Source organism: Rosa chinensis, chromosome 1 (assembly GCF_002994745.2).
Source record: "Rosa chinensis cultivar Old Blush chromosome 1, RchiOBHm-V2, whole genome shotgun sequence".
NCBI lineage: Eukaryota > Viridiplantae > Streptophyta > Magnoliopsida > Rosales > Rosaceae > Rosa > Rosa chinensis.
The window spans coordinates 30,216,484-30,288,003 of NC_037088.1; the positions used below are offsets into that span (position 1 = coordinate 30,216,484).

A 71,520-nucleotide genomic window follows, 5' to 3' on the forward strand; every position below is an offset into this window, starting at 1 on the left:
AGCCGGGATGGTCAAGCCACTGAGCTCCAAGAACAAGATCACAGCCCGCAATTGGTAAGAGGAGAAAATCATCAGTGAAAGAGTAGTTTTGAATGCGGACTGTCACCCCAGTTGCTTTGCTTGCTGGAATTAGTGTTTCACCAGAGGCTGAGGTGAATCTAAGCTTAGTGTAAGAGGCTATAGACAATCCCATTTTTTGAGCAACTGATGGATTTAGAAAATTTGTTGCGACGCCACAGTCAATGAAAACCCGGATTGGATATCCATTAATTGAGCCATTCATCCTCATCATCTCGCCCAATTTTGTTTTGGTGATTGCATGCAAGGGAAGTATGGTGGGATCAGATTTTGGCTGAGGCTCTATGAGATCAGTAGCATAATCGGGGAACTCATGGGTCTCATCGATTGGAATTGGGTCTGGAGCATCCAACATGGCCATGAAGGGTTTCGTGCAAATATGTGTTGCTGAATAAGGTTCATCACAATTAAAGAAGAGGTTCTATCTTGGCGCGCCGCTCTCTTTGTTCAGCTGTGGATAGATACTGAAATGGTCTCTGGGCATGTGTCATGGTGTTGGTGGAGGGGTTTTGGACTGTAGCGTGGGAAAGGTTAGCTAGACTGGAATTGGACTTTTGTGACAACGACCACTGGTGGGTCCTGGAGGCACGGTTTGCAGCAGCGAGAATATCACTGAGTTTGACGTCGTAAAGGCGAGCAAGCTGTCTAGCATGAGACAGATTCCTTGGTTCAAGGGCCATCACATCATGGAGGATTTCCGGCTTCAACCCGCAGCAAAATACGTGTAGAAGTTGGTCGTCCGACCACTCCAGTGCACGGCAAGCAAGCTTGACGAATTCCGTTATATACTCATCCGCCAAGCTGCGTTGCTGAATATGTGTGAGCTGAGCCTTATAATCAGCGGTGCTACCCAAACCAAAGTATTTGAGGAATTCCAGAACAAATTGCTCCTAAGAACAGTTTAGGTGACGTTTTTCAAAGGCTACCATCCAAATAGAAGCATCGTGGCCAAAGTGAGAAGCCACCACAGCAACGCGGTCAAAGGGTGGGATACGTTGGACCCGAAGGTAACGCTCTACCATAGTCAGCCAACCCCTACATCTTCCCCGTTGAACTACTGTAAAATTATCTTTGGTCACTTGTAATGTGAAAAATCATGGTAATCGGGTTTGGTGTGGAAATCTGGTGAAAGAAAGGGTGTTGTTGCCAGAAGAGCTGGGGGTTGATGAACCAGAGTTAGGAAGCGGTGGGGAAAACATGTGTGGAGGTAGTGATGTAATTGTGGAATATGTGGCTGTGGAACTTGATAGGCTAGTGGTGTTTGTTGAAGATTGAGATGGTTGTGCTTGTGAGTAAGGGCCCTGTAGAAGTGGGTGAAGGACAGAAGAGGGGGATGAGATAACCCCAAACCTGTCCATGTCATCATTATGGTGTCAAAGGAGCCAAATGGGATTGAAGTGGGGGTGGGGGTGGCGTCGTAGTGGGAGTGGTGGCAGGAGTGGTGGTGGGGGTTGTGGTGGTTTGTGGGTTCTTTTGAAGTAAGGAGGCAAGGACAGTGTTTTGAAGAGCTGAAAATTGGGCAGACAATTGGTTTTAGAAGGAGAGTTGCTGGGATACTTATTATTGAAGGGCCTCCATGGATTGGTGAAGCTCTTCGTTTTGAATCTGCAGTAGCTCCACAGAGTTCTGAAAATCTGAGATGTGGGTTTCTTGTGGTGGTGAGGAGGGCTGGTGAGATGTAGAGGAAGTGGAGGATGAGGCAGGTGGCGGGTTAACCAGGACTGAGGAGAAAGGAACATAGGGGTTTTGATTTTGGAGTCCCCGGAGCGTCATGGCTCTTGATACCAATTGATGGAGCACACAATGAAAAAGAAAGGAAATTGAAATGCAGCAAGGAAATAGCTAAAACATCATTCATTCAAATCTGACTCAAATGGCTGAGAAATACAAACATATAGACTGATGGAAATGTCCTTGCCATTACAGATGATTAGCAAGTGTCCTAGGACCACAATTGAAGAGACATTCAAAATAGATTTAATCTAGTGAGCTGTAGCTACTATTGAAGTGGGCCTAAAGAGAGAGGTATGAGATTGTTAAGGTGTCCACAATAAAATGGCTCGGCCTGTCTTTGGTGTCTAGTTTTCAATTTAGATGAATTGGGTTTTACCCAACATGGGTGATCTAAGATCGAGGTTTATCCAGATTGGGCAATTTTCATTTTACAGAGACTGAGGTCATGAGATGAATTGAGATTTACCCAAACTCAGTGAAGTAGAAGATCTGAATTCTTGTTTACAGAGAGAGAGCAAAGCTAACGATAGGGGAAGCTATTCTATAGGACCGACTTGAAGAAGAAACTATGTTGTTATTGTGTGAGATTTTTCTGGCAGGCTGAACTAACCTGTATGCACTAAGAAGGCCAAGGCCACCTAAAGTAGACAAAAAAGATATTTTTTTACTTAAATTATTTAAAAGTTAAATTTAGTTAGTAAATTTATAGCTTTTGCTCCACCAGTGTTAGTTAAACTAAAAAAATTGAATTTGGGTTCTTGCACAATACTATACGAATAGTCAAATACCTAATAATAAAGAAACTTAAAAAACTCTCTCTCTAGAAAAAACCTGAGAGGACGCCACTTGTTGTGCGATTGCCTATCTGGCTACGCCTCGGCGTTGGCAATGACCTCTGGCCTAACCGACGCATGATGGATGTGGCTGGAAGGGTGGTTTGTGTTAGAGAGGTGCTTCAGGCTTGGAGGATTGGATCGAAAGGTACTTTGATTCATCTATCTTGGTCGAAGAGTGTGGTTGACTTATGGATGTGGGTTGGGATTGGAGAAAGGATGGGATTTTATGGGGTTGGAGCGGTGTTAAGTGGCTATCAGCGATAGGCGGGCCGAATCCGATAGGTGGTTGGATCAGAGCGAAGGCCAGTAAGGATCGATGGCTTCTGGGGTTGGCTGGTAGTGCTCGAATGTTTGATCTAAATCCGATTGCAGAATTTCATGTCATGGTTGGTGTTGGGTGGACTGAGATTCCTGACATAGCCCACCGATTATCGGATGGCGACCAAGGGGTGTTGGTGGCCCAACGCCGGCGGTGGAGAGGTGGTTTTGGTAACGGGGCGAAGCAGCTGCTGATTTGGCCAGGAGGATTGGATGCCATTTGGGTTTGGTCAATTGGGCTTGGGAGCTACCTGCGGGCTCATTCTAGGCAGTAAATTGGGTTTGAGCTCACTTCGTGGGCTCTACCCAGGCTGTTTTTTTCTTTATTGTTTTTACTATTTTATGTTTTTTAATTGTTTTGCGCTTTTTGCGAGCAATAAGTCCCTATCTGTGTTGCATAGGGTTAGTCGGGCTGTTTGCTTATGTGTGCACCCAAAGTGCCTTGTCTGCTCTACGTAGGCAGCGAGCTCTTTGCTTCGTCAAATGGTCGCTACCTCCTAGTGGCAAGGTGAAGCTAAGTGTCGTTGGAACATAGTAGGAAAGCTGTGTAATTCGTAATTATGAAACTTTGTAATCGGGTTACATATCGAGTTATCTTTCTGTTATGTCACTACTATGTTAAAGCAAATAATAGCCAATAGAGCACCCTTTGCTAGTTGGTGCTTATTAGAATACATGTATTTTGTAGAGATTCTTGATATTATTTCGGGACATACTCTAGTTGCTTATTGTAATCAGGGTTTATGCTCAATATCCACCCCTTGTATTCAGTAGTTTGATTAATCAAGGCTTGAGGGCAGCTGCACATCCTTTATTCCAAAAAAAAAAAAAACTTGAAGTGTTTAACTTTTTGTTATTTCTCTCTCCTCTCTAGTTATATTTAGCTAGGCCTCATCAAAAAGCTCGCGGATCAAGTGGGTCGATGGAGGCCCGCCGGCCCTGAGGGCTAAAAGCTCGGCCCGGCCCGTTAAAAAGCCCGCCTCGGTGGGTAGTGGGCCGGCCCGCAAAAACCCAGCCCGGCCCGCCAAAGGCCCGCTAGGCCCAGCCCGTAAAAGCCCGTAAAATATTATATATATATATATATATATCTGTGTGTGTGTGTGTGTTTATATATATATATATATATAACACACATATATATAAATATATATATATATATATATCTATATGTGTGTGTGTGTGTGTGTGTATATATATTTATATGTGTGTGTGTGTGTGTGTGTGTGTATAAATATATATATATATACACACACACACATATAGATATATATTTGTGTGTGTGTGTTATATATATATGTATATATATATATATATATATATGTATATGACTATATGTGTGTGTGTGGAAGTTCTTATACTTCTATATAAAATATGTGCTAATGTGCATATATATATATTTTACATATCGGTTGACCAATCCGATCGGATTCGAAAATATGGTGAAATTGGCTAAATTTTTTACTACACTCATAATTTATTGTAATAAACTCATCCAACGGTCGGTTTTTCCATTTTCTTTGAATTGATAGGGGTTGTTCTTTGGAGTGTATGAAGGATAAATATAGGTTTATAAGAGTAACTACGTTTGACCTAGTTGATCGAATTCGAAACAAGAACCAAATTGGCTGGATTTTCTACAACCACCATAAAACATTACAATCTCTCCATCGAGCGGTTGGTTTATCCGAATTCATTTTCCACTTCATGGTTGCTTTAGAATGAACCTAAACTATTTAAATGCAATGTATAAGTCATACAACTTTAGGAATAAAATTGGTATAGACTAATGTGTTTGTAATTAAATTAATTTTTTTATCTTATGTCCACGCACATCCATCGATGGAATATATACAAACGTAATGTGAAAAAATAAACACGTTTTGCGGTTGTCACGCCATCGGTCAACCAATAAAACATATAAGTGACTGCGGTTGACCAATCCGATCGGATTCAAAAATATGGTGAAATTGGCTAAATTTTTTACCACACTCATAATTTATTGTAATAAACTCATCCAACGGTCGGTTTTTATATTTTCTTTGAATTGACAGGGGTTGCTCTTTGGAGTGTATGATATATATAAATATAGGTTTATAAGAGTAACTACGTTTGACCTAGTTGATCGAATTCGAAACGAGAACCAAATTGGCTGGATTTTCTACAACCACCATAAAACATTACAATCTCTCCATCGAGCGGTTGGTTTCTCTGAATTCATTTTCCACTTCATGGTTGCTTTAGAATGAACTTAAACAATTTAAATGCAATGTATAAGTCATACAACTTTAGGAATAAAATTAGTATAGTCCAATGTGTTTGTAATTAAAATTAATTTTTTTTATCTTATGTCCACGCACATCCATCGATTGAATATATACAAACGTGATGTGAAAAAATAAGCACGTTTCGCGGTTGCCACGCCGTCGGTCAACCAATAAAACATATAAGTGACTGCGGTTGACCAATCCGATCGGATTCGAAAATATGGTGAAATTGGCTAAATTTTTTACCACAGTCATAATTTATTGTAATAAACTCATCCAACGGTCGGTTTTTACATTTTCTTTGAATTGATAGGGGTTGCTCTTTGGAGTGTATGATATATAAATATAGGTTTATAAGAGTAACTACGTTTGACCTAGTTGATCGAATTCGAAACGAGAACCAAACTGGCTGGATTTTCTACAACCACCATAAAACATTACAATCTCTCCATCAAGCGGTTGGTTTCTCCGAATTCATTTTCCACTTCATGGTTGCTTTAGAATGAACCTAAACAATTTAAATGCAATGTATAAGTCATATAACTTTAGGAATAAAACTGGTATAGTCCAATGTGTTTGTAATTAAAATTAATTTTTTTTATCTTATGTCCACGCACATCCATCGATGGAATATATACAAACGTGATGTGAAAAAATAAGCACGTTTCGCGGTTGCCACACCATCGGTCAACCAATAAAACATATAAGTGATTATGGTTGACCAATCCGATCGGATTCGAAAATATGGTGAAATTGGCTAAATTTTTTACCACACTCATAATTTATTGTAATAAACTCATCCAACGGTCGGTTTCTCATTTTCTTTGAATTGCTATATGTAGCTCTTTGGAATGTATGATGTATAAATATAGATTTATAAAAGATTAGTGTCTTTAAAAATTTATTTATCAATAAATTAGTATCTATATATAAATATAGATTTTTTTGGTATAATATAGTTATATAGATTGTTATCTTTGGTTGTATTTGATCATTATCCATTGAATTTCCAAAGCTTGATTAAAAAAAAAAAAAAATTTGTGTCTTTAAATATTTATTATAAATAAAGCCCGCAAGGCCCGACCCAAAAAAGCCCTCAAGGCCAAGCCCGGCCCGGCCCGAAAAAACCCGCAAGGCCCGCTTTATATGGACGGGCTTGGATCCTTTGATTTTTAATAAAGCCCGGCCCGGCCCTGCCAAGCTATTATTTAAAAATATAGCAAGGCCCGGCCCGGTCCGGCCCAAGCCCGGTATGAATGGGCTGGGCCGGGCCGGGCCCGTTGACGACCCCTATATTTAGCTAGAGATTTTAGTAAAAGCCAAATTTGACTTTCATATAGTTATTCTACAGGAATGCATGTTTAGCTTTTTAATCTATTTTAGCAGCTACACCAGACTCCTAAGAGCATCTTTAGCAATGCTAGCCATTTTTTAGTCAGATTTTAGCCAAAGTAGCTAAAAAGTCATTTTAACTAGCCAATTTAGAAATACGTCTGTATCAATGCTCTCTATTTTAGCTAATTTTAAATTTATATATATTTTTTAAATGAAGATTAAATTGTTTAAATGTATTTATAAATTACATAAAATAACTCAAAATGAATGTTTTAAATTATAGATAGCTTCATCTCGCTCTCCATATTTAGGAGCGAGATGGCTAAAAGTTGTAATGGAGAGCCACTTAGGAGTCTGATGCAGCTGCTAAAGTAGATAACAAGCTAAACACGCTCTCCAAATAGCTAAGGGTCGAGCCAAAATAGAGAGTCTGCTAAGAGCATCTTAGCTATTTTGGAGAGCGTGTTTAGCTTTTTATCTACATTAGCAGCTGCACCAGACTCCTAAGTGGCTCTCCATTACAACTTTTAGTCATCTCGCTCCTAAATATGAAGAGCGAGATGACGCTCTCTATAATTTGAAACATTCATTTTGAGTTATTTATGTAATTTATAAACACGTTTAAAACTATATAATCTTCATTTAAAAAATAATATAAATTCAAAACTAGCTAAAATAGAGAGCGCTGATGCAGACGTATTTCTAAAGTAGCTAGCTAAACTGATTTTTTAGCTACTTTGGCTAAAATTTGACATAAAAATGGCTGGCATTGCTAAAGATGCTCTAAACTATCTCAAACCAGTCAAATTTTTAACTTTTTATTAAAATAGCTAGTCTGTTAGAGATGTCCTTATAAACAAGAATAGTAGTTTAGGAAAGAAAATTTTTCTCTTAAGAAATGGAAAAAAATAAAAAGTTTAAGAATGATCTGTACTTTCAAAGTTTATTGGCGGGCAACAAATGTTTTGAATTGATGTAATCTCTTCGTTTTTTTCCTTAATCAAAGTTTTATTTGTCTAATTTTAGGGAGATTAATTCTTATTCCGGCGACCGAAAGGTCTAATGGAGGGGCAATAAACCTCTCCGGCCCTATATGAGATCCCCGACAACCTCTTTGGGAACTTCCAGCGAGGTTTCATAAACCTCTATTGCCCTATAGGTCTATTGGGGGGGCAATACATGTCTGTTTGGGTCGGAGAGGTTTTCAGAGATCTCCGACTACCTCTTTAGGGACCTCTGGCGAGGTTTTCAGAGAAATCTGATGGGTGGCGGCCGATGACCAGAATCCTGCGGCCGTTGGCCGGAATCCGGCAACCGGTGACCGGACTCCGACGAAGTCTCTTATGGCTTCTCTCTCTTCCATTCTCTCTCTCTCTCTCTCTCTCTCTCTCTCTCTCTCTCTCTATGTAATAAAGAAGTGAGGGTAAAATAGTCTCAAAAATAAACAAAAAAAACTTAATTAGGTAGTAGGGAAGATCTTATTAGAGTCTTTATGGGTAAAGGGGAATTAAAAAAACTTAATAGGGTAAGTGAGAAAAAAAATACCTAGAATTAGGGTAAAAATGGACAAAAACTCTTAATTTCCTTTTTCTTTCTTTTGTTCGTTATCTTTAGTGCTCCTGTTATGGATACAATCCACGACGAAAGTAATTATTCTATGGTCCATATGAGCCAATAATATCACTCGAATTTGGTGGGGACCTCAAAGGGGAGATAAAAATAAATTAAATTAAGAGACCAATTAGAAATAAACACAAATCATAAGGGCCAATAATATCAACCCGGAACACCACGTGTACAATATTTTAATTTTCCCCACGACCAAGCCCTTATTTGGTCAATTGCTACCAGTTACTAAGATTGGCTGACTAAATAGTACGTGCGAATTGATTAATATTGTGTTTTGTTTAGCAAATTGTTTATAGGTGTCTTTTAAAAACTTATATTTATTAGATTAAGTCAATTCCTCTCAACATGGTTAAATTTTCCTAAACTCTCTCACATGATTTTTTTTTTTTTTTTTTTTTGAGTTAATGAAATTTCATTAGGAAAAAACCCTTAATTTGGTGGATTACAATCATAGTTGTAGGCATCCAGTGTACAGTCTGGTACCTCATTAAACCAAAACAAACTAGAGCTAGCCTCATAGGCAATGCTTGCTAATCTATGTGCCACTCCATTACAAGTTTTGGAGGTGTGGCTTATGTTGACATTATGTAAATTTCCAAAACAAGTTTGATGTCATCCACAAGATTACCTTCAGCTAGCCAAAGCCTCATGTCAAGGATTAGAAATATCATGCTTTCCTTGCAGACAGTCTGTTTCAACTACAACGTTACTGGCACCCAAATCTTGCAGCAGTTGCACACCGTGCCTTATGGCCTCCAACTCTACCTGTTTTGAAGTTGACATATTGGATATTGGGAGTTTGGGACAGCAAAAGTATCTTTGAATTGTCCCCTATCATCAAGCTGTATACTACCGAGACCACCTTTGCAGCTATTAGGCAGAAAACTGTCGTATAAACATTAAATTTTTAGCAACCATGCTTGTCCGGTTTCCGCATTGCCCGAGTTCTTTTCTTGGGACGCCGCTCAATGTTCCTGGCTTTGTGAAACTCTTCCAGCCACCCCATAGAACTAGCTAAAATCTGCTCTGCAGTTTGCTTTTTGTTATGCCAAAGATTAGTATTTATATTTTTTCATAATGCCAACAGAACCATTAGCAGTTGCTCAAAGACTTCATTCTTCATATGCAGCGCCCTTTCTAACATCCACTCCTTAAAATTGAGATTAGGCAACAAACTATGCCCAAGATTAAAAATTGGTGAAGAAAGTATTGATGAAGCTAAAGGGCACTTCCAAAGAACATGTGCGTTGTTTTCATATGAGTGTTGACATAGGAGGCAATGCAGGTCACCTTCTTAACCTTTTGTTTGCAGCTTTGCTCGAGTTGGCAACAAATCATGACAAGCTCGCCATACACAAATCTGAACTTTACCTGGGACCTTTGTCTGCCATAGTCTTTTCCACAACACTTTAAAGGGATCACCATTGGAAGAGGAAGCCAAAACATAACCTAGGCTAGGACTTTGGTGCGTGCAATCCAATATGCATATTTGACGGAGTATATACCATTGCGTTCAGGACTTCAGCAAATGCAATCTTGCACAAGTCTGCGACCAAGAGGGATACAAAGTATTTTTTTTGCAACCTCAGGAGTGAAGGTCATGTTAATGAGAGTTGGAATCCATTGCCTAGTGTTGTGATTAATCAGTTCATGCACTTTTTCAAAAGGACTGTTTGTCAGTCTTTGCACCAAATATTGTGGACAATTAGGAATCCACTTATCAGACCACAAGTCAATATTCATGCCATCTCCTACTCGCCATTGCACACCAACTTCTAGGATCGGTCTGCCCTGCAAATGCTTCTCCAAGAGAATGAGGGTGCGCATCCCCTAGATCTACATCCTAAAAAGAGCAGTGTGTATGATACTTAGCTTTGTACAGCCTGGCAATCAAAGAGTTAGGGTTTGTGACCAATCTCCATCCCTGCTTAGCCAACATGGCTAAGTTGTAGGCGTAGATATTTTTAAACCCCATGCCACCTTCCAATTTTGTGAGACAATTTTTCCCAACTCCTCCAATAGATTTTTTTTTTCATCCGTGTCTTCCCAAAAAAATGAAGCGCACAATTGATGAATGTCATCACACAAACCCTTGGGAAGTAAATAGCAATTCATGGCATATAAGGGCATAGTTTGAACAACTGCTTTAATTAAGGTTTCCTTCCCTACTGCACTGAGTATCTTTGCCTTCCAACTGACAAGCTTCTTTGTGAGTTTCTCTTTAATGTACTCAAAAATGGCTGTCTTGGATCTTCCAATACGCATAGGCAGCCCTAAATACCTGTCATGCTCAGTGACACATTTAGCTTCCAGTATGGCTGCTAGTTCCTGCTGCTTTGCTTGCTGAACATTGTTACTAAAGACAACACTGCTTTTCTCAAAATTGACTTTATGGCCAGAGGCTTTCTCATATACATTCAATAATCTTCAGCTGTTGCTGTGCCAAATAGAATACTGTCATCAACAAAAAGTAAGTGGTGGAGGGTAGGAGCCTGGGGGCACATGGTGAGGCCTTAAATTGTATTTCTATTAATAACCTGGGTGATTAATGCTGACAAACCTTCACTGCAGAGAATAAAGAGGTATGGTGAGTAAACAGATCACCTTGCCGGATACCCCTAGATGATAATCTGTTCTGAAGGCTCACCATGTATCAAAATGGCATATGTAACAGACATGACACAAAACATAATTGTCTCAACCCATTGAGGAGCAAAACCCAATTTCAGTAAGATGGCTTTTACAAAAGTCACTCCAAACGATCATAAGCTTTACTAATATCAAGTTTGAGAGAAAAGAAACCTGTTTCTTGCTGCTGTAATTTGTGCATGAAGTGAGCTGCCTCCATAGCTACTAAGGTATTATCAGATATAAGTCGCCCTAGCTCATATGCACTCTGAAGAGGAGAGATAATATCCTGGAGTAGAAACTTCAATCTATTTGCTACAACTTTGGAGCTAATACAGCAAATAACATTACACAATACTATAGGTCTGAAATGTGTAGCATCCTTTGGTTAAGGGATTTTTGGAATCAAACAAAGGTGAAGTTGGATTCCGACCACAGTTCTCCTTTTTCAAGAAGGTTTCTCACTGCAAGACAAACATCATGTCCAACAATACCCCAATACTTTTGGAAGAAGAAAGGTGACATACCATCAGAGCTAGGGCTTTTCGATGGATGCATCTGAAATAAAGCATCCTAATCTCATCATTAGAATAACTTTGCAGCAGAGTTTCATTCATGTGCTCTGTGACTTTAGATGGAGTGGCATCTAGCACCTCATGGAAGGCTGCATTATCTATGCCTTCAGTTGTAAAAATCTTTTGAAAGTAAGTATGCAAGAGTTGATGAAGAACCTGTGGTTCAGTTTTCCATTCACCATGTTCATCATTCAAACCCTTAATTGTATTACAACTCCTTCGATTACTTGCTTTCCGGTGAAAATAAGCTGAATGTCAATTACCCCTTCTTTGAGCTAAAGTGATCTAGAGCGTTGCCTCCAGTACTTTCCTTGATTAGTAAGCAACTGATTATAGCGGACATGAAGGGATCGTTGTTCTTCATACAATGGCGAGGAATAAAGCTACCTCATAATATCATCGAGCTTCTCTTGAATAACCCTCTTTTCAACTTTCTGTTTATCAAAGTCAGTGGCATACCATTGCATTAAGCTCTTACCTATGAAAGCAATCTTATGCCCCAATTGACGCAGCCTATTTCAATTGTAGGACAGGACCATTCTTGTTGAGTGATGGCATCACATTCTTGTCTTCCCCACCAGCATTGCTTAAAATGAAAATGTTTTATCACCCTTCTCTGCTGCATTCTTTCAGCCCTAACCTCAATCAAAAGAGGACAATGGTCTGAATTAGAGGGATCAAGAGTGATCACTGTGCTTAATGGAAAACGTTGTCTCCATTGTGGTGTTTGAAAGCTTCTATCAAGTCTTTCCTTCATATATTTGTTGTACCATGTGTATCTGCTTCCAAAATAACCCATGTCAATAAAACCACATCTGGACATGGTGTTTCAAAACTTTGCCATAGCAGCCAATGTAGGAGGCACCCTCCTAACTTATCTTCTTGGCACATAATTTCATTAATGTCCCCCGCCATGATCCAGGTTAATGAACATGGCTGTGCTGTCAAAGTTTCAATGAGCTTCCATGTCCGTTCTTAACCACCTCTAGCCGCAACACCATAGATGCCTGTAAAATGGCACAACTAAGTTCCTGGTTTTCCCACCACTGCATCGATGTGGTTTGCCGAGTATGTACGCAGATCGACATGCGTCTCATCATTCCAAAACAGTGCCAAACCTTGGGAAGCCTCCTCATGAGGCACACAAAAGCCCCCCTTTAAAACCCAGGCTGGTCTTCAACGAGTCAATTAAACCCTTTTTTGCTAGGTTTCAGAAAGAAAAATGTGGCTTGGTTTCTAAACCCTAAACCCTAAACCCATGCACGAGATCAATGAGTGCACGCTGGGTTTCGAAATTAACGATACCTCTACAATTCTATACCAGAATATTGCCCTGTAACATTCTGACTGACGATGCCGGGAAGGATGGTCGGCTTAGGGTTTTGGGTGGCCGTACAGCAGACGACGGCCTTAGGGTTTTTCCATACCTATTGTAGAGATATGTTCTTACATGATAATATGTTGTATCAGAAAAATATTTCTAAATCAGGATAACATAGTAAATCAATTTATAAAAATAATAAAAAATTACAACATCACCAATAAAAAAAGGAGAAATTTCCTCATAACTTTTTTTTTTTTTAATAAACGTTTCCGAGACTTTTCATTAATAAAGGTACGGCCACAATGACCATTACATATCCTTTCGCTACCATCTATAGATATATAAGAAGTTGTGATGAAGAAACACCACAGTGATACATAGGTTAGGACCAATATTCATTTGACAAATCATGCTCACTTATTTAAAGTAAGCTTATCTAGCTATGAAGTAACATAATAATACGCAATGTTCAAGCAAACCTAGAAAATACAGATATATAAGAAGTTGTGATGAAGAAACACCACGGTGATACATAGGCTAGGACCATTCATATGACAAATCATGCTTACTTATAGCTATGAAGTAACATAGTAATACACAATGTTCAAGCGTGACAAATCATGCACACCTTCATGATGCATAATGGTTTGTCTTTGGCCGGTAACTTTGGTTTATATTTGTTTTTAAAATATTAAAATGAGTGGGGGAATGTTGTTACATTTTAATATTTTATTTATTATTGAAATTAAATTTGGGTGAATTTATTTTGTGTTTAAAATCTGAATTTATTTGTGTGTTTAAATTCAGAATTTATTTTGAATTTTATTTTGTAACTCATGGTGTTTTATTTTGATTTATTTTGGGTTTTAATCTTGTAACCTATGGCTTTTGATTACTGCCCTATTAATGGTAGGGAGTGTCCTAAGAGCCTATAAATAGCACCATTTGTTGCATGCTCAAACACATCATTGCTTTTACGTAATATTGTTACGAAACACTACTATTCGCCCATCAATTTTCTTTCCAAAATCCCCCAAAGCGTCTTGTGTGTTTTTTGGCCAAAGAAAGGTGTTCTTTTGGTGGAGCTTTGGGTTCCTCCAATTTGTGCAGATTGGTGTGAGTCACACAACTTGTTGTTGGGCTGTTGTATCCTGGAGGGGATAAGTCAAGAGATTTCTGGTGCACCGGCATTGTTCCGCAGAGGGCTTGAATCTCCTTAAAGAGAGCGAGATACCCGCGCCTCAGCCTTTTGTCAACGAGTTTCTCATATAGAAATTATAATTTTATTGTAATTTCACCAACAGTCAGTAAATAAGTGACCAATTTTTCTCTTCACTTTTAGGGAAGTGATGAATAAGAGGAGGAGAGGGAGTTATCGGAATCCAGTGCCATTCTTAGCTGAAGACGACGGTGGCTCTGTGGTCACCCATAAGCAAATTAAGTCGAAAAAGTCGCGCATGCATAAGGAAGAGAATCTGATTATATCATCAGGCATGAGCTCGAAAATCCTAAAGGAAGCTCGATCAGATTCAGCAGAAGGAGATAGTCGACGAGGTAAACACAAACATCTTCACCGAAGAGCCTCACAAGGAGGAAGAAACATATGAAGAGGACGATGACTTTGGTGCATTCCTTGAGATGCATAAAGGATGAAGCAAATAAAGTGATGGAGGGGATGATAAATGTAAGCATTATCGTTTTGTACTTCAGATTACGTACAGAAAAAACAAAAATTAAAATACATGTTTGTGTAAGTTTCATGAGTATGAGGAAGAGAATGAGAAATTACTAGACCGATTCTTATCAAAGGGGACGATGCTGATTCACAACCTACTCTGCCAGACTTCATTCTTGAGACAATTAAGAAGAAAGATTGCAATGTCACTTTAGCAGGTTTATATGACCTACATGCCCACATATTATCATAGGATTTATATGACCTGGCCTGTTTCTCAAATGAACTTGTTGACATATGCTTCTGATTTGATTGATTTTAGATGCAAGGCCTTTGCTTCAACTGGATACCCATTACATAGATATATTCAAGGGGTAAGCAATCAGATTCGACTAATTTGGGTTGGGGGAATTCTCTTTTAATTTTGCCTCTCTTTTCCAACTGAAAATCAAAATGTATCTTTCCCTTCTTTAACTGCCGTTTATAGATCCCTTATTGTGTTTTACTCGTTTCTGAATTGACTTGTTCACTTCTCCCAAGTGTTGCCAAATTTATTGATGGTGATGTGCTTAAACAGTTTTGCACAGTTTATGAAAACCTACACGGCTGGCAAGATTACCAAATCATTCAAATTTATCCCTTCAATGCAACAATGGGAGTATGCCCTCAAGTTGACTGAGCCTGAGAACTGGTCACTACACGCTATGTATGGAGCTACACGAATTCTTGCTTCTAATCTAAGTCCACAAGCTGCTGAACATTTCTACAAGTTTGTCTTACTCCCACGGGTGAGGCAAGACATTCGAAAGAATAAGCGTTTGCATTTTGCTTTGTTTCAGTCTCTAAATAAGTCTGTGTACAAGCATGCTGCCTTTTTAAAGGAATAATATTGCCACTGTGTCAGGTAATCAAATTCTTGAAACTTGGTACTCTTATCCGCCTAAATTCAATGCTTTTAAGGTTAAGTGCTATGCTGAGCTCCTTCTTAGATTCCTTTTCTTCCTGTCACATTGAATTTATTAGGTACTTATAGCTTGTCCGGTACGTGATCTCATTCTAGCTCGAGAGCTATTTATTTCCTAGTTAACACAATCCACATATCTAGTTAATGGACAGTGGCTTGCATCTGTCATGCACAATTTTCAAATAATTTTTGTTTTCCAGTATACTAGTTGTAGAAACTGTGCCTCTTTGTAACATATGCATAATTTTTTTCCTTTTGCTTATTCGTTGGTGTCACTTGAACTCTAGTCTTGTGAGATGTGAGATATATAATATAATAGTGTCTGTTCTCCGAGCTTCATGACTTCAATAGGGATATGGGACTTCAGAATATTGTTTTTCTGGTTTTTTGCAATTCTAATTCTTGGATCACAACCCCTCTCCCGCCCGGGGTTATCAACAGTCAACGAAATGCACTTTAAGAGAAGTTTGCATTGTAGTGTATATGGTGTTCAAATGGTTTTCCAATATTCTACACTAGCTTTATGATAACTTTTCTTTTGCTGTTCCGATGGTATTACTTGAACCCGAGTTTTTTGAAATGTAATATGTATATGTATGTGTGCGCTTCAATAATGATATTCATCTCCAAAAAAGGAGGTATATATAGAGGTACAAGTATAATCCTAATAGGAAAAGATCTCCTACAATTATACAGGATACTTAATCTACACATACAAGGAAAGTAAATATTTACAGAATATTCTACACTCCCCCTCAAGTTGGTGCATGGATGTCGATCATGCCCAACTTGCCAATTGAGTTGTCAAACACTTTCCTCGACACTCCTTTCGTAAGAACATCTGCTAACTGATCTTCTGTATACACGAATGGGAAACGAGTGATTTTTCTGTCCAGGTTTTCCTTAATAAAGTGTCGATCTACCTCCACATGCTTAGTCCGATCATGCTGAACAGGATTATGAGCAATTTCAATAGCAGATGTGCTATCACAATGCAAGTCTATAGGTTTCTTGAGTTTAAAACTCAATTCTTTCAACACATTATGAATTCACAACATCTCACAAACTCCATGTGCCATACCTCGAAACTCAGCTTCAGCACTCGACCTAGCAACAACCTTCTGTTTCTTACTGCGCCAAGTCAGAAGGTTTCCTCCAACAAATGTAAAATATCCAGATGTAGGCCGTCAATCAGTCTTATCACCAGCCCAGTCTGCATCCATGTACCCCACAACTTCCAATTCACCCTTCTTTTCGAACAATAAACCTCTTCCAGGTGCATTTTAAGATATCTCATAATACGATACACTGCATCCATATGCTCTTCACTGGGACAATGCATAAATTGACTAACCACACTCACAGCATAAGCAATATCAGGTCTAGTATGAAAAAGATAAATAAGCCTCCCTACTAGACGTTGGTACCTTCCTTTATCAGTTGGAACCTGATCCCGATAGATAGCGAGGTTGTGGTTCATCTCGATCGGTGTCTCAATAGGTCCGCAATCCAGCATTCAGGTCTCAGTTAACAAGTCAAGTACATACTTACGTTGGGATAAAGAAATTCCCTTCTTAGACCTTGCAACTTCAATTCCAAGAAAGTACTTCAATTGCCCAAGGTCCTTCATCTCAAACTCCTTAGAAAGATGCTTCTGTAGAGCCTCTATCTCTTTTAAATCATCTCCTGTAACAATCATATCATCAACATATACTATCAGAGCGGTAATCTTACCTTGACTACGCTTGATGAACAAGGTGTGATCCGAGTTGCTCTGTCTATACCCGAACACCCTCATAGACTTAGAGAACCTCCCAAACCAAGCTCTAGGAGACTGTTTCAAACCATACAAAAACTTCTTCAACTTACAAACCTTCCCAGTATCACAAGGCATATTCTTGACACCTGGCGGCATGTCCATATACACTTCTTCCTCCAAGTTTCCATTGAGAAAAGTATTTTTCACATCGAACTGATGTAGAGGCCAATCTTTAGTTGCAGTAGTGAAATCAAGATTCGAACAGTGTTGATCTTTGCTACAGGAGCAAACGTCTCTTCATAATCAATTCCATAGCGCTGGGTGTACCTTTTGGCAACTAATCTGGCTTTGTACCTGTCAATACTCCCATCAGCAGTAAGTTTTACTGTAAACACCCAACGACATCCAACAGTCTTCTTTCCAGTAGGCATAGTCACAATATCCCAAGTTAAGTTTTTCTACAGGGCCTCTAGTTCTTCATTCATTGCTTGAGTCCACTTAGGATCCGCCAATGCCTCCTGTACATTACTAGGAATAGATACAGTAGATAATTGATCAACAACAAGTGCATATGACCCAGACAACCTATGGTTAGACATGAAATTAGCTATAGGATACTTAGCTTTGGTTTTGATGTCTGGTTCATATTGTTTCTTAGGAATACCCTTGGTAACCCTCTGTGATTTCCTAGGCTCAATATTCTCTACCCCAGATGATTCATTCGAAATTAAAGGTACCTGAGACGGAACACTCGCAGCGGATTCTTCAGTTGACGATGTAGAGAGGGGGAAGAACTCTGATAAAAGAGGGCTCTGAAATATATTATGTTCATTTGGTGCATCATCACTGGGCATTAATGCATCAACACTATTTAAATTGTCACTTTGTCTGGTAAAGTCAAAAGCTTGTCCTTCTGGAGGCCTCACGGGTCCATCCATTTGTCCACTCTCCTTAGCTCCTATCGCTGGTCCACTTCCACCCATTTGTTCATCTTCTCTATTTCCCTTCACGGCACCTTCACCTTCTCTCTCTCCCATCCATCCACTTTTTTCTCCTACGGACCCCACGGTGAGTTCATCTTCACCTCCAGCTTCTTTTTTGTTTCCTGCTTTTGCATTTCTTTCTTTTTCTTTTCCTGCCCAATCTTCTTCTCCTGCGGACCCCACAGTAAGTTCACCTTCATCTTCTTTTTCTTTTCCTGCCCCATCATAGTCAACTAATATTGGGAAGTTTCCAACTCCAAATTTTGATTCCAAAGCTTCTAATTCTTCGAATTCTTCAAATGCAAATAAATCCCAAGGATTTCCTTCACAATCTCTCTCCCCCTGAAGGGAAGACTCTGAACCTCCCCTGAATAATAAGGCTCAGATTCGCGAAACGCAACATCAAGAGAAACATACATAGTGCCAGTAACAGGATCATAACATCGATAACCCTTTTGGAAATCCACATAACCAACAAATATACACTTACGGGCACGAGGATCAAGCTTGCTGCGTTGAGACTTGGGAATATGAACATAAGATGTGCATCCAAACACTCGGGGCTCCAAATTAGGCATAGAATGGATGGTCAGAAGTGTATGAAGCTTCTGATAAGGATTATGAAACTCAATCACCCGTGAAGGAGTACGGTTGATAAGATATGCAGCTGATTTCACTGCTTCTCCCCAATAGGACCGAGGTACATTCATGCCAAACAAGGAAGCACGAACAACTTCCATCAACTGCCTGTTCTTTCATTCTGCTAAACCATTTTGTTGAGGAGTATAAGAATTGGAGGTTGGATGACGAATTCCATGTGACCGGCAAAACTCAATCATAGGGCCATTCACAAACTCTCCACCATTGTCAGACTAAAACACTCTGATGGATTGTTGATACTGAGTTGCCACCATTTTGTGAAATTCGATAAACATCCCAAATACATCACTCTTATTCTTCAGTAATGACACCCATGTCATGCGAGTGCAATCATCAATAAACGTTACAAAATACCGAGCTCCAGAAAAAGAAGGAATTTTCGCAGGACCCCAGACATCAGAGTGAATTTTCATAATAGGAACAGGACTTTTATGAAGATTTGGTGAATATGAAATACGGTGGCTCTTGGCCAGTTCACAAATGTCACAATGGAAATCTAAATCACTGACAACTAAAAACAAATAAGGTTGCAGCTTCTTAAGATAACTAAAAGATAGATGACCTAAACGACGATGCCATAACCATACAGCTTCCTTCGCATTCTCAACCCCGTTGATCTGATTAGCTTGTCCCAAAAGATGCCTCTGTTTCTCTCCAGTCTCTGTCAGGTCCAGGTAGTATAATTTCCCCCTTCTAACACCATAACCAAGAATCAGTCGAGTCAGAATGTCCTGAAACACACAGAACTAGGGCTAAAAAGTCACAATACATGCTAGTGCTAGAATAATTTGGCCCACAGATAGGAGATTATATGCCAATGAAGGAACAACTAACACAGACTCAAGGGTTAATGTATTAGACAGAACAACATAACCTTCTCCGGTAACCGGAGTTGGAGTGCGTCAGCCGTAGAAACAATGTTTTGAGAGGAGGGTTTCAGCTTTTCTAAGAGACTAGGATTATTAGTCAGATGGTCAGATGCACCTGTATCAATTATCCAAGAACTATTCAAAGATACCTTACCCTTCATACCTGACTGTGCTACATTAGCGGAGGCACTAGATGGGTGCTCGTCCTCTGTAGTAGCCACGATAGCTTTTCCGAGATTCTTTCGAGGTTTCTTGGTGAAATCCCACCAATCAGGATAGCCAATTACTTCATAGCACCGTTGCTTGCTATGACCTAAAATCTGTTGGAAATTTTATGATTTAAAATTGAAATATATATTATTTATTTATTTATTTATTTTGGGGGTTATTTTCTTTTTCTGTTTATTACTCTATTTATGGTTTAACGGTTTTATGTTTTAAATATATGATTATTATTAATTTGACCGTTATATGGTTAATGAGGTTATTGATGGTATGGTAAGTGTGCCCTATATAAGGGTACGTGGCTATGGTTGGAAGGCATATGGTGAGGCATGAAACATGCACATGTGTGGGAGTTTAGATTGTCAAATAATGAGGGTATACATGACGGTATAATCCATAATGCAACCACTCTAGCCAAATACCTCTACCAAAGATATTCTTACAAACTATACATATACATACTTTACTTATACACCGTTTTGAGTGCACGGGTGATTAAGGCTCAATGGGGCCTCTTAGCTACACAACGGAGCTCAAAGAGTTGTTGTATCTTGGGAGAAGTTCGTCATTCAACCCTGTGCAGTAGGGGACGAATCTTCTCTTAGGACAGTGCGATTGCACGCCTCGACTCGATAAGTTTTCCTATATAAAATCTATATATTATATTATTTTCTTACTTTATTTTATTTTCTCATCTATATCATTATTCTTATTTCCCAAGATATTACCATATTATTATGTGTTTTATTTTTACAGGAATTCCGTCCCATATTTTTTACAACAATCTAAGAGAAGACTCAAGTGGAATTTCTGATAACGACGGACAATGTGAATTTCGAGGAGTCACAATCAATATCGCACATTTGGCTTCTTCTTTATTTCTCAACTTATGAATACCTTAATATTTTTCTTCCAATTATTAATTTATATTGGATTTAAAAAAAAAAAATTTATATTGGACTTGAATATGCTAATTGCTTTTTGCTTTGCATGTACTAATTAATAATTTAATATCAACTAACTCTTGGTATAAAAAATCTCTCAAAGGCTAAAGTTGATGGAGGAATTAGTTACGCAATATGTATGCACTTGCCTAAGTTGCTTCTAACACAACAAAGGAATTCTAAGTCACTTCTATCACTACTAGAATAAGTTAATCACACGACAGTCATCACACAACACATGAGTTTTTGCTGTTGTCTGAGTTAATCAGACGACATATTTTTTAAACCAGTCGTTTCACCTCTACTCATCCAACACATCGTTATTTGTTAAATTTGAGATATTTCAGACAACAGTAAGAAGGACATCTGTTGTCTGAATAATGGAAAAAAACAAACAGACAATTAATTTTCATTTATTTTTTTCCACTCAAAACACTCAAAACCAAAATCCTGTTTCCTTCCCTTAGCTAAAAAACCAAGATCTATCCAAAAAAAAACCAAGAACTCCCACCCAAACCTCTCTCGGCCTCTTTGGACTCGCCAAAATCGTGTTACCTCCCTTTGCTAAAAAATTAGGTCATATTCTCCCACCCAAAATCGTGTTCCCTCCCTTAGCTAAAAAATTAGGTCATTCTCCCACCCAAAATCGCTCTCAGCCTCTCTGACTCACAAAATCCTGTTCCCTCCCTTAGCTAAAAAATTAGGTCATTCTCCCACCCAAAATCTCTCTCAGCCTTTCTCTCCCTCACCATTGCTCTCAGCCTTGCTCTGAGTCACTATCAATCCCCCTCACCCTCAATCCCATTCACACTTTCACCCTCGTCAAGCCTCTATCTCACTCACTCTCACTCTCACTCACACTCGATACACTCTCAGTGGGCTGTCTCCGTCGACCGAGGCTCACCCTCGTTCTTCTTGGTTTAAATCTTCTGGGTTTCATAACTCATCTTTGTTCTTAAAGACTTCACCTTTCTATTTCTCTCCCTTCCAATTCAAGACCCTTTTGATTCTTCCTTACCTTTGTCGCCACTGTTGTTCTGAAACTTTGATGGGTTCTCTCTAATTCCAACTCTTCTGCATGGGGTCTTTCTGGAGCTGCTGAGCTTTTGACTTGAGGGGGCTCAAAGGTGATCAAACTCCGTCTCTTTTTGTTGTTGTAAGAATCATGCTTTTCATATTAGATTTTGATTATTCAGTGGCTCAATTTAAATTGATTATTCAGTGACTTCAACCTCCGATATAGCAGAGAGAGAAGACTGCGTCTTCTACAGACCAACTTATTTCCGGAAATGAAGCCCCAATTTGAGGTTATTTCTAGGGATTTGATCTAATTTTCTTCACAATTATACTTGAATATGCAATTTGATTGCCTTTCCCTTGCTATGTGTTTGTATGCAAATGTTAAGTTTTCGATGGCATGAGAATTGAAGAGACCGTAGATGCAATGTACAATTTGGAATAAAAGTAACTGAAAGATAATAATTTTTTTTTAATGAGTTGTTGAGTTTGTTTATGTGTTTGTGAATTTTGTGTATGAGGGCTCTGATCGTGTTCAATGAAATTAGGGTATCGTTCCTCTGTAATTGATGGGCTTGTTTGTTGGATGAAACTGAACCAGTTCACATTCTATTGAAGATGATGGTGGTAATTATAGGAAACTTGTGTCTTTTATTAGGGAGTGTATGATTCAAGTTGGAATCTTTTGGAGGAGTGTATATTTTGAACTCAGGACATTAGATTTGGGCATAGCAAGTTTAGTCGGTGAATTAGACATGTTGAAAAAGCCCCAGTTTTTATTGCTGGAAATCCCTTTTCGTTTGAAACGCGGGGTTGGATGTGGCCTTTCTATTCTTGAGAAGGTTGTATGGAGAAATCGAATTATGAGCGAGTTTATTTCTTTTGGAGAAGTAGGGGTTTGGTTATATCATTCCCCTTTAAACGCTTGTGATATAGTTGGAAGGACTGAATTTTATTGATTTACATTTACTAAGAATAGTTCACTGTGTTTTTTGGACAAGCCTCTTCCTCTATGGAAACAAGAGCATAAGATATGTGCCCGAATTCAAATAAGAAAAGAAGAGAAGAAAGAGGAGAATTTGGCAGATTTATGTAGATTTTTATAGGTGTAAAACTTGTTAGCTTAATTTTTTCTCCAGGAATTATTACTCCAAGATCTAATGTGTTTATATCTCATACTTGTAATTTCAATAAATAAGCATGGGCTTTCGAACTCTCAACAATTGTGGCATTAGATGATCTCTAGTGTGGGAATCAAGTTTATTTGTTTTTATCTTTAAGTTTTGTTACAGGTTAACTAGATGTATGTGTTCTTGTTAACATTGAATTTATTGTAATAGAATACCTACATTTAAAGCTCTCCTTTGGTTTTTATTAATATTGGTGTTTATATAGCTACTAAAGGTATATGGTATAGGCATTGGGTGATAGCATGCATGTTGATTTATAATTTCAGCCTTGCCTAGAGTTGTTTTTAATAGTTCATCTATTGCTCTTGATAGGGAAGGTTGGTTGGTATCTAAAGATGTGAGGGTTGAAGAAGGTTAGCTAGTATCGCTGGGCTGAGTTAAGCTTGCTATCCTTAAGGTATGTCTCTTAATTTCTTCTCTGAACATGACCTTATAGATAGGACTCATGCCTTGTAGTTTGTTACTTGTGGTTGTGAGTTATGTGATGTATATATGCTTTCTGGTTTGCTGGTTGTGCTTTTGAGTTATGGGATGTATATATGCCTTGCATTAAAGCTTAGAGATGTTAATTTTATAAATGGTTTACATTTGGACAATAAAACAGAAAATGTTTTATTCTGCTAATGCAGGTTCTTTATGTTATTCTGCAATATGGAAAACATACTTATAAGTCGAAAACATCTGATTTGAATTGGCTTTCTTCTTTTAAAGTAGCTGCATTGTGTTGATATAGAGGGGAATGCTTTTCCAAGTTCTTTGAATTTGAATGTGTTTTGTTTTTAGAATGGATAAGTCCTGGATGCATGCTGATAGAGGATCACGCACATATGAGTTAGGTGTTGAGGAATTCCTTAGGTTCGCTGTAGAGAATGCTAGTGATGTAAATAATATCTACTATCCCTGTTCGAAATGTGGGACCATAGATGGGATGTTCTCAGCCAGGGTCATAAAAGGTCATCTATATTTTAATGGTGTAGATGAGAGTTACAAAGATTGGGTATGGCATGGGGAACCATCTAGGGCAACAATGAATGCTAATGAAGGGGTATCTGAAGCTACTATAGGTATGGTAGAAGATGGAGATGCAGCAGATAATATAGGGTTGGGAGATCAGGAAGAAAAAGGGGCTAATGAAGATGAGGAGTTTTTTGAAAATGGTGAGGATGAGCAGTATTCTGTAGAATCGAATGACTTCATGAGGTTAGTTGAGGATGGAGATAAAGCTTTGTATCCCGGTTGTACCAAGCACACAAAGTTAAATGCACTTATACAGTAGAGTTTCAGGTAACAAATACTACTTATAAGTAGATTTACTTTAAGATACATTTATAGGCCCTTGATGCTGAGGTTCTTGCTTTCCTGGAAGCAATTGGGGTGGCTAGGTCACGTAATTGGCGCCATTTGTGGATTGAGACGGACTCAGCGATAGTGGTCAGATATTTTGCGTCCCCATCTCTTGTCCCTTGGAGGCTGCGCATTGAGTGGCTGAACGGTATGGTTTTAGCAAGACAATTGCAGTTACGTGTCACTCATATCTTTCGGGAAGGGAATGTTGTGATGCCCCAGAAATTCGTATTTATTTTCTGAGGATTTTCCGGAATTTAAATTATGGATATCGGACGGTTTCGTGGCTCGTGGACGGAGCGGAAGTGTTTCGGACGAATTAATTATTTGAAAGGTATGACTTTAGGGGGATTCAAGGTTGACTTTTGATACGTTGGGATTCTCCGAAAACTTTCTTCATGAAAGTTGTAGAGCGCGTAGATACGAGTTCGTGAATATGTGGAACGTGGAAATCGGAGTTCGTATGAGGAAGTTATGGCCGTCGGAAAAAGTTTCCATTTTAGTATATATGGGATTTTTCCGGAAAATTATTCATAAAATCAGATTTCCATTTTGGGAAGGATTTTTTCTCTCTCCTCTCTCCCGAGTTTTCCCGAGCAGCCATCTTCACCGAGCTCGTTCTCCCTCCTCCGGCCACCAATCGACGAGATTATTCTTCCTATCTCTTCACCTCACTCCCATCTAGCACCCTGCGAAGTTTCACTATGTGGGTAGACCTGTGCACGACGCTACAAGGCCGAGAAGTCGCACGGTGGAGCTGCAAATCGCCTTGATCGGAGTCGGAGATTCTGGCCACCTTTGCCGGTGTTTCTTGAGGGCTTTTGAAGCCCATAAGACGTTGATGCTTCTCCCAAAGCGGCTTAGGACGATTTTACTTGTGGAGGACGAATTGAAGCTTTGAAATTCTAGGGTTCATCGAATTTCAGATGTTGCGAGGTAAATTCCGGCCAAACGGCTATGATTTAGACTTTGTGTTAGTTATGAAAGTTTAAATTGGAGTTGAGATGAAGAACTTTGGTGTTGGGAGTTTTGTCAAATTTCGACTTTGGTCCGGCGGCGGTGCCGCCACTGTGGTGGTGTTTTTCGGCGGTTTCCGGCCACCTCAGGGATAGTTTCTATTCCTGAGTTCGATCTACTCGTCGATACGAGCATTTCGATATATTGTTTGTAATTTTTGGAGATCGTATGAGCATGTTGTGATTTTTACGGTTTCGGACCGTTTGATGTTTCGATCCGTGAGGATTCGAGCTTCCGGTCGACTTGTGGTTTTGGCATATCGATCGTAGAAGTATTCCGGAGACATGGGGTGGTCTCGGATGTGGTTTCGCCTCGATTGGCGTCACTTTGGGGATTTTAGTTCAAAACGGGGGTTTCGGACTTAAATCGTTTGTGGATTGTTGCTAAGTTGAAACCGTATGTGATTAGGTGCTTGACGAGGTATCCTTGGACGTTTGTTTTGTGGTGTGGCTGCCTTGTTCAGTATTGTAGACACAGCGGGAGTTTCGAGGTGAGTAATCTCACAAGGGTCATTATGAACGGAATTACCATTATTGTTTTGGCGTTAATTATTTAACTGCAAACTATAGTTGGTATTAGTAGGCATTCCTGAGCGAATGACTACGTATATATATATTTACGTGAAATATATATATTCTTGTGGATGATGTGTGATGAATAATATGCATGATGGGTTCATATTATTGTTGAATGGGACTTTTCATAGAAACAATATTGTGGAAAAAGATGTTTTCTATTGTTTGAAAAGCATTGAGTTTGATGTTACATTTTGGAGTCAAGCGTGACTCATTTTAAATGTATTGGTCTTTGTACCAAGGGTCACAGATGGTGAGCAGGGATGGGGAAGCCGGAACTAGATGGTCGTAACGTTTTTAGGTTAGGTGTGACTTACTTAACGTTGACTTGAGACCAGATGGGGTCTGAAAAGCATGGGTCGCAGATGGTGACCAACGGTTGGTTCTAAGACCAGACGGGGTATGAAAACCAAGAGTCACAGACGGTGATAGGTTGCAGATGGTGACCAATGATTTATCTGTGTTATGAGCCTAGTTACCATAGATGTATTGTGGCATTTCTGAGTGAATGATTATGTGTGTACATATATATATTATGGGATATATATATACATATGTATTCATGTATTGGTTGCATTGCTGAGTGAATGATTATGTGTGTACATATATATATTATGGGATATATATATATACATATGTATTCATGTATTGATGGCATTTCTGAGTGAATGACTGTGTGTACATATATATATATTATGGTATATATATATACATACGTATTCATGTATTAGTGGCTTCGTGGTGAATCTGTATTGATGTGTTGTGTGTCTAGGTTGGACTGATTTGTTGTTGGTACATCATGGGGTTAGTGGAGAGCTATCTGATGCTCATGAGTACGTGTTTCTTTAAAAGAGAGTTTCGGGGATTCTTTCTTTTAAATGTCCTGGGAGGACTTGTGAATCATATTATATATGTCACAGATGGTGACTAATGGTTGATCTGAGACCAGATGGGGTCTGAAGATCATATGTCACAGATGGTGATAGGTCACAGATGGTGACTAATGGTTGATCTGAGACCAGATGGGGTCTGAAGATCATATGTCACAGATGGTGATAGGTCGCAGATGGTGACCAATGGTTGATTTCGAGATTTGATGGGGTCTGAAGATCATATGTCACAGATGGTGATAGGTCGCAGATGGTGACCAATGGTTGATTTCGAGATTTGATGGGGTCTGAAGATCATATGTCACAGATGGTGACAGATCGCTGATAGTGACCAAGGCAAGAAATAAGGAATCACGCAGTTAGCCGGGCGAGTGGTTACGATAAGCTAGAGCGCTAGTATGTCTGCCATGGTACCTCATGGATCTAAGTAGATTACTTATGACTCCTGAATACGTATTTTATCTAGGTTGGATCGATTAATCATATTTGAATTGTTATGTTAACGATTTATATGATTTTGTCACGGTGTGACTTTCGTGATTTCCTTTTTGGAAAGAGTATTGTTTTGGGAAGCATGGTATGTTTTCCTTATTCTCGAGTCGAAAGATTTTCCTCGTGTTGGCGTGAGTTGTGTGGGCTTTTATCCCGTAATTTGGTGTGAGTTATTTTGAGTTACTCATACGGGCTTGCAAAAGCTTACCGGGTTTGTTGTGTGACAACCCGGTGCACTATTCAAACGGTGTAGGGGTTAATCTTGCAGGTCAGGGAAATCGTGGCTGAAGCTGAGGTATCTAGTTGGCAGCAGAACTGGTAGGAAGCAAATTTGATCTGGCTTTGCCATTGTTATGACTTTCGCTTTGTAGTGAACTCTGAGGAGTATTTACGTTTTATTTTGTGATGGCAATTTAATTCGTAAGCTTATGTAATATATAACTCTGTTGAGCGGGTGTATATTAACTTGGGTTGGTTCAGGGCATCAGTATGTACTTGTTTTAAGGGAAAGATGTTCCAGGTATTTGTATTGATGACTGAACGTTCACGCATATATAATTATGGGGTTATATATATTGATTTTTATTTGTGTAAAAATCAGGGGCGTGACAAATGTTGTGGCAGATGTGCTAGCTAACTATGGTGCATCACATGAAGGTACTCACAGATGGGATTCGTTGCCCCAGTTCTTGTCTTCTGCCTTTGGTCGAGACTTTGTTTCATGGCCGGCCTATAGATTTGCTTGTTGATTATTTGTTCAGTCCTTGTTTTCCTCTTTCTGGAGTTGGGTCTGATGTCCTTGTTTTACTGTTTCCTTTGCTTTCTTTCTCTTTGTAGCATGGGATCAAATATTTTGATGGTCATTGTTGTTGGTTAGTAACTTGGTGTATTGTTCCTGGCTGGCTTTGGTCTAGTCCTCCAGCCAGTTTGTACTCTCCTTTTTTCTTTAATAAACTTTCGAGAGGGGACGAGGAGTTAGTCCCTCTCTCGCTTTTCCAAAAAAAAAAAAAAAAAAAAAAAATCTTTGCAAATGACTTGTCCCTAATGATTTGTTCCATTTTTTTGTTACATAAGAAAATGGCAGCAAAGAGTAGAGGAATGAGAAAGAGAAAAAGGGTAGAAGAAGATGAGTATCATGAAGAAGATATAGACATGGCATCATTGCCAACAACCCTCCCTCCCTCCCTTAAAGCGGTATGCATATGGGCCAAAGAAACACTCACAAATGGGAAGACAATTATCTGCAATTTTGATGAAAAGATTTTTGGACATTTGTTTAAAACTGGTGTGAATAAAAACGATGTTAATAACTTTGTCACCATGAAGGAAGTATCGGGCAGCTGCATCAGCATCTATATGAGGTGATCTACTAGCTTTAGTTGGAATCTAAGAATATACATGTCCTAAAAATTGTGGTTTCATGTTGCATTCTTTGATTTGTAGCCACCTTTATGGTGTGTTGAAGAAGTCAAAGATGGTGGACATGGTTGGATTTATGGACAGTACAAAAACTGGTGCCATTGGGTGTGGCAATCCAATTGAGCGTTCCCGTGCAATAACCGATAGGCTGAAAAAGGCAAAGCGTGGCCAGATTATTTTGTTGCCATATAACTCAGGGTATGCACTCTTCAAATATTGTATACATGCATTATGAAACTGATATGCTGCTGAATATTGTGATTTGACGTCTCTCTCGTCTTCAAATGTGACTTTTACTTGGTTTTTTTGCTTTGAAGTTGTCACTGGATGCTGACTGTAATAAACTCTGAAGAAGATACTGTCTACTTCATGGACCCATTAAAGAGGAGACTAATTACGGGAGAGTGGAAGAACATTGTTGACGAGTAAGTGAATGTTTTTTAGTAATTCTCGTAATTTAAACTGATGTTTGTAGTTGTGTATATTCTGTGAATTAACAAAAAATTTCTGTTAATATTAAGCGGCATCAAAATATATAATGCACAAGTCAAAAGGCAAGGCAGAAAAGCAACTACTTGGAAAAACTGTGCGGTACAATTTATGAAACAGTTTTTATAATTTTAGTTCTAAGAAGTTGACTATTCTAGATTTTTTTTGCATAGTTGGTATTTAATATAATATTTTTAGGGTATTCCGGAGCAAAAGACCGACAAAGATTGTGGATATTTTATAATGAGATACATGAAGGAAATAGTGGAGGATAAAAACTTGGACTTTTTCAGCAAGGTAAGCAAAACTAGTTTAGGTCGCTTGGATTATGGCTATTGAAATATGGGTTACTGTGATTTTGCATGTATTCTGGTGGATATGTATATATAGTTTTGGTTGTTGATTGCTCACTGGCAATTAATGTTCTTCTATTTAGTCCATGTATCTTGGCCTTGATACAGTAAAGATATATATGTTATCTGTTCATGTCAATTACCTGTGTATTGCTTAGAAGTTCTATAGAATCTTGTTTTATTGGCTGGTTAGAGTTGCTTTTATATATATATATATATATATATATATATAAATGTTGCATAGATTCATTGTTGTTGCACAATTGAGTTCTATAGATTCTTTTTAGGAATTATGTCAACTATTAAGTACAAACCATTTTGTTTCAGTGGGAGAGAAGAAGTAAAGCAGCATATTCCCAGGAGGATATCGATGTGGTCAGAACTAAGTGGGCAAAGTTTGTGGTTAAAACATATATGTAAGATTTGTGTTGGTACTTCTTGGAGACCTAGTTCAAAGTTTGTGGTTATGTTTTGGTTGGACATGATCAGTAGCTAGTACTCTGAATTGATATGTAAGAAATACTTTATACAATTGGGTACCCTATTTCTAGTTTCGGTGTGTTTTGGCAATGTATGACAATGATGTGCTAGTAAATGACATTTGAACTAATATGTGTTTCATATTTGCCCATTTCCAGAATCAGTACGCGTAGTGCTTATTCAATTCAAACAACATATATAAGGCTATTAACTATGGTAGTACAGTATCATCAGACAACACATAAATTTACACATATAATACCTATTGTCTGAGGAACATTCAAACAACAGTTTTACTAAAGGAGACATTGTGTGCAATTCCTTGCAACGACATGACCACACTATCACTGATGTCTGAGGTTCATTCAACACAACAGATGCTTCCGGCACATTGTTATCTCAAATGCATTCAGACAACACTTACATCTCGTAATCTGTTATCTTAAATACATTTCAGACAACAGGGGAAAAACGTATGTGTAGTCTGAGGTTCATTCAAGACAACAGATGCTTCCGGCACATTGTTATCTCAAATGCTTTCAGACAACACTTACGTCTCGCAATCTATTATCTTAAATACATTTCAGACAACAGGGGAAAAAAGTATCTGTAGTCTGAGGTTCATTTCAGACAACAGATATGTCCTGTTATATTAAATATCTTTCACACAACAGAAACATGCTTGGTCGATATATCATGAGACAACAGCGGCTAGATGAAGTCTTGTTTGAGGTTCATTTCAGACAACAGTATTCACGTATTTTTGTTGTTGGAGATTCATCAGACACAACACAACATTTAGAAAATAGTTGTCCTAAAATAATTTCACTCAACACCAAAATAACAAGCAGTTGTCTAAGTCAACACACATTAGATTTTGGGTAAATTCAGACAACAAATTTTTGCTTATATGTGTTGTGTGACTGAGCAACAGACAACTGTTTATCGATAGTTGTCTGAATGAGGTCAATCAGACATCAGGCTACTAGACAACAGCAGGTTTTTCATTCAGACAACAGTCGTTCGACAGTTGTCTGATTAACTTTGTGGTATAGTGTATAAAATAACTAGATTTTATTCTGTAAGAAATATATATTTATATTTTATTATATTCATGAGATAGTTCAGTCACGTATTCTTAGTCTCATTCCTTCTCAATCATGCACATTGATTACTTAACATTTTGTAGTTACAATTATATCATTTGGCATATAAATTCATATTCAATGCATATGAGTTTTTCCATACATATGCAAATTATAAAATCGTGATTAAATTATATAAGTGCTAGTAGCCAGCAAGCAGGTACATACATATGCATGTTACAGTTAATTGATTTATATACATAAGCCTATTTTCTATTAGATCATCTTATTTACAAATTAAATTTGCTTTCGATGAAAATTATTCTGCCATGATATCAGGTTAGCTATTCTTGATTTATGACTAGTTTACCGTTATATGAAACTAATATTTCCTATAATATATAAAATGTTACTATTGAGGTATGTGCATCTTAACTATGAGATATTGTTTGAATTATACGAGTTATTATTTCATTGCACTTATGTACATGGTAGTAAATCTTTTGCATACTATTGAATATGTTAATAATTTAAATTTAAATGTGATTGACCTAAAGTCTATTGCAGCTCTTTATATGTTGTCAGGTCAATTACAAATAACATTTGCCTTTTGTTTCCAGTAGCTTCTATTTCGTTGGAGTTGCATATCATAATTAATAAGTGTCTATATTTTCTTTCATATCTAAAATGATGCTATTCCAAGTTTTGGTGATAAGTATTAATTTTGTCTCATTATTAGATTTTAATAGAGTTATTAGCAGTAATATTTATTGAGTTCTTGAGTTATTGCAGAGAAAGAAATAGTGATGGTATGTTTTCTTTTACTCTCAAATTTAAGTTTATATACACATTATAAGATATACATATGCTACAATATATTGTGTTAAGTGCATATGTGCACACAAATGCAACAAGTTATCTCATAAACAAGAATGCTCCTACAATACTTGTAAGTTCAATTCGTGAGAAGTTTTATTTTGCTTCAATAAATCATTGAGGAGTTATTTTTGATTTCAATAGAGGGGGTTACTATTTGAAATTTTAACTATTTCATTAGTATTCTTTAGGAAAATACTTCAGTACATTAATGTACCGATACATCAAGTAGACTAAGTTCAATACAGATGTAGACTAGCTCGGTACAAGGGTAGACTAACTCCATACATGTCTAACCATGTACTGAGCTAGTCTACCTCTATATTGAACCCAGTCTACTTGATGTATCGGAACATTAATGTATTGTAGACGATCCCTATTCTTTAATGTTTATTATTACGGACTTTTACATAACTGATTTTGTTATGACTTATGAGTATAATTCTCTCATGAAGAGCGTATATCTTTGAGATGTGGGGGTAAGCTCTAGTTGTAACTCCCATTATATTTATAAACATATCTTGAAGAACATTTAATATCATAGTAATCTGGGGGTTATGCTTTATTCAATATCAAGAAATGTGGGGGTTATGGTTTATATTTTTTCACCATTTTATATTTACTTCAATGCTATTTTTAAATGCCCTATGGTAATGTGGGGGTAACACTAGTAGTGATTTATCTTACGTGATCATTAAATAATTTGTGTAGAATTATAAATTATCTTATTCTCATATGGAGGGAAAACACTCCTATGAGAATTGTGGTTGATGGTTTATTTGAGGCTTGTAGATAAATTAAAATGCAGGTTTTGCGAGCTAAAGGGACAAGCAAGATATGACTTAGGAAAATTAAAATAAATAAAATATGGCATAAGTCATATATATGCCTTGCAGATGAGGCTCTTATAGTCTCGAGGAGGAGACTATATATATAAAATTGCTGAAGGGGGATGTGCTTAAGTCCATAAGGGAGTCACCTAGGGAGGTAACCCAACTTCTGTGATTGGAGATCCCATGAAGGAAGTTCAATGTGGTAGAAACAATCCATACTGCGTGACTCAAATATAGCACACATAAATTTTAAGGACATATCCAAAAGAGATATTGTCCTGTGCATCCCTAAGGCATTAGGTGCTATATTAAATGTGACGTTAGGAAGGGAAAACAATGATACCCTGAATGAGTTTCGAGACGGGCAAACTCCCGCGGGGTCCGGGCACACGTACCCTTGGAGAACTCACCTAAGTGAGAGTTGTTCGTGAGGCCGCGACAATGAAAATTGGGCTGTTCTCTAATACTCTCATGAGAATCAAGATACGCGCACGGCCATAAATGCGCCAACACGCGAACCTGTCTAATTACCCGTACTGTGTGTGTGATATGTTAAAGTTTGGTCAAAGGTATCAAAGTTCAAGACTGTGTCACTTTGGTTCCTCAAATGGAGACTATCACACTAAGCTAGGTTGAAACCCGAAAGGTACCTATGCCGATTGCACAGTAAAAGCACTCACTTATTTTGTTTTAAATGATTTTATTTTAATTTTAAATAAGTGGGGGATTGTTGGAAATTTTATGATTTAAAATTAAAATATATATTATTTATTTCTTTATTTATTTTGGGGTTATTTTCTTTTTGTGTTTATTACTCTATTTATGGTTTAACGGTTTTATATTTTAAATATATGATTATTATCTGACCGTTATATGGTTAATGAGGTTATTGATGGTATGGTAAGTGTGCCCTATATAAGGGTGCGTGGCTATGGTTGGAAGGCATATGGTGAGGCATGAAACATGTATATGTGTGGGAGTTTAGATTGTCAAATAATGAGGGTATACATGACGGTATAATCCACCATAATGCAACCACTCTAGCCAAATACCTCTACCAAAGATATTCTTACAAACTATACATATACATACTTTACTTATACACCGTTTTGAGTGCACGGGTGATTAAGGTTCAATGGAGTTTCTTAGCTACACGACGGAGCTTGAAGAGTTGTTATATCTTGGGGAAGTTCGTCATTCAACCATGTGCAATAGGGGACGAATTTTCTCTTAGGATAGTGCGCTTGCACGCCTCGAATCGATAAGTTTTTCTATATAAAATCTATATATTTTATTATTTTCTTACTTTATTTTATTTTCTCATCTATATCATTATTCTTATTTCTCAAGATATTACCATATTATTATGTGTTTTATTTTTACAGGAATTCCGTCCCATATTTTTTACAATAAAATTCCACAAAGCTGACACTTTGTATTTGCATATACATTTGTTGTACCCGGAGGGCGGCGTGGTGGAGGAGTTGAGAAGCTTGAGGGAAGACCATGTTTGATGATTGTAGGCATGCTGTGGAGGGCAAGGGTGGCGGGGTCCTCTTCTATTGAGAAAACACAAGGGTCTGGACTTCCACAGTCAACCTGTAGGGAGCAAAGGCCGCACGTGACAAACAAGAGGACTGCAGAATTGCAGCAGCGTTTGTCGGCTTGAGCCGAGCTTGTCGGCTGCAGCAGGGCTTGTCCCCAAGTTCTGCTGCTATGCTACGGATTTCAATGCTGGAGAACAAACTTGCGATGTGATGTGCAGATTGAGAACAAATTAAAAAAAGAATAAATTCGTTTTGGGTGGCTGTGGTCCCACGTGATGTGCTATAGCAGATGGAAAGAAGACTCCCACGTGATGTGCTCTAGCAGATGGAAAGATGGAAAGAAGACTCCCACGTGATGTGCTATAAACAATTATGCAATGCCATGGTCCCACGTTATGATGCTATGTTGCTACTTCTTTTTTGGTTTTTTTTTTTTTTTTCGATGGTTTGCTATGCTGGGACTTTTCAAGGCGGGCAATAGCAATTTTGAGAGAGCCTTGGGTGATGGAAAAATAAATTTGACCAGGTGGTTCGTGAAATACTTCAAGATTCGAGTTTCGGGTTTTAGAGGAATACAGTGCACGGATTGACAGGTATGTTTCTTGGAATTCGGGTTCGAAATTCAGGTATGTTTTTTGGAATTTGGGTTTTGGATTTCAACAGAATACGGTGCAAGTTCAAGGATTGAACCTGCTCTGATACTAAGTAAAAAATAAGACTTCAAGGTATTTGGAATGCTTCAATAATGATGTTCATCTCCAAAAAATATATATGGAGGTACAAGTATAATCCTAATAGGAAACATCTCCTACAATTATACATAATACTTAATCTACACATACAAGGAAAGTAAATATTTACAGAATATTCTACACGCAATGTGCTTGATACAAGTGTAACTGTGTAAGGATTGCAAATAAATGATTCACGATCTTTATGTTGTATTCGGGTTGTATGTGGTTATAGTGTTGTTGTCGTCGTCGTGGTATTTAGGAAGCTAGTTTCGTTATTCACTGATGCTTATGGAGGTTACATATATATTTAATATCCTCATATTGAATCTGAGAGATCCCTAACACATTCTTCTAATCTAATTGCAATGCTGCATTAATGATGCTAGCACAGATGGAATTTAGTGGCACTACAAGAGTACAAGGTATTCAACTCTAATTTCATCAAAGGAACTCTGGCATTGAGCATAATCAGTTTCAAGGACCTAAAGTTAATATATAAGATATAGTATTGTCAAGAATCAATAAAATACGTGAACTTGTGCATATAATATTTGGAAACAGAGATTTGGATAATTTTTTTTATTTGTAAGGCAGGTGGACCAAAACAATTATCTTTTTCGATAGAAGAAGAAATAAGGTTTCTTGACAATAATGGTTTTGTGTTGCAGTTACCTTATAAAACTTCTTTTGGAGAAAAAGTTTGCTTTGCGCAGTATCGCATAATTGAGGCTCTTGTTGCACATTTCATGGGATTTTTGGAGGAACCAAGGATAATGCCTATGATATGTCATTAGTCACTTCTTGCATTTGCACAAAGGTGAGTCATAAGTTTTTATGAATTTCTTCCGTATGATTAATGAGCAGCAATTTTTTTTCCTCTAATTTTAATGGTAGTGCTATGTTTTTAAGAGTTATTCATTGTTGTCTTTATCGATCCTCGATTACAGTTGATGTTCATGTTTTCTTGCAGGTACAAAAATGCTATACTAAAGGAGGACAAAGATAAGCTTATAAATATTCTTGAAGCACAAAATCATTCTAAGGTACGAGCATTATCTCTAAAAGAACCTGTATCACATAATTTTGTGGCAGTATGTAAGTCTTTATCTTGGTGATTTGATCGTAGGTAACTCCTGAAATACGAAGGGAGCTGTTTCATAGCCACAATCATGGTGAAAAGGAGGATGACATTTTGTCAATCGATATCCTTTAATTATATGTTTGGGTAATTATTACAAATGATACCTGAACTTATCATCTATTTTATCGATGATACCTGAACTTTAATTTTGATCACAACGAGTACCTAAACTTTTCAATTTTGTTTCAAATGATATCTATCACTAACTTCCGTTAATATTCCGTTAAAAACTGACATGTGCTAAACATGTGACTCATTTTTCATGGACAAATTTGTAAAATTACTTTCTTTTTTTTGGTAATATCACTTATTTTCACTTATATTGTGGCTATAAAAAATGAGACTATCAAAAGGAAAAACTTTCTACTTCAATTAAAAATATAGAAAATTACTCATAAGTGTCATTTTGAAACTTTAATTAGCCATAAGGCCATTTATTGTTTCTTGTTCACATAAGGCCATTTAAGATCCAAACTATTTTCGGCGATGACAATTTTGCCCATCCATCTTATAACAAACAAAAATGTCTGCAATTACAAAAACAATTCTGATAACTCTCTCTCCCCCCCCCCAAGCGAAATACTCCTTCTCTCCGCCATTATGTCGGTGACTGGAACTGAATCTCCGACGCCGTTTCACAACTAGATCTCTGATGTATGACGTCGATTGCAACCAGATCTCCTCTCTCTCTCTCTCTCTCTCTCTCTCTCTCTCTCTCTCTCTCTCTCTCTCTCTCTCTCTCTCTCTCTCTCTCTCTCTCTCTCTCTCTCTCCGGCAAAACACTCATTTTCTCCACCATCACGTCGGCGACTGAATCTGAATCTCCTATGCACGATGCCGTTTCGCGATTGGATCTCCGATGCACGATGCCGACTGGAACCAAATCTTCGATTCTCTCCTCTTCCTCTTAACTCCACCGGCCGATCACATCTCCATCTTAGGTTCCCTCGATGACTCCCTCAGATTGCTCCATCTTAGGTGTGTTTTCGTCATACACCTTTTACAAGACCTTTTGATTTTACAATCAGTTTACTTTTCTCAGAGTACTTTTGCTTCCAAATTTTGATGTTCGACTTCAATTTTTCTGAAATTAGCTATGATTCATCTAATTTCTCGAATCTGTATATATTTTTTTGCTTTTGTAATGATTATCTCTAAGCTTCGTATTTTTGAACCGCACAATGCTTTTTGTTTTCACAATCACTTTAGAGGCTTTAGAGTTTCTGTGAAATTAGATTTTCTTTGTCTAATTTCTTGTGTGTTTTTGAAGGTTGCTAAAAGCTAAGGCTAAACCAAAAAAACGATGAAGAAGAAGAAAGTTTAGAAAGTAAACAATAGAAGTATGCTGATGTTCTCAAGTGTCCTAATGAAGCCTTGTTCATCTTCATGTGAGAACAATTTTTTGTTTACTATTAGATTTGATTTAAGTGATCTCTGTAGTGTCAATGCAAGACCTTCAAATTGGAGTTTCCTGATTTAAAATACGGACTGGATGAGTGTTATCTTTATAGTCAGAAGCTTAAGTTTTATTGTGACATCCCGAACCCGAATTTACCAGTTTACAAGTCTTTCGATGGGTAAACGACATTTACATTTACTTTTTGGCTCCGTTTCGACATTTTAGGGGGCCCTAAAAGTTGACTTTTTGTTTGGGTCAAAATTTGAGAAAATTTCCTTCATGAAAGTTGTAGAGGACGTTAAACCGAGCGCGTGCATATGTGGTACGTAAAAATCGGAGTTCGTATGCGAAAGTTATAAGCGAAATATGAAAGTTACTGTTTATGGTAGATTAGTATAAATTTGAAAAGTTACTGTAGCTAGGTAACTTTTCTTTCTTTTCTCTCTTCTTCCCCCGTGCTCTCTCAGTTTCTCTTCTGCAACTCTCTCTTTCTCTCTTCTGCAACCTCCTCTTTCACCACCTCTAGGCCACCAAATGGCGAGCTGCAAGCATCAATAGACTCGTCTCCTCCTCCTTATCACGCATGTGGAAGTTGTTTACAACGATTTGGCCGGAAATGTGGAGATCGAAACCAACATTTTTACTGTAGCGAATTGGTCAACGCCGATTTCCGGCCGCCTCCGGTCATAAAGTCAGGTCCATTAGAAGCGCCTTGAGCCACTCTTCATGCTCACCAAGTTTCATAACCCAGATCGAAGCATGGAGGAAGAAAGCATAATTGGAAAATTTCACTATACTTCGGAGTGCTTAATTGTTCGGCTACTTCAAGGTATTTTCTGCTTGAGAAAGTTATTGGAAATGTTGAGATGATGCTGTGGATGAAATTTGGTGGCCGGAGGAGGAGTTGGCCGCAGCATGAACAGTGTCACCGGAATAGTGCGGTGTATGAACAGTGATTTATATTCTGTTTTTTTTTAGCTAGTTAAATCCTATAATTTTTGTAGAGGTTGAATATGTGAATTTAGTGAATTTTGGAGAAGCTTGGAATTAATTATGAATTTTTGAAGTTTATGGTTTCGATTATCGAATTACGAGAATCCGGCCGTCGGATATCTCTCGGTTCTGCCTTGGAACCTTTAAATTAACGAAATGGTATTAGTGATATAATTTGGGTTGCATCCGAGGAGAAATGGAGATGTAATTATGAGGAATTGATTTTAGGAATCGTATAAATTTGTCAAATAACTATTCACGGAATATAATTGTGTACAGGGCGATGTACCGAGCTACTGCTCGACGAAGGAAACCATTTGTGTGGTCGCCTAAATAGTACTGTGAGTGGACATTTGTTTTTAAATTAATTCTGCATGCAGTATTATTATTTTCTTCCAATTGAGATTTAATTATGTTTTGAATATTTGAGCGTTGATTTATCGAGATTTATTTATGGATTACGAGATTAGTATTGAAATTCCTTCCCGAGGGCTTTTAGTAGATTTTTGAGATAGTCATTCATGAGTTATTGAGTTGGGAAATGATTTTCGGAAGTAACTGATTCGGAAAAATATTATGAGAATTATTGTTTTCGAATATTAGTTTTTATGAAGATATACGAGTGCGAGAGATTTAGCAAATATTTGAGCATGATTGATTTATCGAGATTTATTGGGTTTTGAATTCCGCACTTATCAGACTTGGGTTAGATGGAGCCTTCTTTCCGAAAGCAATTATTGAATTATAGAGTATGTGATTATGCTTTCGAGGATTTATTGAGATATTGAGGTTTGAGTTAGCGAGTTATTACTGAGTTATGCTTTCGGTGAATTATTATTGATTTATTGAGGTAATATCGAGTTTCTTTCCGAAAGCAAGTGATTGAAAGAGGTTATTTTCAGTTTCTTGAGGAGGCTATTCAGTTTATTAAGGAGGCCAGTTTTGGCGCATGCGTATCTTACCTAGTTGGCAGTCCCTTCTAGGTAATAGTCTGGTTGGCAGTCCCTTCCAGACTACAGCCCGGTTGGCAGTCCCATCCGATGCATCACCTGGTTGGCAGTCCCTTCCAGATGACATGAGGTAGTTAGTCGGCAGTCCCGTCTACTACTTGTGGTTAGTCGGCAGTCCCGTCTACTACATGTGGCTAGTTGGCAGTCCCATCTATCCACCGCCTCCTATTCCGGTTGGCAGTCCCTTCCGATGCGTCATCTGGGTGGCAGTCCCTCCTAGATGGCATGAGATGACTAGACAACAGTCCTTTCTAGTCATCAAACGAGCCTCATGAAAAGGATGTTTTTATAAGGATTGAGGATGAGATTTTAAGAGGTTTCAAGATGTTCTTGTTACGTGATTGAGATTTCAGTAAAGAGGGTGATTAAGAGTGTTTTCAAGATTGTTACTGCATGCGAGATTTTAGAGAATAACTTGGGAAAGCATTAAGTTTTACTTATACATTTGAAAGTACTTAATTTTCGTCCACTCACTCTAACGGATTTTAAATGTTTTCCCCTGGGCCCTTCGGTTTTAAATGCCCAGTTTGCAGGCCAGTTTAGCTTGAGGTCGAGCGTACTTGGGGTTGAGGCATAGCTGTCATAGCTTCCGCATTATAAGAGCATCGGTCATTTATCTTGCTTTCTATTCTCTTGTTCGCCTGTATATTAGATTGCTCTGATAACCTATGAGATTAATATTCTAAAATTCAGAATTGTTTATGAAATGAGAGATGTGAGATGTTGTGATATAGGGAGCAGGGTGGCTCTAGGAGAATAAGGATGGATGATTTAGAAGTGTGGATGTTTTTCTACAGATTTTGGGTTGTCCATTTTTAGGGGAAGTTCTGTCAAATTTTTGGTAGAATTTCTTCTAAAGTGGGCCCCGCAGGGCCTCTTCAGATTTCAGGGTGAAATCCGGAGCGGGTCCTGTCATTTATGCTATGTTTTTATCTCCACTTGGAGTTCTGGACTTACAAAAAAGAGTTACTTTTGATGAAAATTAAAATCGAGGTTTGTAATTTGGTTTCAGTAGTATATTTGGATCGGCCTTTTGTTATGAAGAGTTTCATAGTTTGCGAACTTTTAGATGTAGGTAGCAGCTATGTAATTCTTGAAAAGAGCACAAAACAGTTTTTATTAAAATTCTTGTTATCAGTTCGAAATCAAATGTTTCTGTTGAATTTAGATCAAAATGGAAAAGTAACCTACATTTAGATATGGCTTGTGATATTGGATTAACCAAAGCTCATAGTCCTCATCTTTAACTATCCAGCTTGAATCAAAAGAGTTGGCATATTTGTGAAGACCCGAAATTCTCAGTTAAATATTTCGTAATTCGATATTTGTTCAATTATATGATATATGAATTTTGGGCATGATTCGTATGTTGTTGTATGAGAAATTTGGTTTCGAATGAGTTTATTTTCGAAACGTACTAGCAAACGTTATTTAGGGGGGGTCACTAAAATTGACTTTTTGTACATACAGAATTTGGGAAAACTTCCTTCACGAAAGTTGCAGAGCTCGTTGATACGAGTTCGTGCATATGCGGAACGCAAGAATCGGAGTTCGTATGAAGAAGTTATCGCGTTTGGAAAAATTTTCATTTTGGGTGTATATACCTAGCTATTTTTGGAAATTTTCCAAAAATAGCTAGGGTTTCCATTTTTGGCAGCCGCACCGTTTTCTTCTCTCTCTCCCTCCCGAGCCCGAGCCCGAGCAGAAAACAGAGCAAGGAGTCTCTGGCTCCGTTCTCCCTCCTCTGGCCACCAAACCACACCAAACCACCTCCCACGGCTTCGTCCCGACCTTGTACAGCTGCTAGTGGCAGTCTTGCGCTGTGGAACGGCTTGTAGCGACGGAAGCAAGCTTGTTTCCATTTCCGGCCGTTTTGAGTGCGAAGTGAATATCTCGAGCTACCGGCCACCAAAACTCGATATTCTTGGCTCATTAGACTCACCTAAACTTTCTGAACAAGCAACAAGAAGGCCTGGACCTAGGGAGATCGATTTCACGCTCATCGGAGGCTTCGCCGTTTTCTGCAAATTTTCCGGCCAAACCGGACTGTTTGAGGTATTTTCGATCACTTGCGTTCATTTTCTGACTTCGAGCTAGTTATGAAAGTTGCTCAAAATGATTAAACGAAGAGGAAAAGCTCGGCCCCGACACCATAGGCGGTGGTCGGCGGCAGATCTGTCCCTAACTCCGGCGGCCTTTTCCGGCCACCTCCGGGGATCCCAAGGGCAGTTTCTGCCCATTTTATGTTCTACGTGTTCATACAATCATTTCGATATATAGCATGTGAATTTTGGAGATCGTATGATATAGTTATGAATTTTACAATTTCGATCGATTTCGATCGTTCGATTTGTGATCTGTGAAGATCGAACCGTCCGTTAGACATGTAGTTTGTTATAATGATCGTAGGACTGTCCCGAAGACTTTGTGTGGTCATGGGTGAAGATCCGACCGTTGGATCTTCATATAAGTGCGTTCTTGAATTGTACGCTAAGTTAATTATCGTATTTGGTTAGGTGTTTGACGGTTTGAGTTGGTGGACGATTGGGAACCGTATTTTAAGCTGTTGAGAAGACACAGCGGGATTGGAGGTGAGTAAATCTCACATGGTTCATTTATGAACCGAATTTTCTTATTGCACAATTAATTGCTATGCATGAAAAATGGTTTTAAGGAATGAGTTTTTAAGTATATAAAAAATGAATTTCTTGGTTTTTACTCCGTGTGAACTATAGTTGGTATTAGTGGTCATTCTTGAGTGGATGATTACGTATATATATTTTTACGTGATTATATGTGGAATGGTGTGACATTGAGGTGTGTGTGGAATTGTGATAGCTTGGTATGATATGATATTGTTTGTGCAATTGCCATGATTAATTGTGATAATGATGATTGATAAATGTTGTGATATTCATGACGATCTTGTGAGTTGAATAAAAGGTAGAGAATTTAGGGTTCCGAGGACTGAATGGTCTAAGGATCTTCGGTTAATGATAACCGAAGTGTATGTGATCTGAGGACAGGGGAAAAGTCCAAAGAGCGACAGTTTAATGTTAATCGAAGTATATTGTTCTGAGGACAAGGAGGTCCAAAGTTCGAGGGTTATCAAGTTAACTAGGGTCGTTTACTTGAACCTAGGTCAAGGTGACAGGTGACGATGTGGTTAGAGCTCTAACGTGTGGTGGGATAGGACCAAAGTGGTGATATTTGTGCTTTGAGGATTTTGAGATTGTATTCCTTGTTGTTTTCCCGTGAGTTGGTTTGACGTTTTCTTTGTGGTTGTTGAGATTGTTGGTTGTTTACTTGAGTTAAAAGAATTGTGATTTATTAAATCAATTGTTCATTTCTTATTTACTCACGAGTTTTGCAAAAAGCTTACCGGGTTTTGTGTTGTTGCAATCCAGGTACACTATTCAAACGGTGTAGCGGATAATCCTGCAGGTCAGGATAATCAGGGTGGAGAGCGAGCTGAGTAGGGCAGTAGGGTTGACGTCAGCACTTGGTCTATTTTGGTGTGTTGTATAGACTCTTTTGAGCGTAACTTTTATTTATGGTGAAATTGTAATATTTGACTCGAGAGATAGTTTGCTACGAGGTTTGTTTTATGTTTTGTGAGACGTTGGTTAAGAAAAAAAAATTCAAGACGTTATTTGCATTGGTTATTATTCATGTTTCGGATTTGAATTTGTTATTCAAAATTCGGGGCGTGACAATATTGGTAGAGATGTTATCACTAGGGTGTTTGAACTGTTTCTCTAATATCCTTTAATGGCACACTGAGCAAATTGTTGCATTAAGTTTATTGTCCTACTTCCTGGATATAAAAGCTATTAGCTTGTCCTCAGTTGTATTATGTGGTTTCTAAAATCTTTGTTAGTTGTCTCAAGCTGCTTATGATTTTAAAAACCTGGTCTACAATTAATTCTTTTTGAATTTGCTGATTTCGATTGCCTAACTAGAGCTCTATTTGGCTGATTTTGTGATATGTGATATGGTGCTGGTTGTATTGCTGGTTTTTCAACACAGTGATAATAGCTTTATATCTCTATGTTAATATCTTTTCAAACTAATATCAGTAGCTTTTTTGTTTTCATTTTGATTAATTTCAAGTCGGTAGCTCTTTATAACTGTTATAGTATCCTTATGTTAGTATCTTTTTAATCTAATATCAGTAGTTTTTTTGTTTTCATTTTGATTAATTTCAAGTCGATAGCTCTCTATAAGTGTTATAGTGGTTTTTCAACATAGTGATAGTAGCTTTCTATCCATATATTAGTATCTTTTCAATCTGATGTTAGTAGTTTTTTGTTTTTATTTTGATTCATTTGAAATGGTCTTTTGTCAATAGCTTATCAAATTGGAAAAGCATGATTCTAAATGAAATTCAATTTTCTTTTTGTTGTGATTTCGTACGTCTATCATTTATTGTTTGGAATTTGTGTTACACTAACATGTATATATAATCAAATGGTTTTGTGCAATCAGTATCTATGTCAATAGTTTTATTATTGGTCCAGTAACTTTGTACATGTGTTATAGTAGTTTTCTGTACCTATGTCAGTAAGTTTTTATCAGTAGCTTTGTCAATGTTTTATAGTAGCTTTCTGTACCTATGTCAGTAGCTTTTTATTACTGGTCCAATAGTTCTGTACATGTGTTATAGTAGCTTTCTGTATTAATGTCAGTAGCTTTGGAGATTGCTTATTTTTTATTATCAAGTTGATAAAGAGTGCCATGTTTCCAGCAAAGCAATACATTGTTATTTTTTAGTTTTTATTTCAAATAGGTACTAATATTTTGTTGTATCTTTGTTCTTGTAGAATTCTTCCCCTTTGCATTTATAGTGGTAGATTTCGAAACTCATGTGAATTTGGATATTGAAGTCTCCATTGGCCAAGAGATCATTCGGCTAACCAAGAAATGTGGAAATGAAGCCTCATACTGAAGGTGGCAAAATTATGCCTATGGGATTAGGGCATCACCATTGAAAAATGACAGTAGCTTTATACCACTGTTGTAATAAATTTTCATAACTATATTAGTGGCTTTTTACAACTATAGAAGTAGCTTTTTACATAGTTATATCATTGTTGAACCCTAGATGCTTTTTTTATCATTGGATATGGTTTCATTTCTTGATTGTAGTAGCACTTTTTTTGTTGTTGTATCCTTTACATTTCCATAGCATTGTTAATCTGTGAGAACAGCTTTCTCAGTCTCTGGGAGTAGCTTTTGTTCTACTTGGTAGTAGTTTTTGTTCTGCTTGGTTATGGTTTTGGCACTGATGAGAGTAACTTTTGGTGATGGTGAGAGTAGCTTTTGTTACTGATGAGAGTATCTTTCTGGTATTTGTGACAGTAGCATTTGTTGTTGGTGAGAGTACCTTTTGGTATTGGTGATAGTAGCTTTTGTTGGTGGGGATAATAGCTTTTGGTTTTGGGGAGGGTAGCTTTTGTTGCTAGTGACAGTAGCTTTCGTGACCTCGCCAGAGGTTGCAGGAAATCTATTAGAGTAGCTTTTGTTGCTAGCCACAATAGCTTTTGGTGACAGTGAAAGTAGATTTTGTGGTCTCCGGAGTTTGCCGGAAGTTGGTCGGAGGTCGGCCAGAGTTAACCGGAGACCTTGCCGGAGAGGAGAGAGAGAATGGTTGTTGACTTTTACTCTAGTGGCATTTATGTAAATATGTTGGTTTTTATATCAAAAATATAACACCATTTTAAATCTAGTGGCCTTATGAGGGAAAAAAATTAGTTTGTGGCCTTATGGCTAAAAAAACATTCAAAGATGCACTTATATGTAATTAACTCTTAAAAAGGGATATGAATGACAGGAAAAAAAAAATGAATTACAAAAGTTTTGATAAGCTTTTGGTTTTAAATGTTTTATAGTTTGTCCAATTTTTTTTTTTTATAGTTTTATTTGAAATGTTTTGTCTGTATCTATAAAACAAATTAATTTTTGATGAGATCTTGCTTTTAAATTTTATTTTCATAAGAGGGTAGAGATACATTTTTAATTCTATTTTTAATTGAACTTCTATTTTTATTAACATATTAATTGATCAAAATATCTAGTAAACAAAATTATTTAAATGGGTATTTTCGTCAAATTACTCTTGAATATAGGTCATGTGTTTTGCACATGTTAGTTTTTAACGGAAGTTAGTGATAGGTACCATTTGAAATGAAATCGAAAAGTTCAGGTACTGTTTATGATCAAAATTGAAGTTCAGGTACCATCAATAAGATAGAGGATAAGTTCAGGTATTACTTGTGATAATAACCCTACAGGGCCCTTCTAGTGATGGATCCATTTTTTTTGTCTTTTATAGGGATAGGGCATTAGACTAACTTTTCGATCATATTTTCACATCTTAACCGTTCTGTTTTTAGGTCCTAATGTATAGATGACTTCTGCAAATTTTCAACCAATTTGATGATCGTTAAGGCATCCAAAACTGCAATTTACCATTATAAACACGAACGGTTCCGGTTCGACAGATTCGGCCTGTTCATGTAAATTGCAGTTTTGGATGCCTCACCAATTTGGCTGAAAATTTGCATGAGTGATCTATACATTAGGATCTAAAAACTGAACGGTTAAGATTTGAAAATATGATGGTCTAATGTCTATCCCTATAAAAGACTAAAAAAAGAGATCCCTTAGTGGAAGCCCTCTATATATCTCTATATGTTTTTTGTTCAAATTATAGAATATAAAACAATTTACCAAAATAAATGAAACAACAGATCGACATGTATTTGCACCCTGAAAAGGCCATGAATTTAGACATAAAAATTTGTTATTAATTGGCAAATGTGGACATTTTTCAACCATTTTAACCCTGAAAAAAAAATTTAGTTGTGCAGCTTGGCGCACAATATAAAATTTCAGGATGCATGTAGATACAAAATATTTTAGATATTGAAGTTGCTCAAGTTTTGTTGCCCTTGACCCAACATACATTGTCCGATGTCTGTTTAATGAGAGTTTCTATAGGGACCTCTAAATCTGCTCACTTAACCTCACTCTATTATGAATTATTAAATGACATATATAACCTACTATAAAATGACTATTAAGGACAACAATTATACCAAAAAAATATTATATTTATTTTATGTAGACTTTCCAATTTAAAAATATTAGATTGTATTCCTTATCGATTTTCATTTTCCAATTCACTACATACTCATTAAAGTCATATATATTTAATAAGAATTAAAAATATGATTAAGATCATGTGACATAAAAATGTATGATACATATGTTGAACGTATATTGGTGAGGGAAAACAAAATAAATCCTCTTATAATTTATGACCTAAATCTAAGTCAATCCATTATATTTGACAAAAAAAAATCTAAAAAAATTTAAATAATTAATCATGTGGTACAAAAATAAAATAAAATAAACATTAAAAAAAAAAGAATGATTTTTTTTTTTGAGAATAAAAACAAATGATTTCTTCATTTTTTTTGTTTTTGCACAACTAAAATAGAAAAAAAAAACATAATAGTTCATGGCATTTCTTATTGATTAGACATTAATTTTTGAAACTCAAGTTTAATTAAGAAATGTATATTTAGTTAAGATTTATAAAGTGATTAAATCATTGAAATGACTAAATTTTTTATTTTAAAGATACTAATTTGTTTGCAAATTATATGAGTGAGGTTATTTGAGGAAGTTTAGTGAGGTTTTAGTGAGTAAATTTAGTATTTGAAAATTTGATAAGTGGTGTAAAAAGCATAGAGGTCAAGTGAGTAAATTTGGAGGTTCCAATAGAAAAACTCTATAATACACACATGTTTGATATTCCAGAGGTTCCTATGGAGGATGACTAATTTACTGATAGGTATGATATTTGTTCATGTTGGAATGTTCTTTCGCTTTGGATTTGTTATATTATGTGGATGGCACAAGGGAGAAAAGCATAGTATGAGACAGTAAATGTGGATTTTTTTTGTACCGGAGTTTGGAGTTTGGCACCACCATTTTTTCAATGATTATATTTTTATCAGTTCAGATGTTTGTAGCAACTGAAAATATCCCATGACTGTAGGATTAGGCAGTTTAGGTACCAACAACTGATGCTCGAGCTTTTGTCTAAAATTTTAGATTTTATTGTGTTTAGTAAATAAATAAAAAGCAGCTTTAGTTGAAAATTACAAATCATTGGCAGCAAATTTTAGGAGCAACCCAAATGTTACTTTTAGAAGCTGCTTTCGATCAAAACACTCTCAGAAGTTGTTTAATGTACTAACAGAAATTTTAAAAGTATTGTTTACCAAACACAAAACTGTTTAATTTCACAACTGATTATTTTCACAACACAGCTAGTATTTTTTATTTTTTTAAAAAAAGTCACAGCAATAATCCCAAAGTAGCCCTAAATCCTTAAAAGATCGGAGAAAAAGAAAGTGTGCTTAGATGCTAATAGTTTTAAGAATCGTATATATAACTACTAGGCTTCTTGCATGCATCTTTCATGCATTCAAGAAATATTCTTGTTTTTTTTCCACATCAATTATCCCCGATTTCTTTATACTATTTTTTGAAATTAATTAAAAAAAGATGGAGGTCCAAATATCAAATTTAGAGGTCAAACTAGAACAACTCTTTTGAAATCTCAAATAATTTCCTAACACTAGAGTAAGCCTCAGCTTTAAAAGTGCAAATTATTTTGAAGAGAAAATTCCACAAATGATCACTCAACCATGACTCATTCGACACTTTTTTTTTTGAAATTGTGATTTCATTGAATCAGATAACGATTACATCGTTTCGAATGACATCCCTTATAAATTCAGGAGCTGTTACCAACCAAAGTTGGCTTACATTATTCCTAATAGCATGAGAAGCCAACAGATGTGCAATCTTGTTTGCTTCTCTTTTGACATGTATAATGCTAAATCCAGGATTATCTAGTAGTAAAGATCTAACCTCTTCAACCAAAACATTCATGGTAGAGAGATCATGTGAAACCATCTGGATGGCTTGGACCAACAAAGCACAATCACTTTCAAATATTACCTCGGAGTGCTGCATGGTTTGAGCCATGATTATCCCATCTTTGAGCGCTGCAAGCTCAGCATGAAAGGGGGACGTAAGCAAGGCATATGGGCGCACTTGACAAGCAAGGAAGATACCATCACTATTCCGCAACACGCACCCTCCGCCACCGTGTCATGAAGCGGCCTGATATGCACCGTCACAATTCATCTTTAAGACTCGCTCTATAGGTGGTTGCCATCGAATAATCTCCCTATATTGTTGTGAAGGCCTAACATTACTTTTCTTGAACTCCTCATACCACCCCATCGTAATTAGATAAGCCTCAGAAGCATGCTTGCTTTTCTGGTCCCAGACCTGTGCATTTCTATTCTTCCAAATGCCCCACATAAGCATGATCACCTTGTTCATACCTTCCTTGTTAACTTGTGAAGCGACCGCTATAAGCCATTCTTGGATAGATGTAGCTGGGATACTCTGCCAATTCATCCCAGCCCGACTCCAGACTTCCTGAGCATAAGGGCAAGTCACAAATAAATGCAAACTGTCTTCGTGCGTATGATCACAAAGAACGCAACCTAGCTCACCATTATACCCTTTGGTGCTCAAACTAGTTCGTGTTGGCAATATCTGACTAGCCACTCTCCAAGCATGGAGTGCTACTTTACCAGGTACTGTTGCGTTCCAGATAGGCCTCCAAACTCCTCTTAGCGGGTCAACAGGTGGCTTGGGAGTTAAAACCATGCCTAATGCCATATCCCTTGCCACGAAATAGGCACTGTTGGTGGTGAATACTCCCTTCTTATTAAAATGCCAAATCTGTTTGTTCGGCCTAGCAGAGCGACTCAATGGAATGCTCAAAATTAAATCAATATCAGCTGGACAGAAATATCGTTGGAGAAGTACCAAATCCCAGTTTCTTGTATGCGGATCAATAAGCTCCATAACAAACTTAGGTGCATCTTGAGCAGGGGGAGATACTGGACACCTCGGATAGACATCTGGAATCCAATTATGATTCCAAATATCAATCTGGGAACCTATGCCGACTTGCCATATTAACCCTTGTATGAGTACTTGTCGAGCCTCCAATATACTGCGCCAAGAGAAAGACGGGGCATATCCCAATTCTGCATTACAATACTCATCATGGGGGTGATATAGTGCCTTATAAAGTCTAGCTATTAAAGAGTGAGGCTGCTGAAACAATCTCCAACTCTGCTTCGCTAGCATTGCCAAATTAAACCAATGCAGATTCTTGAAACCCATACCGCCATCTTGTTTGGGAACACACAGCCGTTCCCAAGACCGCCAATGAATCTTGTTTTGTTCTTCCGAGTCACCCCACCAGAAACCCGCACACAGCTGATGCAAGTAATCACATAAACTCAACGGTAGCTTGTAACAATTCATAACATACATTGGCACTGCTTGTCCCACTGCCTTAATTAAAATTTCTTTACCTGCACCACTTAACAGCTTTGCTCTCCAACTCACAACCTTCTTAGTAAGCTTCTCCTTCAAATAACTGAAAGCTGCAGATTTCTTCCGTCCCACATGAGTTGGTAAACCAAGGTACCTATCATGTTTATCAACTCGCTTCACTCCCAACAACTGGGCTAAAAATTCCTGCCGAGCCAAACTCATACCTTTACTGAAAGCGACCTCACTCTTTTGGAGGTTAACCCATTGTCCTGAGGCTATCTCATAGGTATACAAAATATTCCGAATTTATTGACACTCCTCTTCAGTTGCAGTTCCAAACAGGAAGCAATCATCTGCAAAAAGCAAATGGTGTAACACCGGAGCATAAGAATTAATCCGTAACCCCTGTAGCCACCGTTGATTGACAACGTGCGTGATCAAAGCCGACAGTCCTTCTCCACACAGAATAAACAAATATTGAGATAATGGTTCCCCTTGTCGAATGCCCCTAGTGGGTTTAACATAACCCCGCACCTCTCCATTCACTAGAAAAGAGTAGCTGACTGTCTGAATACTAGCCATTACCACTTCCACCCATGCCTCAGCAAAACCCAATTTCAGAAGCATACTTTTGAGTGCAATTAAATATAGTTAAATTATGCTCCCTCAACAACATACTAATACAACTAAAAATTAGAAGCAATTCAAGTTCAAAATATGTTCTCATTTGAGCAAGTTTTATAATCCTCAAGTGGATCCACATGTATCCTATTCAATAGCACAATTAGATAACCAAACACAAACATCACCATTCACCACTACCATAGTATTAAATTTCTTAGATACTCTTTTTCAAGAGTATTTCAAGGAATCACAAACTCTCATTTCATCCACTATTGGCAGTCAAATGATACCCAAATTTCTCAGAAGCATATCCACTTTCAAAATTCATCACACAAAAACCCAAAAATTAGTAGAGACTAGAATGATACGCAAGAGACCAATGTACTAAAGAATAGAAGTTTTTCTATACACCGGTGATGGAAGTGATACAACACTTACTAGGTAATTTTAATCCTTGATACTTATAATCAACAATTTTTTTTTAGTAAATAAAAAATGTATTTAATATAATCATTCGTATTAGTGTAAATGCACGTTTGTATTGTGAATCATCTCCCGTTAAAGAATTACTTTCCAGTTTCCACTTTTCATTTCGCTTTGCAATTTTAAAAAACGACAGCGTTTTTGGAAAGAGAAAAGAGAGGGGAACTTATAATCCAGGATGCAGGGCAAAACCAAGGCATTCTTTTTCGTACTCAAATGAGAACTGCGAACGTAAGCAGCTTCTATGGTCTTAGCAAACAAGTTGTCTATTCAATGTTCTCAAAATCTCTGTCTTCCAGTAAAACTAGAAGAGAAGTACACAAACTCAACTCACTGATCATCACTTTAGGATTACACCAATCTGTGTTGTTCTCTGGCAAGCTCATAAGCAAGTATGCCCAACTCAGATACCCCATTTCTTCCCTCTCAGTTTTCCACCAAGTTTGGCCCAAACACAATCCCTATCTATGGAACTCAATCATCAGAGCACTTATCCATAATGGGCTTCACTCAAAAGCTCTTGACCATTACAATGAAATGCATGGAATGAATGTTCAGCCTGATAGGTATACCTTTCCTTCAGTGATCAATGCCTGTGCTGGGTTGTGTGATCTGGAAATGGGTATGGTTGTGCATCACCGTATTCTGGAGAAGGGTTTCGGCTCAGACTTGTATATATGTAATGCATTGATAGATATGTATGCTAGATTTGGTGAACTTGGTAATGCACGCCATGTGTTCGATGAAATGCCTGAAAGAGATATTGTGTCGTGGAATAGTCTGATTTCGGGGTACGGTTCAAATGCATATTGGGAGGAAGCTTTGGAAATGTTTCGTAGATTAAGAATTGATGGGTTGTTACCGGATTGTTTTTCGATATCTAGTGTTCTGCCTGCGTGTGGAGGCTTGGTTGATGTTAAGGAGGGTCGGTTAGTTCATGCTATGGTTGAAAAGATTGGAGTGCATGCAGATGTTTTAGTAAGTAATGGGCTTCTCTCAATGTACTTCAAATTTGGTTGGTCTAAAGATGCTCAAATTCTTTTGATGAGATGGTAGTTAGGGACTCTGTTAGTTGGAACACTGTGATTTGTGGGTACTCGCAGTTGGGATTATTTGAAGAGGCAATCAATTTGTTCAGGGTAATGATAAAGGAATTCACACCTGATTTGCTAACAATCACATCCGTGCTCCGTGCTTGTTCACATTTACAAGACTTGGAACTTGCAAAATATGTTCATGGCTACATGAAAAGAAGTGGTTTTGAATTTGATACAATGGCGAACAATGTACTTATTGATACGTATGCAAAATGTGGAAGTCTATTAGCTTCACGGGAAGTATTTGACTACATGGAATGCAGAGATTCTGTGTCATGGAATTCTATGATCAATGGTTACTTTCTTAATGGTTGTTTTGATGAAGGGTTAAATCTTTTTAAGATGATGCGGAGTAATATGAAACCTGATTCTGTGAGTTGTGTGACAATTCTGTCTGTCTATACTCAAATCAGACATGTGGACCAGGGGAAAATGATCCACTGTGATATAGTGAAGCTGGGATTTGATTCAGATGTTATTGTCAACAATGTTCTTGTCGATTTGTATGCTAAATGTGGCAAAATACAAGATGCACTAAAAGTATTTGACAGCATGACAGCACGTGATGTTGTAACATGGAATAGCATAATTTCTGCATGCACCCATAATGAAGACTGTAGTTTAGGTTTTAAAATGATTCTTAGAATGAGAAATGAGGGAGTGATGCCTGACACAGCAACAATGTTAGGCATCTTACCAGTGTGTTCCTTACTTGCTGCCAAGCAAAAAGGACAAGAGATCCATGGCTGCATTTTCAGGTTAGGATTTCATTCAGATGTTCCAGTTGGGAATGCACTAATCGAAATGTACTCTAGTTGTGGTAGCTTGGAAAGCTCCATACGAATATTTGAGCAAATGTACATAAAGGATGTGGTGACATGGACTTCGTTGATCTCTGCATATGGGACATATGGTGAAGGTGAGAAAGCATTGAGAGCATTTGAAGAAATGGAAGCAGCTGGTGTTCTTCCTGATCATCTAGCTTTTCTAGCCGTCATATATGCTTGTAGCCATTCAGGTTTGGTAGAAGACGGTCTGGCTTACTTTGACCGAATGAAGAAACACTACAAAGTTGAGCCTAGGATGGAGCACTATGCTTGTGTAGTTGACCTTCTATCCCGCTCTGGGCTATTAGCTCAAGCTGAGGACTTTATCCATACAATGCCGATGAAGGCTGATGCAAGTATATGGGGATCTTTACTTAGTGCTTGCCGAGAAAATGGAGAAGAAAAGATAGCTGCACATGTCTCAGAGCAGATTGTTCAATTGAATTCTTATGACACGGGGTATCATGTTTTGGTGTCGAATGTATATGCAGCTTTAGGGAAGTGGGATAAAGTGAGAACGATGAGGAAACACATGAAAGCTAAAGGACTCACAAAAGATCCTGGATTTAGCTGGATGGAGATTCAAAAGAAGGGCTGAGGTTGTCTTTTGTAGTTGTAGGTTTGCTGGGCAAGCAAGGGTTTCATGATTTGCGATTCATCTCACTTCTGAGAAGGATGAGAAGAAAGACTTTATAAGAGAGGGATAGGCTGGCCATATCAGGTAATGATTGATGAGTAACCCTTTTCCTTTTGAATTGGAAATCTATAAATTTTTAAAGAAAATGTTCTTCTGGATAGATGTCTCAATTTGAACATGTTTAAATTGTTTCTAACACGTTTTTTATTTTTTATTTCTTGATTCTCACTCACCCTATTCTTCAAAGAACATATACAAGCTGGCACGCACGCGCGCGCGCACACACACACACCAAAGACACCTTCGTGGTATTTTCAGTGAATGCTGAGGTTATCATTCATGCTCTTATAAGATAGAGCCTGTTTTTCTTGTTTGAGTAACATCGTTGAGTTCTTGTCTTTCATCATATGGTGTAGGTCCAATGTTTCAAGGAGATTTACCAGACTGATTTGAGGTTAGAGCTTATAGTGTGCTTGAAGAGGGAAAAATTATTTACTCCTACCTTTCCTCTGAAATACGTAGAAGAGAGAGAAAAAATTAAATAACCTCAAATTCCTAAATCCTACCCAGTGAATGATTCTTTAATATTGCTTGTCTAAACTCTAGTAAAGTCGGCATCTTAGCTTTGTTTCCAGAAATTATGATGGTAAGTTAATAGTTTTGATATTCTTTAAGAAGCTGCATAATTCTGGCTTTAGTTTATGACCGGTGGTTTCCATCAATCGACAAAATTTTGCCAAGTCACTCATTTACTTCTCATGTAGTTATCTGATTGCATGATTTATGTGTTGCTGCAGATAGGGCGAGGTTCTGAAAGGTTGAGATCTGGGCCTGTAATTGATGTACCAGCGCCAGCATTCATGTGGGTTAGGTCTGATATGATTGGGAACAGTTTTGTGTGTACTTCTAAAAGAGCAGGACCTGTCATTTTTTTAACATGCTTTAAATTTCAATTGTTGGTATTGATTTTCATTCTTGATATTTACTATAAAGATATTTTTATTTTGCTGAGTATTACAATACTTATTAATACTTTGTCTTTTACTGTTGGTTCTTAGGATGTTGAAACCGAGTAAGACATCTGCCAACGACAGGAAGAGGAAGTTATCAATGACAGGTACTACTATCCCTTAGCTTGAATAATTTCTCAAGTCTTTTTGGATAAATTTCTTGTAGGATTATATCTTTTGGTCGAGTCTCTTCATTGCCAGAATGTTGTTGTGGTTTCTTTTGCATTTGATACTAGTACTATTAGGATTTCATGGCTTATTAATTAGTGAGTTGTTGTTGACGTTTTGGGGATGGAAAAGTCCTGAGACGTTTGCAATTTTTATGAGTTTGAATAAGTTGAAAAGTGTAAAGTTATATGCAGCTGTGTGATTTGGAACGATATTGAAAACAGATGAACTGGAAGCCAAGTTTGCGGCCTATGGAAAAGCAATATGTTTCCGCCGTGTGATAATGGTATCCCACGAAATGGATGCTAAAGAGGAGTAACATGAAGAGGATTTTGGCCATATGCATTAAGCTTATTAGGTTTTCGTGAGTTTCTATTTATTAGGACGTTGTCTATGGTTATTCACACATGGATGCTCTTGATTAGTTGCAGAATTGTATTTCTAGTTGAAGACTTGTGAAAGTGCTCAACTTCTTCATATTAGATGGAGTTGAAAAAATGTTGATGGTGTGGCTTTATTTATCTCTACATTAACCATAATAAATTTGTTATTTTTTGTCAAAAAAAGAAATTTATTTGTATATAACGCCTACTATCATTTAATAATTTATTAAAATTAAAATAAAATTTAAAAATTATTAAAAATTTAAGAATAAAAAGAGACAGAGTGAGTTTCGTCTCCTATTTGTCTAATTGGCCTCATTAAATTTGAAAAAGAAAATTGAAAACAAAAGAGACGGAGTGAGTTTCATCTCTTATTTCTTTGATTGTCTAATTTTTTCGGGGATGAATTCTCAACTTTTAGGGACAAAATGATTTCATCCCCTGAATGAATTTTCTCTAGTAGTGCCTCCAATATTTTGCTGGATCAGATGAGTACCATCTCAAACTGGACACTTTATCTAACGATGTTGGGAGAAATAACCTTACGCTCATCGTCTATTGTTTTCTAGGATTGCATTGCAAAACTTTCAGATTTCGGGTTGGTACGGCTTGGACCAATAGATATGGAAGCTCGCACGTAACAACACACGTCATGGGTACTTATCACTTATGGCTATGCAGGCCCAGAGCATGTCGCAACTGGTAATTCTGCAATTTCCAAAAATGTATGTGAGGTCAGTACTCAAAATTCTTAAACGCCGGGAACTGAGACTTTTGCAGCTATAGGATCCCTCTAAACTAGCTACTATTTTATTGATTGAAAACTATACATGTGATCATGATTATCATATCGAATTCTTCGTATTTTGAAATTGTTGCCTAAGTGCCTAACTACCTAGAAAATGCTACACATGAAATGACATGAGAATACATAATTCAAACTTAAACTTAATTAATTACCTCCCATCCTTGCAGGCCTTGATAGCTATCCGGGTTGGACTTCTTGACGGCGACGGCCATGCTGATGCCTGCCTTAGACAGCGCGTACGTGTTCTCGTCCAACAACACAACGCCCCCCCCACCAAAAAAAAAAAACTCCCTCCCCGAAAATCGAGTTTAGTTTGAAGTCTCCGGCTGCCTTCTTCAATGCCACAAACATAAACTCTTTCAAGTTTGGGTTCACGATCCTTACGGTAGTATCTGGATCCGAACATGGAAGCTTATGAGTTCCCTTTTGAGTTGTTTTTCTTATTTAGCAAAATGTATTTTTTGATACCTATAAATTTTTTTACCCCAAAAGTACCTTAAATATTGCGTATTTACTATTTATCATAATATGAAATTCATTCATCGGAAGTGGTGTTATAAGTAGGTTGAGACGATACAAACTAGAGCCATTATCTGCTACTTCTAACATAATTCAGGCCATTAGCCCTAAATATATCTTCCATATTTCTAATAAGAAGTGCTACACCATCTCTGGTACATCATGAGGCTTGGAAAGATGGTCATGTGACCACACAGACCCCAAACACATAATGATCACAAATTAAGGGTAAAACTCGAAACATATGATACAATATACTAATTTAATACATATTGATCATAAACCTAAGCTACAGAACATATGATACATATTGATCATAAACACTTAAAATCCAAAACATATTTAGTTGGCCACTTTAACGAGAAAGCCAAGAAAGTATTATGTTGTCACGCCCTGATTTTTTAAACCAAATTAAAAATCAGTATAATCCCAGAATTATACATGCGTGATGGTTTAGCCATCAATACAAAATACTTAGAAGACTTTTTCCTTTAAAACCAAGTACATACTAATGCCCTGAACTCACAATATCAATACAGACTCGCTCTGCCAAGTCATATATTACACAAGTTTACGAATTAAATTGCCACAACAAAATAATAAGTAAATACTCCTCAAAGCTTACTTCAAAGCGGAAGTCTTAACAATGGTAAAGTCAACAAAATTGGCTTCCTACCGTAATCTGCAACTATCGGATCTCAGCTTCAGCCACAATTACCCTAACCTGTAGGCTAAACCCCTACACCATGGGATAATGCATAGAGTTGCAGTAGACAAACCCGGTAAGCTTATGAAAGCTTGTATGAGTAAACTAAACACAACAATTTAAACAACTCACACCAATCACAAGAAAACCCACTAGTTCCAATGAAGGAAACAATTGACACAAATCACAAGAAAATCCACCAGTTCCATTTAAGGAAAACAACTCGCGCTTGGTTTCTTTCGAGACTTCCCATCCTTTACTCATAAGGAAACACGTGTCACATGGTGACAAAATCATATTAATTGAAACCCCGACAATTAAATATGAAAACTCCCGTCCTTCACAGACAATAAAAGAAATAATATACTCAAGACTCTCTTTTAAAAACTTGTACTCATGAGTCCTAAGTAATCTCACTGTTACCCCTATGAGATACCTCGGCAGACAGACTAGAGCTCTAACTGATCGTAACCATTAACACGGCTAAGGGGTGGTTCCTGATAACATGCCTTGGCCACATTTGTGACCCTTGATCACTATTTGTGATCCCCGATCCTCAACCCTCAAGTATTTGGATCCCCGGTATAAATACCAAAACATTTAAAGGAGTTGCACTGGACCCAAAATGTTACACAATCCCGATCACTAACTGTGACCTCCCGATACAAAAACTAAAATATTAAGCAAGTCACACTGGACCCAAAATGTTACCCGAATCTAAAGTAAAAGATTCACCGTAATTGATCTCTATTAATTACTCCCGGTACAAAGACCTAACATTTAAATAAGTCACCCATAACCTAAAAATGTTCCACAATACACAACACTTTTCAAACAATAGAAATCAACCCTTTCCATAATCTATTGTTTTCCGAAAAGTCAACCCAAAAACAATAATATGAACCCTATCACAAATATTGCTTTCAATATAACAAACCACCACCACCACACACACACACACACACACACACACACACACACATATATATATATCAGTGCGGATTGAGGAAGGACGTCCGTGACTTTCTAATTCTGCGGATGAAATGATCTGAGCCGTTGATTGCTTTAATTGAAAAGCAACGGTTCAGATAGAAATCTTCCAATAACAAGTGGGTCAAATAGCTTTGGTACACAACCCGACTGGAAAGTCTCCACTCCCAATGACAAAACCAAAGTTTCTCTCCTTCTCCACCCAAAATCGATGTCTTCCAATCCATGTCTACACTACATTGATGCTTGAAACTCGTCACAGGTTGGAAGATTGTTGCAACCCAAGCTTATGAATTGATGTGGACTGATCATGTTTCATTTTGTTTGTGTAATGGTTCCAGAAAATATGATGTTTCATTTTGTGCAATGGTTCCAGAAACATTGAATAAGGAACTATGGGATCAAAAGTGCAATTCTGCAGCTGTATGCAATTTGGAGGTAAAACAACCTTGTTTGTGAGTATCTCCAATGGGTTTGTTATTTGGCTCTGGTCAAATTTGAATTTGACACATGAGTTGGCAAATTTGACATAGCAACATGAAGACTTGTTTTAACTCCAATGGAGATGTCAAATTTGAATATTATTTAACATATAATGAGTATTACAAAGATGGGAGAACTAATTTAGCTTTGATGTTTCTAGCTATTGGTTTAAATGAAACCAATTTAATTCCCAACGGACATTTGTCCCAGTTACAGTTACTTGGTCAGTGACATGGTCAGTTATGTGACCAGTTACAGTTACTTGGTCAGTTACATGGTCAGTTACGTGACCAGTTACATGACCAGTTACAGTTACTTGGTCAGTGACATGGTCAGCACAACAACTATTGAATCCATTTTGCACACAGAGAATTGAGCCCCGGCGTCTTCTTCTCTCCTTATCTTGTAGAGCTTCAATCTGCAGATTCATCAAGTCTTCGTCTGATGATGAATTGGCAAGATCCCAAAATTCCTCATCTGCACCATCTGAAGATGAAGCTGAATTCTCTTGATCCATGATCCTAAGAAGAGAAAAGAAGGAACACTTATTGTGCAACATGAGGCTAGGAAGAAAAAGAAGGAAGCTTGCGTTGCGACAATTGTGCAACATGAGGCGAGTTTCAAACGTCAATGGTGGGAAGACATGGATTTTGGGTGGAGAACTGGAGACGATGACTCTAGCTCGACAAGGGTGAGATTGGGGAGTCGGGTTGCGTACCAAAGCTATTTGACCCACTTGTTATTGGAAGATTTCTATCTGAACCGTTGCTTTTCAATTAAAGCAATCAACGACTCAGATCATTTCATTCGCAGAATTAGAAAGTCATGGACGTACTTCCTCGATCCGAACTGTATATATATATATTATATATATAGGGCCTTTCCACTAAGGGATCCCTTTTTTGGACATTAGACCAACTTTTCGATCACATTTCGGCATCTCAACCGTTCAGTTTTTAAGTCCTAATGTGTAGATCATTTCTGCGAATTTTCAGCCAAACTGGAGATTGTTAAGGTATCAAACTAGAATTAATCAATGAACGAACCAAATCTGTCAAATTTGAACCGTTTATACTTATAATCTTAAGTCCGTTTTGAATGCCTTAACGATAATCAATTTGGCTGAAAATTTGCAGAAGTGATCTACAGATTTGGACCTAAAATCTGAACGGTTAAGATGCTAAAATATGATCGAAAAGTATGTCTAATTCCCTATCCCTAGAAAAGACCAAAAAAAGGGATCCCTCACTAGAAGGACCCTATATATATATATATATATATATATATATATATATATATATATATATATATATATATATATGAAGATTTTATTAAAAAAATACATGTCACGTAGGGGACTTTAATTGAAAAGTTAATATAGGAACTATATTTGGTAGCGGCAAAATACTTCAGGTACCATTTGTGGTAAAAAAAGTTCGTAGGTACCAAAAATTACTTTTTGCAATAAATCAGGTACCATCTTTAGAGTTAATATCGCAACATTCTTAATTGCATACTATAATGGACTACACAAAGATAGAAAGATTAAGAGACTTTGGTCATGACCACTAAAACAGGAACAAGGCATAATGCTAGCTGTTGGTCCATGCCTGAAGAAAAGAGAAGAGATGAAAGTTAGGTTCAATGATTTAGAATTAGGGTAAAAACTCCAAATGGTACCTAAATTATTGAGAGGGATATTTTTTGGTACCTACGAATTTTTTACACCCCAAATGGTACCTGAAGTATTGTGCCATTACCAAATATAGTACATACGTTAACTTTTCCGTTAAATTCGCCTACGCAGCATGCATCTTTTGAAAAAAAAAAAATAAAAAAAAAAAACTCCAAATGGTACCTAAACTTTGCCAAATGGAATTTTGATACCTATAATTTTTTTCTACCCCAAATAGTACCTCAAGTATTGCGCCTTTACTATTTGTCATAATATGAAATTTGTTCATCAGAAGTAGTGTTATAAGTAGGTTGAAACAATACAAACCGGAGCCATTATTTGCTACTTATAACACAATTCAGGCCATTAGGCCTAAATATATCTTCCATACTTCTAATACGAAGCGCTGCACCATCTCCGGTACACCACAAGGCTAGGAAAGATGGTCAAGTGACCACGAAGACCCCAAACACATATTGATCACAAATTTAAGATAAAACTCGAAACATATGATACAATATACTAATCTAGTAAATATTGATCATAAACCTAAGCTACAAAACATATATATGATCCATATTGATCATAAACACTTAAAATCCAGGACATTTTAAGTTGGCTACTTTAACGAGAAAGCTAACGAAAGTAATATGTTTAGTAATGGCATAATATTTGAGGTACCATTTGGGGTAAAAAAAATAAAAAATTATAGGTACCAAAAAGTACATTTTGCAATAGTTCGGATATCATTTGAAGTGTTTGTTAAAAAATATAATTGGTAACAGCGCAACACTTCATGTACCATTTGAGGTAAAAAAAAAAAAAAGATCGTAGGTACTAAAAAATACTTTTCGCAATAATTATGGTACCATCTTTAGAATTAATATTGCAACTAGGGCTGTCAATAGGTCGTGTCGGGTTGGGTTCGTGCTGGGTCAAGGTATTTGTTGTGTCACAAAAGACAAGCCTAAACTCAACCCATTTAATAATCGTGTTGAAAATTTAAATCCAAACCCAACCTATTTATTAAACGGGTTACCCGTTTCCAACCCGCTTAGCCCATTTAATAAATAGGTCGTGTCGTATTGGATAAAATGACTCATTTAAGGGTTAATATTGCGACCCATTTAACTAAAAAAAATGCATAAATTGATTAAATTCACTAAAAACTCCACAAGACGAAGAATATAAATAATTATATATAATTCATAAATAACCAAATCCAATAATGGTGAAGTAAAGTATTTCAAATTGTCCAATCCTAGAATCAAATACTCCCAACGTCCAAAAATTCGAGAAGAAGTATAGCATAATAGGGTTATACGGGTTCACTTTGTGTTGGCGGGTTGACCGGCCAACCCGTTTATTAAACAGGTCATGGCGAGTTGACCCGCGACCGACCCGCATTTTAATTGTGCGGGTTCAACCCGCTTTATTTCGTGCTGGTTTCGAGTTGTGTTATTGGGTCGTGTCGGAATTGACAGCCTTAATTGCAACATTCTTGATTGTGTACTATAATGGACAACACAAAGATAGAAAGATTAAAAGACTTTGATAATTACCACCGAAATCGAAAAAAGGCATAATGCTAGTTGTTGGTCCATGCCTGAGAAAAGATAAGAGATGGAAGTTAGGTTCAATGATCTAGAGTTAATATTGCAACTATCTTAATTGCTTACTATATAAAATAGACTACACACAGATAGAAAGATTAAAAGACTTTGGACATGTAAATAGTGTATTTCTTGCATGATTGAAGGCAAAACCTAATTTTAGTGAGCAACACTATATGAAAAAATTGATGGATTAGTTGACCAAGGCATGTTATTGGGAACCAAGCCTTTGGCCAGGTTATTGGTTACAATCAGTTAGAGCTCTAATCTGTCTGTCAGGTTTAATTATATCTTATGGGGGTAATAGTTGAGGTTACTTGAGACTCATAAGTACAGATTTTGAAAGAGAATCTTGAGAATGTTCTTTCTTTATCGTCCATGGGGGACTTTGGGTTTCATATTTATATTGTTGAGTGATTGAATACTATGATTTTTATCACGGAGTGACATATGCATCTCCTTCGAGGAAATGAATCAATGCGTTGGTTGTTTTCATTAAATTGAAAATGTGGTTATCTAGTGATTGGTGTGAGTTATTGGTTTTTGTATTTGAGTTTACTCATATAAGCTTTCATAAGCTTACTAGGTTTGTTGTATGGCAACCCGGTGCACTATCTATGGTGTAGGAGTTAATCATGCTAGTCAAGATAATCGTGACTAAAGTTGAAATCATGTATTTGCAGCTTTACGTTAGGAAGCCAATTTTGTGACTTTACCATTGATAAGACTTCCATTATGTAGTAAGCTCCGAGGAACATTTACGTTTTATTTTGTTGTGACAACTTAATTCGTAAATTTATGTAATATATGACTCTAAGGAGTGGGTCAGTATTGATATAGTGGGTTCAGGGCATCAATATGTACTTGGGTTAAAATGAAAAAGTTTTTAAGGTATTTTGTATTGATGATTGAACCATCACGCATGTATAAATTTGAGATTTATATTGATTTATAATTATGTTTAAAAATTGGGGCGTGACATAAATATATCTTCCATACTTCTAATAAGAAGCGCTGCATCATCTCCGGTACACCACGAGGTTAGGAAAGATAGTCGTGTGACCAAGTAGACCCCAAACAAATATTGATTACAAATTTAAGATAAAACTCGAAATCTAAGATACAATATACTAATTTAGTACATATTGATCATAAACCTAAGCTTCAAAACATATGATACATAATTATCATAAACACATAAAATCCAAAACATATTTCGTTGGCCATTTTAACGAGATAGCTAACAAAAGTGTTATGTTTAGTAACAACATAATACTTGAGGTACCGTTCAAGGTAAAAAAAAAAAAAATAGGTACCAAAAAATACACTTCGCAATAGTTCTAATACCATTTGAAGTTTTTGTTAAAAATAATAATATATTTGGTATGAGCGCAATACTTCAGGTACCAATTAGGGTAAAAAAAAAATTGTAGGTACCAAAAAATACAATTCGCAATAACTCAGGTACCATCTTTAGAGTTAATATTGCAATGTTCTTAATTGCGTACTATAATGGACTACACAAAGATAGAAAGATTAAAAGGCTTCGATAATCACCACCATAACAAGAAAAAGGCATAATGCTAATTGTTGGTCCATGCCTAAAGAAAACAGAAGAGATGGAAATTAGGTTCAATGATAAAGAGTTAATATTGCAACACTCATAATTGCATACTATAATGGACTACACAAAGATACAAAGATTAAAAGACTTCGGTCATCATTGCCAAAACAGGAAAAAGGCATAGTGCTAACTGTTGCTCCATGCCTGAAGCAAAGAGGAAAGATGGAAGTTCAGTCAATGATTTACAGTTTGAGTAAAAACTCCAAATGGTACCTGAATTATTGCGAGAGGTATTTTTTTGGTTGACAAATTTTTCATACCTCAAGTGGTACCTGAAGTATTGCGCTGTTACCAAATATAATACATACGTTAACTTTTCTGTTAAATTTGCCTACATAGCATGCATTTTTCGAAATAAACTCCAAATGGTACTCAAATTATTGCAAAATATATATTTTTGGTACCAATAATTTTTTTTTTACCCCATATGGTACCTCGAATATTGGGCCTTTACATTTTTTTAATCATAATATGAAATTCATTCATCAAAAGAAGTATTATAAGTTGGTTGAAACAATATAAACAGGAACCATTATCTGCTACTGATAACACAATTCAGGCCAGTAGGCCTAAATATATCTTCCATACTTATAATAAAGAAGCACTACACCATCTCCGGTATACCATAAGATTTGGAAAGATGGTCATGTGATGTGATGACCTGGATTTCTGTTATGTAATTTTGGTAATTAATAATGGACCAGTTGTACGGATAATTGTTATGGTGCTTTATTCGTAGGTTGTATGTGAAGTGGAATGATTTTTGTACGTATAATTATTCGAATTTCACAGTTTAGGGGGTTGTGTGATGTTTAACTTTTTTATACATTGGGATTCTCGGAAAACTTCCTTCCCGAAAGTTGTAGAGCGCGTCGATACGAGTTCGTGGACATATAGTTCGCGTCAATCGGAGTTCGTATGAGAAAGTTATGGCTATCGGAAGAAGTTTCCATTTTAGTATAAATAGAGAAAAATCAGAAATTCTTTCATAATTTCAAGTTTCCATTTCCGGAAACCTTTTTTTTCTCTCTCTTTTCTCTCTCGGTCGATACCTTCAGTGTGAGAGTTTTCCGTCTGACCCGACCTTGCTTTTCCGGCGAACTGCGGCGATCTCTGGCCGTGAAACTTGGTCAGCTGGTTCGCCTCCTCCGTCTGGTCGTCCCTGTGGTGTTCTCTAGCGGCGATATCCACCATGTGCGGCGCAGCAAGGCAGTGCAGTTGCGTGATTTCAGACTCGACTGGAAAACACAACTCCGGCTACTTCATGGCTTTTATGCTTCCTTGGTTGAGTTCAGAGAAGGCTCCTTGATCTATCTATGGTGTTTTTTTTGATCGATTTACGTGGAAATCGGGTCAACTCAGTTTGAGCAATAATCCAAACCTTGTGAGATAGTTTTCGACCCTTTATGCTTGTTTTTTGACTTCGAGCTAGTTATGAGAATTCACAAGCATGCTTAGATGAAGCTTTTTGATGTTGGGAGTTTTGGGAAATATTGAGTTTTGGCTGGCGGCGGTGCTCCACCGCCTGTGGTGGCGTTCTGGTGGCTTTCCAGCCATGTAGGGAACTGTTTTTGGTATTATATATGTTCTACTCGTTGATACGAGTGTTTCGATATATAATATGCAAATTTTGGAGTTCGTATGGAATTGTTATGATTTTTGCAGTTTCATATCGATCGATTTATTCGATCCGTGAGTATTCGAGCGTTCGATCGACTTGTGGTTTGGTCACATCGATCGTGGACATATTTCGGAGACTTTGGGAGGTCTTGGATGTGGTTTTGCCTCGATTGGCGCCACTTTGGGGATTTTAGTTCAAAACAGGGGTTTCAAACTTAAATCAAATGTGAATCGTTACTAAGTTGGAACCGTATGTGATTAGGTACTTAACGAAGTACATTGGACGGTTATTTTGTGGATTGGCGACTTTGTGCTTTATTGAAGACGCAGCGGGAGTTCGAGGTGAGTAATCTCACAAGGTTCTTTATGAACGGAATTACCATTATTGTTTTGGCGCTAATCATTTAACAGCAAACTATAGTTGGTATTAGTAGGCATTCCTGAGCGAATGGCTACGCATATATATATATATTTACGTGAAATATATATATCCTTGCGGATGATTGTGATGAATAATAATATGCGTGATGGTGTTCATATTATTGTTGAATGTGACTTTCCAGGAAACAATATTGTGGAAAAAGATGAATTCTATTGTTTAAAAAGTATTGAGCTTGATGTTACATTTTTGAGTCAAGTGTGACTCATTTTAGATGTATTGGTCTTTGTACCAAGGGTCACAGATGGTGAGCACGGTTGGGGAAAGCCGAAACTAGATGTTTGTAACGTTTTAGGTCGGGTGCGACTTACTAAACGTTGACTTTAAGAATAGACAGGGTCTAAGAAGATCTTATGTCACAGATGGTGATAGGTCACAGAAGATGACAGGTTGCAGATGGTGACCTTGATGTTTATTTTCATGACCAGACGGGGTCTGAAGATCATGTGTCACAGATGGTGACAGGGCACAGATGGTGACCTTAATGTTGATTTTGAGACCAGACCGGGTTTAAAAACACATGTCACAGATGGTGACAGGTCGCAGATGGTGACCAAGGCGGCCAGACGAGTGGTTACGATTTCAATAGAGCTATAGTCTGTCTGCCATTATAGATTATGGGGGTAACGGTCGAGATTGCTGGAGACTCATAAGTATGTAGTTAAAGGAGAATTCCTTGAGTATTCTTCTTTTATTGTCTAGATGAGACTTGAATTGCTTCTTGATGGTTAAGTTAGCAAATAGAACATTTTCACAGCGGTGATTTATGTTGTCCTTTCGATGGAAAGGTTATGAAGTGTTAGAAGGAATCATGGTTGCATGGTTTCCTTTAGATGATGTGTGTGAGTTGTTGATTGATGTTCATGAGTTACTCATACGAGCTTTCATAAGCTTACCGGGTTTTGTAGTGTGGAAACCCGATGCACCATTCTATTGGTGTAGGGGTTAATCCTGCAGGTCAGGGTAATCGTGGTTGAAGCTGAGGTAGCTTGTTGGCAGCTGAACGGGTAGGAAGCAAATTTTGTTGGCTTTGCCATTGTTATGACTTTCGCTATGTAGTAAGCTCTAAGGAGCATTTACATTTTATTTTGTGATGACAATTTAATTCGTAAGTTTTGTAATATATGACTCTGTGGAGCAGGTCAATATTTGGAATTGTGGGTTTAGGGCCTCAATATGTACTTGCTGTAAAGGGAAGATGTCTCCATGTATTTTGTATTGATGACTAAACGATCGCGCATGTATAATTATGGATTATATATCGATTTTTATTTGTGATAAAATCAGGGGCGTGACATGTGACCACTGTTGTGCCATCCCCTGGTCTCCTCTAATTGTTAAGATACTTCCCTGTGTTGGGATTTTCATCATGTGCATATGTCTAGCCACAAAACATTAGACTCCCTAAATAGCATCACGTCCCAGGATGGCGTTGTAGGAAGATTAACAGTCAACAACAATGAATTGTGTGGAAATTGTTGCAACAGTAGGTTGGATCCCAACATGATATGCAATGTATCGGAGCCCAAGGGTTGTGTTATTTCTCCAGAAAAGCTAATAAGTGGCTCATGATTCCTATATAACTTGTTGCGACCTCTCTGCAACCTTTTGTAGCAGTCACAGAATATAACACCGACAGTGGCTCCTGAATTTACTAGCACTCAGCGGCAAAGGTAATGATCGATTTGCATCGTTATTAGGAAAGGGTTGCAGTGATGCTGTGTAAGATCCCCGGTCCGCTAGAATATAACGGAGTCCCAAGTGACTTGCTCTGTATTGCACCCTTGATGTATTCCAAATAGCTCTTTGCCCTTAGGGTATTGGCATCTAGTGTACTAGTAGTACTCGCCTCTCGGTTCCCCGCCCTGTATAGTCAAAATATTGCTATAGACATCAATGGCGTTAGCGCCGGTAGCGGGAGTTCTATACTGCTACAATTTGTCATTTTGTATCAAGTGTTCAATTGCGTTCTTTAGGGCACATGGGTCGGTGTCATGCCCGACATCCTCATGGTAGGTGCAATACTTACCAGTATCATCTTTTTGCCTGTGTTCTTGTTAAACTTCCTCTTTGGTGGGGTGGCATGATGTCCCGATGGTTATTCCAAATTTCCTCGGATGAGGCTATTGAAGTTGTAAAGACTTCATACCTAGGTGTTAGAGGAGGCTTGATTATACGCATTTATATGCGTGTAATTATATATAAAACACTACAAATAAGGCAATCCCCACGTCAATTAATATGTAATTAATTATTTTTTGTTTATTTTGTAGGGAATAAGCAGAGTTGCGAAAATGGACACAAAAACGATGCAAAATGGTGAAAATTAGAATTCTCAACAAAAGGACAAATTATCGTGCTCTAATTAACCAATTAAGCATTGATTAATTAACCAATTAAGCATTGATTAATTAACCAATTAATCATTATTTAATTAACCTGTTAATTAAACATGCACGCACATATTGGTCTTTGGTTTAATCCAATAAACCAAAAGTTGACACGTGCTCCTAATTCCTTTCCCACCTTCCCACAGCATCCACAATTACAACTAAGCAATGGTTCAATTAAAGGCACACGTGCTTGTTTCTGACCATTGGATGAAAAGATATTTTTTACTTTTCGGACGTGCACACATATCTCACCTTCCATTATGTTCTCCTATGGTGCCAAAGACCTATTTAACATCTCACAGTCTTATGTTGGAAGACGGACGTCGCTACACCACCAAAACAGAGGCAGCTCTTTGGGTTGCTCTCTTTCCCATCCTTCTCCATTTTTCATATTATCCTTAGTTTTATTTTAGGAATTTGAAGGATTTACTCACCCAAAGCTTCAAGGATTCATCAAAGGCTTCTCCTTTACGAGATTCAAGACTTGGGTAATTGTGGGAGTTATAATTCGAGGATAATCATGTTAGCTTTCTAGCTAATTATGGCTACCATTGTTTTCTCCTACACTTCTATACTATTTTCTCTTTGAATTTTGTGATCTTGATGTCTATGATTATGGGTTGTAAGTAATTTTCTTGTTGGGGGTTAGGGTTGTGTGCCCTAACCCAAATTTTGTGTAAAAGATGTTTAATTTAATGTAATATTGATGCAATTTTCATATGATGGATGCTTATATCTATTATTGTTGGGTTGAAATGCATGTCTAGGAGCCTAATCAACTCTAGGGTGTGTATTTTGAGCATGTCTAGGACAGAGTTAGAGGTTTGACCACCTCTAATTCCTAAGCTAGAAACCTTCAAGGGGTTATAAGCGTGGTGATTTACACTCGTTGCGTGATTGTGCGGGCGGGTCGCTTAGTGGTCTAATTCTTCGATCTCTAGGTCTCTTGATGTGAATTAGGGACCCTTGAACCGGCTCTAATTCACGTCAAGTGAGTTCCTACAATCCTTGAAACGGAATAAGAATACCATGAAAGGGAATTTCGGTCATTGAGCCTTGAACCGCGTTGGATACAACTACCGCAAAAGTATGAGATTTGCATCTACATTAGATTAGCTTCCGACACATGAGATTTGGTGAAGGAACCTCCCTACCACCCAACATTCTCATTTTTATTGTTTATATTTCATTTTTATTTTTATTGCTTTACATTTCATTACTTTTTGTTAAGTTAGAATCAACCCCCAAACATTAAACTCTTCCACTCATTTGTGTATATCCACTACTAAGCTCTTAATTTTGATTAGGTTTTGGTAAAATCAAAGTCGAGCATTACTAAGGCTTGATGTCTTTGAGTAGCATTTTTATTTGTTTTATTTTCCTTTATTTGCTTAGTGACTTTAATTCCGACTACCCAAGGATTGTAGGTTAACCACTAATCCCCGTGGTACTATAATTTTGGGCTTAATACTTCCTTATCTTAACACGATTCATACGCTTGTGAGATTTTATGCATCAAATCAAGGCTTAGTATACGGTATGTCCCTATGACGGTTTACAATGACATACTATTGTCGGGGCTTATCCTGGCACTTACCGTATTGGTGACTACATTTATCTTGGCCATGGCCAGCTTTGTCTTGTGCCAGCTCTTCTTACCTTCTTGTGGTGGCTGTTGTGGTGCCGGTGCATCTGTAGTAGTAGTAGTCTTGTCTTGGCGATGACTATGTTTATCTTGGCGATGGTTTGACTCATTTGTAGTAGTAGTCTTGTGTTGAGATCAGGGGTTTCATTAGCACTTGTAGTTCCGTCTATGAGAGTATGCTATGGTGACGGTAGCTAATGTCTTAACGAGTCCAGAAACAATGCCATGTTGAGATAAATAATGTTAGGTTGTGCTCTAGTTGTCATTGAGGCGTTGTTGGAGGAAATTGCAGTGGTTTAGTGCCGCTATGGGTTTCTGAGGTGGTCGATACGCTCGCTATCCCCAAAGGCACAGTGTCGCTACTGAGTTAGGGAGGTGAAAGTTTGGAGTGTGCACCGTTGAAAGGGTAGGTACTAGGGTAAACTGAGTCGTCCTCTCCAGCGCTAGGGCGACTTAGTTGTCTAGCCGACGCTGAAGTGTGGCTTGGAGCATGCAGTTATCATTCTCGATCTCGGTAGCTAGTTTTGGGCAGCAAGTGTTGCAGTTTGCTCCCTGCAGGTAGCTTGTTCCTTCAATTGAAGAATATCTCGCTTCATGAATTCAAAACCTACAGAAGGATGGCTGGGTGGTGGTCCCGCCGAGTCAGTAACGACAGAGTCATCGGTATTCTGGGAGAAAAAGATCAAGGGTTCGTCTATCCATTTCCTGCGACGTGATTGTTTCATGAGTGCTATTATCGCCTTCAATCATGTTGGTGAGCCGTGGTGATGGACACCGATAGCCCTCCTTCTAGTGCCAAATATTTTGTGTAGTCTCGTTGGATGTGGAGACGTTGAGAATCACCGATACCTCACCATGATAACTGCCCAAAGAGAAGAAATACATTAGAAGGGAGAATGGGTGTGCCAGTCTCAAACCTTCAAATGGCTAAGTCAATATCGGTGCAATATGTGGACAAAGTAACGGTACAGAGGGTAGAGTTTTGGACTTATCTCATTTAGAAATATGTGGTGTCTTTTGTAGTAAGAATTGGGAGTTCAGTTCCCTTAATATCCGATGTGGGACTGCTCCAAGTTCTTCCTTGGTAAGGAAACAACTATGTATTCATGCTGTAACGGCCATTGTAGGTGGTTCCAGTTAATGTGGCCGTCGAGCTTTGCTCTCCATGGAAGAGCAAGCCGTTTGAGGACCCTTGGTTGCTTTTTTTTTTTTTTAATTTGGAATTTTTTTTAACTTTTTTCTTTTTTTTGGGAATGTTTTGATCATTTTTATGCCGATGCAAGTTATAAAAAAGTTAAAATCAAGCCTGTCGAGTGCTGTCGGCTGTCTCAACAACTTCAAGCGGAATTGAGAAGTACACTCATAATGGGTTTTCAAGTCTGTACATAACTTCTTTACTTAGCGCAAGATCACCCACTGGGTCACCGGGTCATCTACTACTCATTGCTTTATAGTATATATTTTCATTCTCTAGGTCACGAAATACACTGTGCCCGTGACCTAAGGCACGAAATACCCTGTGCAGGTCACCATTGTGACCCAGAAAGTGATCCAAGGCACGAAATACACTGTATTCGTGACCTAGAGGGTGGAAAAAACACTAAAAAGTAGTGAATAGTGGGTGACCACACTACTAGAAATTTCCCCAA

General features: G+C 37.5%; 1 protein-coding gene and 1 long non-coding RNA gene across 2 annotated transcripts; both read left to right on the plus strand.

Moving 5' to 3' along the window:
• The first annotated feature begins 29,429 nt into the window (after positions 1-29,429).
• Positions 29,430-30,196, plus strand: LOC112164778. Its single transcript, XR_005807470.1, has 2 exons — positions 29,430-29,530; positions 29,914-30,196. It is a non-coding gene; the product is annotated as an uncharacterized LOC112164778 (long non-coding RNA).
• A 21,239-nt stretch (positions 30,197-51,435) lies between these two features.
• Positions 51,436-56,440, plus strand: LOC112189915 (pentatricopeptide repeat-containing protein At3g03580-like). The gene is given in 6 exon segments (XM_040513488.1): positions 51,436-52,267; positions 52,270-53,879; positions 54,593-54,754; positions 54,854-54,912; positions 55,926-56,081; positions 56,332-56,440. Coding segments are annotated over 2 exon segments (2,304 nt in total). The 5' UTR covers positions 51,436-51,450; the 3' UTR covers positions 53,757-53,879; positions 54,593-54,754; positions 54,854-54,912; positions 55,926-56,081; positions 56,332-56,440.
• Positions 56,441-71,520: the final 15,080 nt, after the last annotated feature.